The sequence below is a fragment of the Liolophura sinensis genome, chromosome 10 (genome assembly GCF_032854445.1).
Source record: "Liolophura sinensis isolate JHLJ2023 chromosome 10, CUHK_Ljap_v2, whole genome shotgun sequence".
NCBI classification, from domain to species: domain Eukaryota; kingdom Metazoa; phylum Mollusca; class Polyplacophora; order Chitonida; family Chitonidae; genus Liolophura; species Liolophura sinensis.
In genome coordinates this window covers 1,221,017-1,277,928 of record NC_088304.1, presented here as the reverse complement: position 1 = coordinate 1,277,928, position 56,912 = coordinate 1,221,017, and the positions used below count along the sequence as shown (strand labels likewise).

Genomic DNA, 56,912 nt, shown 5'->3' with positions numbered 1-56,912 from the left:
AAAGAATATGCTATACTCAGTGAATGAACTTGAATGTACAGCAACAGAAGGAAAGTGTTAAAAGACGAATACAAGGGGTTAATCTCAATCTAAATTAAGTCAGGGTTACTATATATCGGGAAGTAGAAAGTGGGGTGGGGGTGGAAAGGAAGCATCAATTCTTGTATTTCTTCTTTTAAGGTAAGAGAACAATTCAAGTAGTTATGTACTACTCTACTCTGCTTTTAGTTGCGGGTCATGTGCAAATATACAGATTAAACAGAGATGACCTTACAAACAACATCGAGTGTGTCTCGCTAACACACCGGCCGGTACATTTACCTCCCTGAGCAATGCCATGACATTGAAAAAAAAAAAGAAAGAAAACATTTGTTTCATGATGTCTCAATCTGAGCTGCACTGGGATAAGCTTGCCGTTGATTGGTCTAAAATGCATGCCATCTGCGGAGGGAGGGAAAGAGAACAGAGGCAAAAAATATACCGTTTTTGGCACAATTTCTTCCCTTTTTTGGGTAGAGCAGACCGTAGCGGTGTTTGTTGTGTAACCCTATACCATTGAACCTTGTTTCGTACCTCGTCAAATCCCTCGAAGGCTGCACATTCTCGGGATTTGACTCGGTACGAAACAAGGGTCAGTGGTATCAGGTTACACAAACACCGCTTAAGGTGTGAAAGCCTTAAATCTCTATATTTTATATCTCTGAAATTCGTTTGGTCAAGGTAAATGTCTGAATGTTATTGTTAAATAAATTGAGAAGGAAGATCATTTAACTCGCTGAATTAGGTTAGAATATAGGCACGTTCTGGCTTGTACTAACTTTCAAACGTAAACTCGAAACTCACATCTTCAGTAACCCTGTTTGCCATCGAGGTGAATCAAATTCGTCTGTTCCGTGAGTCGTACCAGAAATCACTGACAGACGGTCGCTACCCGCTTCCGTACATGTGTTGTCATCCATTTCAATCGACTGAATTCAAACCTTGGCGATGTTGTTGTTGCAATTTAACGCATATGTGGCCTTTGTCAGAAACAGCTCATTAAAAGTTGCGAGAAGTTAAACAATTCAACAATCCAAAAATTTAGAACGCCATCTGTGTTGAAACGTTAACATAGGGGAAATAACTCTAAAAACACAAGGGGAATAACTGCGAGTACATTATCTGACCTTGTGAAAATGCTTAATATCTGTTTACTTTATGTTCTTCATATACAGCCCTCAAATTACCAAAGCGCTAGTATTTTTTTTATTAATTACAGATCCTTTCTTCAAAACAAATATATGCATATTAACAAAGTGTTCGAGCAAGCATTTTCATGACGAATTTCTTGATTGTGTACTGGTATAGGTTACTTGTGTTAACAAAGGTGTCTATTAAGAATGGTTCAACATCATTATGCTAACTTTAGATTTGGGCGATTAAAGAGTTTCTGAATAGCTTTTAATCCTTTGCCATTAACCATGCTGGCTAGGGTTGCCATTATTCATATAGGGTGTCTGTTGTATTATGTCTGTGTTAATTACTCCATGAGTATTGTGATGTTATTTTGTCGTATGTATGCCTGTAAGTGTGAATGGAAAGCACTTTCTTTTGTATGTACATTTATTACGTTACAAGTAGGCCTACATGTACATTCACTGTCAAATATCCAACGTCTATGGTTTGATCTATACATCTTTTCTATTTATTCGATTAATATCTGTTCAACGTCATAGTTTTTTACTTACCTGTATTAATACAGCGATCAGGTCATAGGACAGAAAGTGGAGCAATTAAACCAATGCCTCTTGCAGGAGACAAGTTCGCCCTCAACCCTCCTGTAAGAAAGCTTTGGCTTACCGAATCGGGCAGAGTTGGATTCGAACCGGTTCTTTCCTTGGTATGCGTCTGAATTTAGTTCTACCTGGGAATTTAGTTCTATCTGGGATTAATCTGGGATTAATCTTAATCTTCCAGGTTCTGTGGAAGTTCAAATGACATAAGCACATTGCCAAATAGACATGTATGTATATTTGGACTGTTTGAAATGGAATTATATGAATTCAGTGGTCGGAATTCTAAAGTGGGCTTCATTGCTCATTCCAGTTCCGGTGGCCTACTCTGTAGCTAGTCACGTGCTGTTTTTCATTCTTATTCACCAACAGACGAGATTTTTGTAAATTTATGAAAGTATTTTTACGTATGGCCTTCAAATATCCGTCTGACATTACTTCGTATTTTAGTTTTGTTCTTCAACAATGTTGTAATTTGGTTATTCGATAAACGCAGGAATGTCATGTAGGATATTGTATCTGGAGGCGATAGATCCAGGGTCAATCCTGGGTCGGGTCACACCTAAGACCTTAAAAAAGAAATTGTAACTTCCTCGCTTGGCGTTCAGCATTAAGGAGATAGTGCAACGACTGGTTGACCTTTATCATTATAATGGCTTGGGCGGGGCGGCTTACTTGCCTTCGGCAAATCGTCTGGGTAAAGCAGCACTAGATAAAAGAGCAGTGGAAATCCGTCCTGCAACAAGAAGGCATATTACATGAAGCAGTCCTTCGTCGTCGTATGACTGAAAAATAGTGAAGTACGACGTTAAACCCCAAGCACTCACTCACTCACTCACTCTTTTGAGGGCGTTTAGAAGAAGAGAATTAGGGTCTACATTGTGTTTCACGCTTGATATTACTTCTCACACCGACACATCGTGCGCAATAAACCCAGAAGTTGATATCCACAAGAATTCTCTAATGCATTGCACTTTAATGTTGCAGATATAATGGTAATGTTATCTTCTTCAGACAGACTTGCCGGTAAGGTGATGACTTATAAAGCACATGTCTAGATTACACAGACTCTGTACAAGTCCATGTTCATTAGTCTGCAACCGCTTCTGGATTACTCTGTAGCTATATTAGTACATGTCTAGATTACTCTGCAGCTGTCTAGATTACTCTGTAGCTATGCTAGTATATGTCTGGATTACTTTGTAGTTATGCTAGAATATGTCTAGATTACTCTGTAGTTATACTAGTATATGTCTAAATTACTCTGTAGCTATATTAGTACATGTCTAGATTACTCTGCAGCTGTCTAGATTACTCTGTAGCTATGCTAGTATATGTCTGGATTACTCTACAGCTGTATATGTCCAGATTACTCTGCAGATGTATATGTCTAGATTACTCGCATCTGTATGTCTCAAGATTACTCTGCAGCACTATATGTCTAGATTACTCTGTAGCTGTATGTGTCTAGGTTACTCGCACCTGTATGTGCCTAGATTACTCTGTCGCTATATATGTCTAGATTACTCCGTCGCTGTATATTACTCGCATCTGTATGTCTCAAGATTACTCTGCAGCACTATATGTCTAGATTACTCTGTAGCTGTATGTGTCTAGGTTACTCGCACCTGTATGTGCCTAGATTACTCTGTCGCTATATATGTCTAGATTACTCCGTCGCTGTATATGTCTCGATTTCTGTGCAGCTGTGTATGTCTCGATTACTCTGCAGCTATATGAATACGGTAGGTGTCATCCTAAATGACACTGTATATAACCACGGCAGTGGTATCCCCATTCCTCTCTGCGGTGGGAGATGTCCTCATCCGGCTTTCATTCCATTCGTCTCTACGATAGTGTCTGAACTACTACCTATATGTACATGTGTATATGTATAAGAAGTCCTGATTGAGTACGGCGTAAACCACAAATCAAATAAATAAATATATCTAAATACTGATGGTTTTATGCTGTATTTTCCTGTGATGTAAATGAAATGTCAACAACGAGCAAGTTTATGATATATGTATGTCATTCATTTTATTATAAAAAAAATACGTACCTGTGTTTACATGAAAATAAATAAGACACTTTTATAAATTATTCTGTTTTCCCCAAAAACTGTTTACAGCGAAGAAACCCGGAATCTTTATTATAAGCGTAGATGTATAGATCTGTCTGGTTCGCTGTGAGTCTCAGTCCCATCTACAGTCGGGTTTCACTCCCTTGGGTGGTTTCTCCACGTCTCCTTGTGCGTGGGCATGATATAAGTGACGTATGGCGTTCTGCAGTATGTCTACCTCAACTTCTGATAAACAAACACAGAACAAAAGAAATTAGCGAATACAGAAAACTGTTTCATGTATCTACTTATATATTTGATTGGTGTTTAACGAAATATTCAAGATGTTTTTTTTTTTACCTGTATGATGGCGGCCAGTATTTTGGAGTGAGGGAAACTGGAGTGAAAGGTGTAAACCACCGACTTTGGGCTAGCTAATGATGCACTTTTCCCACGTGTACAGTGGTCCTTAACGAACGTCAGACTGTGAGGGGAGGGGTGGGAGCTGGTTAGTGTGGGCGGCTGTTTCATGTCATGTGATTACACGACTAAGGATACAAAGGGATCGACTTTCAGCCCATCGATGACAGAGTGCTGGCAGTGTTAGGCTCTAATTCCCGGAACCAAACAGTGTTTTTTCATGTTTAGTGTTTTTTTAATGAAAACATGGACATAATTTCAGGTGCCTTTCTACAATATCTTATCTAATAAACTATATCTTTACATATATGCCAGACACCTCTTTAATAAGAACCAATTTGTGACATGTCATATCAACGAATAAAAAGACAAAAGCAAAATTATATTTTCTTGATTTTAAAATATGACAAAAATATAAACAAATGAATAAATCAAATATAAAATTATATAAACCAACGGTAAAAAAAATGTAAGATTTACTTTTCTGTTCTAAATAATCCTCCTGTTTTTGCCTCTCGCGCTCTAAATACTCTATTGTCTTGGCCATTTCTTCAAGCTCTTCGCCTGAAAAGCGAGAAAAAATAGAGTAAGGAACTGTTTTGACGAAGCTCCAAGGAAAATTAATATTATTGTTAATATTACCTTACAGTAAGTATCTTTATGATGAAGTCACAGGACAAATTGTGAAGAATGAACTGATCTTTAAATTATTTATAATTCGTGAACACACAGCAGTTTTAATGTAAGCTGAGACATTGGTGGATCTATTGTTACAAGCATTCAGAACAAATCAAAAGCAGAATAATTTTAAAATAACTCCCAGTGCGTAAAAGTCGCTGTTACCTGCAACGCAAATCCCAGAGCAAAGTAAAACCGTTATATTCAGGTTCACTTGGCTAATGATTTTTGTTTGGTATCGCGTAGTCCAGATACAATATGCTATACACCTAAGCAATTCAATTTTGGGTCTGGAACTGCCATACAATACCTAGCCTCGAACTGCCATACCAAAGACCCGCCTGATCGACGATTTGTCTAGTTCTGGTCAGAGTGCCTGGCCCATAACTGCCTTACCAAAATCTCGCCTAACGGCATGACAATTTCTGGTCAGAGTGCATGGCCAAGAACTGCCATACCAACGTACCACCTGATCGACGGCTTCTCTAGTTCTGGCCAGAGTTCCTGGCCCAGAACTGCCTTCCCAAAATCCCGCCTAACGGCTTGACTATTTCTGGTCAGAGTGCATGGCCAAGAACTGCCATACCAACGTACCGCCTGATCCACGGCTTCTCTAGTTCTGGTCAGAGTGCTTTGCATTACATGCATGCAGGTCGATCGCATATATAGAGCTTTTTGAAGCCAACTTGTGGATTCTACACTCGAAAAATGAATCTGTTAGGTGATCTGTCAGAATGATGCTAGAATGTATTCTGTTACTGAAGCAGTTTGTTCTGTTAAATATAACTCATTTATTCTATTAATTCAACATAAAGATTCTATTAGACAAACGCTGTTATGTTGAATATTATGCTATAATAATCGAGTACATGCCAGCATCACTCACACAACAGACCTTTCTGTTCAAATTAACAGATCAACCTTTCGAGTGTACATCCTTTAATACGATGCAAAAACGCATACTTTATCGATCTCTATTGTTGCTCTAGCTTTTTTAAAGTACTCAGAGCTGTATTTATGTTAAACATCTCAATAAAACCCGAGTCACCACTTAACCTTTTAAACTACAAGGTATTCCGAATGGAGCTAACCAAGCCGGTGCGTTCGTGTGTCGGTTCAAGGCAGTGTACTCCGACTTTGCACGCATCATGGCCGAAAGGCATTTAGCTTATACAAAAAATCTGACCATTTTGGATAAAGGACAGATTTTCCAGCGAGTTAAAATATGGAAAGATAAACATCCAATGAGGTTTAGGAGTAAACACACAATAAGGTTTAGGAGTAAACATCCAATGAGGTTTAGGAGTAAACATCCAATGAGGTTTAGGAGAAAACATTATAAAAGAGCATTGGTAGCCCATATACTTACGGTGTCGAAGTCGTAAGATATTTATCTTTCTATAAATGTTAGTGTTCTTCTGACAAGCCGAGTCCTTCGTTTGTTTCTTTGGGTGTAGACCAAATAACCCTGGGGAGGAGAAACACGAGGGTATATAATATTTATTTATTTATTCGATTGGTGTTTTACGCCATACTCGAGAATATTTCACTTACACCACGGCGGTCAGCCTTACGGTGGAAGGAAACCAGGGGAAACCGACGACCATCCGCATGTTGCTGACGGACCTTCCCACGTATGGCCTTTGAGGAAGCCAGCATGAGTTGGGCTTGCACTCGCATCGACCTCAATGGTGGGAAACTCCTGGGTTATTGCGCCGTGCGAGGGCATACATGGAGTTGATCGTCGTACAGTACCCTGCATGGTAGCTCCAACAAATGACTCTTTGCATTATCTTATTGACACAGTAGGCCTTGTCGGAACTGGAAACTTACGGTATAAGCCCCCTACAGGGGTGCATGTGTCCTGTGTGAAGATCTTACTCTACTGTTGTGCTGTACCTGCGTGTGCTTATTGCTACTAATGCGTAGAATTTTATCGCGTGATTCCAGAAAGAAACGTTTCTTTCTTTGGATCGTTGCGGAAAGGTGTAAAGTATGAAAATAAATATGGGTTTCCAACTATACTCATCTCTATGAACCATATGTTGTGCAGTTTTACCAGAATGACACTCTTGGGTTTTTAATCAATATTAGTCTGCAATGATTTCCTAACATCTATCTGAACGAACTCCCAAAGAGAAATGAAGTTTGTGCTGAATCAGGTCATACAAACCAAGCTGTCAGTGAGCCATACTTACTTTTCCAGTCGGTTCCCTGGGCATGTATTATGTATAGAGTGATGTGTGCTCCTATAGACAGAAGCAACCAGACCGCATTCCCCACCGCAAATCCGTCCACTACCGCCCCCAAGTCCTGATAAACAAACAGTCAAAACGCTTTAGGCCTCTGCGTTTTCTAAAACGGTATATAGGCTAGGCGGATGCAGTGTAGGGGGGCATTGAAAAGAAAGCTTTGTTTAGAAAAGATATCTACATATTGATATAACGTCATATATTTTCACTTACTCGGGTTTACATTTATATTCCATTAAAATATTTCAACTCTAAGATTCGAGGGGTTTTAAAATGCCAATTTAATACTTCAGTGCACATGACCAATGATGAAGTCACACAGCTAGGGCTTCTCTGAGATGGTTTGGAAAACTGGTTATGCAAATCACGTGTTCCACATGTATAGAAAGTTTTCAAGAAATGTCGCTACCTATGGCATTAATAACTAAGACCATGTGCACCTGAGATCATGCACTATATGCAAAAGAAATGAACAGTGAATCAGAACATGACAAAATATTTTGAACCCATGACTTTTCTGGAGAGAGAAAAATACAATTTTGAAAACTTCCCTGAGACCAGTTGATGAGTGAACGGAAATTGTTTTTTATAGGAAATTTAACAAAGGCAAAGTATCTCACTTAATTTGCACCGAATAAAAAAAATGGACTGCACTTGGACCAGTTCAACGAAGAGACTTTAGACACAGGACTTAAGTCAATATTTTAGCGTCCATTATAACTGGAAAAAGTTGAAAATGCAGCGCTTTGTCTTAACTTAACACTGGTATCGGTTCCATTTTTGAAACTCTTTCTCATTTACTCTTCTATCTGTAGAAAAAGCCAACTTTTGCCATACAGCAATCAACTGTTAGTAGCTTGGCCTACTGCAGGACCCAATTCCACAAAGCCATTTCTGACTTAAGTCAAAAATTTGAAACACGATATTAAAGCCTATTTTTTGGCTTCTGAAGTAAACATTTGGTTCACGTCATCAATAGGCCTACTATCTTAAGACAAATGTGTCAACTTTCAATTTGCATTGAGGTTTTGAGGCATTGAAATTTTGACAAACAGCTTTGTGGAACCTGCCCTAGGTGCATAGCGGTTATCATTATACCATAATCATTTTAATACCGCTACATGAGGAATAAAATAGTTACCTCGATGCTGTATATGACCCTATGAAAGACCCAGGAGAAAATGCCCAAGTCGTGCAGTTCGTCTCGGCGTCTGGTGGGACAAGCCCCTGGAAAGAAGAAACTCCATCGGCAGGGGCAGGGTTCGACCTCCCCTGACCAAGTAACGGTACCGAACCAGTCCCACGTGTCTGAGTCACTGTGAGGGAGAGAGGTGAACAAGTGATTGGTTTTATTTATTTATTTATTTATTTATTTACTTATTTATTTATTTATTTATTTATTTGATCGTTGTTTAAAGCCATATTCAAGAATTTTTTACTTATTGCAAGGCGGGGAGGTTTATGAATGGAGGAATCCTCAGTGCCTGACGTAAACCACCGACCTTTGGCAAGTCAACAGACGAACTTCAGTCAGATTTAACAAATTAAGGCGGCTTTTAACATAAATAATAATGTAAAACGTTATCGTGATGAAGTTCAAATTGTTATATATTTATCCAAACATAACACTTGTTAAGTGTTCCCAAATTCATCTCCTGGGGCATAAAACTTAAACTTTACAATAAAATTTTACAGCCTGTTCAATAAGGTTCCAACACTATTAGAACTTTAATAGCTTTTCTCTTTTTTTTGCAGTTTATTGACTGAAAAAAAAATCAAAAAAAGAAAAAAAATCATAAAAAAACATTTTTTGAAATCTACATGTAATGGGCTTTGAGGTGGTGTGTACATTATTTAAAGGTGTCGTTGTCCCAAGTAGGCACCAAAGCTCTTTGGTTTACTATAGTTAACATTCACCTGTATTATAAGAAAGTAACTATTTTGTGCTCACACAAAACAACGCTTGTGTTGTACGAATGTCACAGTTGTGTTCTTTCCAACAAAAGCCTTCTGTCATATTTGAAGAGCTCTGCCTTGTGTTGAATTAATGCAAGGTCTTGTCTGTGTTTCATTTACATGCTGTATCACAAACATATGTACTTCACATTTATTTAGCACACGTTGTGTTAAGGTAAAACATATCTGTGTTGAATGAAAACAATCCAATGTGTGTTAGATTTCAACACAAGTGTTATTAGTGTACATTTATATGCAACTATAAGTCTACTTCACGAAACAAAGGCGTAACTGAATATATCATATATGTTTAATTTATACCACATATCGCGAGAAAAAAAAATCGCAAGTCTCTTCTCCTCAAATTGCGATAGGTTTGGATGCTCCAGGTTGGCACTATACAATTCACGCCGTGATGAGGCTTTGTTCGGTACAAGGAAAAGGATGGCTAGACATACTGATACAAACACCGAATATATTGCAAAATGTTTTAACCCATCTGCGATCGTAAAAGCAGCGTGAGTACACGGTTTTCTTGTGTGCAGTCGACAATGTCAGAAATACTGTTTGTTAAAATAGCGTCCCTTGGGAAAATGGAACCCAGATGGCATGAATAATTCAGATACTGTCTGTGTATCTTTTCGTTTGATTTCTTGTCGGTTTAAAGCCGTTCTCTGCATGAAGTGGCTGGATAATATCCGACGTGGCGCTAGGAGACTTACTCATATTGCTTTCTAGTATTATGTATTAGCCTAAACCCAGAAGGGTTTACAGAAATATGGAACCTATCAGAAATCCCCATGAAGTCCATAAAGTATAACTGCTTGCATGCAGCTCTGCCCTAAAACTGGTACAATTAGGCTGAGAATATATTTAAGCCGACATACGTGCATACGTTCCATAAAACCCCGTAATAATGACAAATCATCTGACATAAAACAGCCCCAACTCACAAAGTTCCAAAATAAACTAGGAAGTCACGAGAAAGTAGTAAACAGGTGTTATTAGATTTCATTGATGGCCAAATTCTTGACCAAACGACACAAGGTAGTAGGTATGTATACATACACGCTGTACTTGTCGGTATACGTCTCAAATATGGAAGGGTCGAAAATGTTCTCTTGGATGGTTTTACTGGCGTCCCTGTCCCAGCCCGCGATCGCCAGCAGCAAACACACGCTGGACACGGACACTATGTTCTGCAGCATACCGTGACCTCCACGGCCTATGAAGACCCTTAACCGAACATCACATTTACACCCATAAGCCCCCTAACCAAACATCGTCTCACGTGGAATAAAAACAAGATGAAAAGAATCCTGCTGCATGTCATTTATGCCGTGACGTCATAATGGGACAAACGATGACGCGACTGGGTGTGACGTAATATCAATCAGTGACGTCATAATACAGCTGACCTTTCCCCTTCAGCGGAAGCCAAGATATGCTTTTTGACGTCGGGTGTAGAAGTTGGCGCTAATCTGAGCTTTGAGGTCAATTTGAATTCAATGAAATGTAAAGCCAACAGTTTCCAGATGACATTTAAACACCATTTAAATATTTTGAATGAAAATATAGTCTACAGTTTATCAGATTAAAAAAAAAATGGTTTCGAGCAGGCAATTTTTACTTATATATCCATCCATTTACCGTAACGTGTAATGATTACATAAAAAAATTTCTCAAGGAAATTGCCTGATGTCATCTAACAATTATTTGCGAGTTTTCTTTTCCGAAGGTAATAGTAAAACAGGCCGGTCAGAGTAGGCCTATGTCTTACAAAGCCATTTTGCATGGGTCCACCTAGTTTGTGGTGATCGTTCTGAACTTCCACAACAATCCAACACACACGATTCACACACGACAATCTTTTCCCTAATGCAGACATTTACGTTTTGGTCGCAGAAAAGCCAAGAAACTACAGGAAAATCAAGTCAATGTCGCTCATATCGTTATTTTGACTCAACACAAAGGGCAATCCGTCATTGTATAATACCACAGTACAGAACCAGGGGTTAAGTTTTTATCCATTTAATGAATACGGATATTTTATAAAGAGTATATAATTCTGATTACACTTTTAGGCTAAATCCCAAAATCGCATTGTTAAAACGCGAGGGTACAAAAGACTACAGTATGGAGAGTACATCACAGCAGCGATGATATTGTTATAGTGGGCACATGATTAGGCCTACTCGTAACCGGCTAAATTCGACCTCTTTAATTGTGAGTATACGCTTCTGCCACTCCAGCACTCCCTTACCTTTTACATCCTTATCCTTGTTTAAAGGCATTGGTCCATATCGTTTTCCGCGCTGGCACAAACGCAAAACTACCATCGATCAACGCGTTTCATTCGCTTTTGCATTTTCACTCGGCACTCGGCAAATTAAACGATGTTCCTGTCTAAAATGCGACGTTAACCACAACCTTTTCATCTTGGGGCGGTTCGTCAAAGCATGAAGTGATAACATGATTTAAACGTGTATTAAAAGACACAATTGCAGACATATAAAACTATTATGTCTACCATGCGCGTGTTCTATCGCAATCTGAATGAGCATGTTTGTTTGGGCTTGTCACGATGGTGTCTGCATCCTTGTATATTGCGGAAACCTCCGAATGCCGACTTGAGTATAGGCCTACAATGTACAGATTGTTATGCCGAAAATGCATTCACCCAGTCAAAGTATACAGATACCAGATCAGCCAGTGCTTGGCCTTTCTTCTATCTTGAGCGCCAATTTATAGGAAGAAGCAAGACTGACCACTTCACGAAATCCACAGGTTGCTGGCAGGCCCATTTCTGGTTTGTACTCCTCTTTTCCTGTTATATGACAAGCTTGCGACTTAATGTTCCACTGAAGCGAGATTATCTACGTGTTAGCAATGTGTAGGTCTTAAATCGAATAAGGCTAACTTACTCCATCACGAGGATTCCATTTCTGACTCAAAGGGTTGTCTTTGTTCTCCACAATCACTTCGTTATTTTTTTTTTTTTCTTTTTTGTTCATTCACTGTACTGTGAAGGATGCTATACTGGCTTAGGCAGGATTTTAAACTTGTCACAACATGACAAAATTAACTGGGTTATAAACTTTGTTTTACATATGAAGACAAACGTTAACCAAAACCACACCAACCCTTAACATACGGGCGAGTTTCACTAAAAATATTTTTCTGGTTAATTTTGGTCGATCTTCATACAGTAAATTAACAACACAGTGGATCATTTCAACCAAAAATCGGGTAATTACATAAGCATCCAACTCTTACATGGCCAGGTAACTTTTATAAGCCTCGATCAAGTTATTATACTTTTGATTCTGAAAATCAAAAAAGAATATAGAATTCTACTCGGATATTGAAATTTGCATTTTCTCGGCGGTACCTCTCTGAGGCCGATTCCCTGCCTTACCGTACCAGGTCCTTTGGTAATAAAAGAAAATCCTGTCCTAATTATATCATCAGTTGGTAACAGAACAAATTCCGCGTCATGTGGCTGCATGACAATATCCAGTCCTAATTATATCATCAGTTGGTAACAGAACAAGTTCCGTGTCATGTGGCTGCATGACATATCTTGCTCTAATTATATCATCAGTTGGTAAGGGAACAAGTTCCACGTCATGTGGCTGCATGACAATATCCTGTCCTAATTATATCATCAGTTGGTAAGGGAACAAGTTCCGCGTCATGTGGCTGCATGACAGTATCTTGTTCTAATTGTATCATCAGATGGTAACAGAACAAGTTCCGTGTCATGTGGCTGCATGACATATCTTGCTCTAATTATATCATCAGTTGGTAAGGGAACAAGTTCCGCGTCATGTGGCTGCATGACAATATCCAGTCCTAATTATATCATCAGTTGGTAAGGGAACAAGTTCCGCGTCATGTGGCTGCATGACAATATCCTGTCCTAATTATATCATCAGTTGGTAAGGGAACAAGTTCCGTGTCATGTGGCTGCATGACATATCTTGCTCTAATTATATCATCAGTTGGCAACGGAACAAGTTCTGCGTCATGTGGCTGCATGACAATATCCAGTCCTAATTATATCATCAGTTGGCAAGGGAACAAATTCCGCGTCATGTGGCTGCATGATAATATCCTGTTCTAATTATATCATCAGTTGATAAGGGAACAAGTTCCGTGTCATGTGGCTGCATGACAATATCCAGTTCTAATTATATCATCAGTTGGTAAGGGAACAAGTTCCGCGTCATGTGGCTGCATGACATATCTTGTTCTAATTATATCATCATCTGGTAACAGAACAAGTTCCGCGTCATGTGGCTGCATGACAATATCCAGTCCTAATTATATCATCAGTTGGTAAGGGAACAAGTTCCGCGTCATGTGGCTGCATGACAATATCCAGTTCTAATTATATCATCAGTTGGTAAGGGAACAAATTCCGCGTCATGTGGCTGCATGACATATCTTGTTCTAATTATATCATCAGTTGGCAACGGAACAAATTCCGCGTCATGTGGCTGCATGATAATATCCTGTTCTAATTATATCATCAGTTGGTAAGGGAACAAGTTCCGCGTCATGTGGCTGCATGACAATATCCAGTTCTAATTATATCATCAGTTGGTAAGGGAACAAATTCCGCGTCATGTGGCTGCATGACATATCTTGTTCTAATTATATCATCAGTTGGTAACAGAACAAGTTCCGCGTCATGTGGCTGCATGACAATATCCAGTCCTAATTATATCATCAGTTGGTAAGGGAACAAATTCCGCGTCATGTGGCTGCATGACAATATCCTGTCCTAATTATATCATCAGTTGGTAAGGGAACAAGTTCCACGTCATGTGGCTGCATGACAATATCCTGTCCTAATTATATCATCAGTTGGTAAGGGAACAAGTTCCGTGTCATGTGGCTGCATGACAATATCCTGTCCTAATTATATCATCAGTTGGTAAGGGAACAAGTTCCGTGTCATGTGGCTGCATGACAATATCCTGTCCTAATTATATCATCAGTTGGTAAGGGAACAAGTTCCGTGTCATGTGGCTGCATGACAATATCCAGTTCTAATTATATCATCAGTTGGTAAGGGAACAAGTTCCGCGTCATGTGGCTGCATGACATATCTTGTTCTAATTATATCATCAGCTGGTAACAGAACAAGTTCCGCGTCATGTGGCTGCATGACAATATCCAGTCCTAATTATATCATCAGTTGGTAAGGGAACAAGTTCCGTGTCATGTGGCTGCATGACATATCTTGCTCTAATTATATCATCAGTTGGCAAGGGAACAAGTTCCACGTCATGTGGCTGCATGACAATATCCTGTCCTAATTATATCATCAGTTGGTAAGGGAACAAGTTCCGCGTCATGTGGCTGCATGACAGTATCTTGTTCTAATTGTATCATCAGATGGTAACAGAACAAGTTCCGTGTCATGTGGCTGCATGACATATCTTGCTCTAATTATATCATCAGTTGGTAAGGGAACAAGTTCCGCGTCATGTGGCTGCATGACAATATCCAGTCCTAATTATATCATCAGTTGGTAAGGGAACAAGTTCCGCGTCATGTGGCTGCATGACAATATCCTGTCCTAATTATATCATCAGTTGGTAAGGGAACAAGTTCCGTGTCATGTGGCTGCATGACATATCTTGCTCTAATTATATCATCAGTTGGCAACGGAACAAGTTCTGCGTCATGTGGCTGCATGACAATATCCAGTCCTAATTATATCATCAGTTGGCAAGGGAACAAATTCCGCGTCATGTGGCTGCATGACATATCTTGCTCTAATTATATCATCAGCTGGTAACAGAACAAGTTCCGCGTCATGTGGCTGCATGATAATATCCAGTCCTAATTATATCATCAGTTGGTAAGGGAACAAGTTCCGCGTCATGTGGCTGCATGACAATATCCTGTTCTAATTATATCATCAGTTGGTAAGGGAACAAGTTCCGTGTCATGTGGCTGCATGACAATATCCAGTTCTAATTATATCATCAGTTGGTAAGGGAACAAGTTCCGCGTCATGTGGCTGCATGACATATCTTGTTCTAATTATATCATCAGCTGGTAACAGAACAAGTTCCGCGTCATGTGGCTGCATGATAATATCCAGTCCTAATTATATCATCAGTTGGTAAGGGAACAAGTTCCGCGTCATGTGGCTGCATGACAATATCCAGTTCTAATTATATCATCAGTTGGTAAGGGAACAAATTCCGCGTCATGTGGCTGCATGACATATCTTGTTTTAATTATATCATCAGTTGGCAACGGAACAAATTCCGCGTCATGTGGCTGCATGATAATATCCAGTTCTAATTATATCATCAGTTGGTAAGGGAACAAATTCCGCGTCATGTGGCTGCATGACATATCTTGTTCTAATTATATCATCAGTTGGTAACAGAACAAGTTCCGCGTCATGTGGCTGCATGACAATATCCAGTCCTAATTATATCATCAGTTGGTAAGGGAACAAATTCCGCGTCATGTGGCTGCATGACAATATCCTGTCCTAATTATATCATCAGTTGGTAAGGGAACAAGTTCCACGTCATGTGGCTGCATGACAATATCCTGTCCTAATTATATCATCAGTTGGTAAGGGAACAAGTTCCGTGTCATGTGGCTGCATGACAATATCCTGTCCTAATTATATCATCAGTTGGTAAGGGAACAAGTTCCGCGTCATGTGGCTGCATGACAATATCCAGTTCTAATTATATCATCAGTTGGTAAGGGAACAAGTTCCGCGTCATGTGGCTGCATGACATATCTTGTTCTAATTATATCATCAGCTGGTAACAGAACAAGTTCCGCGTCATGTGGCTGCATGACAATATCCAGTCCTAATTATATCATCAGTTGGTAAGGGAACAAGTTCCGTGTCATGTGGCTGCATGACATATCTTGCTCTAATTATATCATCAGTTGGTAAGGGAACAAGTTCCACGTCATGTGGCTGCATGACAATATCCTGTCCTAATTATATCATCAGTTGGTAAGGGAACAAGTTCCGCGTCATGTGGCTGCATGACAGTATCTTGTTCTAATTGTATCATCAGATGGTAACAGAACAAGTTCCGTGTCATGTGGCTGCATGACATATCTTGCTCTAATTATATCATCAGTTGGTAAGGGAACAAGTTCCGCGTCATGTGGCTGCATGACAATATCCAGTCCTAATTATATCATCAGTTGGTAAGGGAACAAGTTCCGCGTCATGTGGCTGCATGACAATATCCTGTCCTAATTATATCATCAGTTGGTAAGGGAACAAGTTCCGTGTCATGTGGCTGCATGACATATCTTGCTCTAATTATATCATCAGTTGGCAACGGAACAAGTTCTGCGTCATGTGGCTGCATGACAATATCCAGTCCTAATTATATCATCAGTTGGCAAGGGAACAAATTCCGCGTCATGTGGCTGCATGATAATATCCTGTTCTAATTATATCATCAGTTGGTAAGGGAACAAGTTCCGTGTCATGTGGCTGCATGACAATATCCAGTTCTAATTATATCATCAGTTGGTAAGGGAACAAGTTCCGCGTCATGTGGCTGCATGACATATCTTGTTCTAATTATATCATCAGCTGGTAACAGAACAAGTTCCGCGTCATGTGGCTGCATGACAATATCCAGTCCTAATTATATCATCAGTTGGTAAGGGAACAAGTTCCGCGTCATGTGGCTGCATGACAATATCCAGTTCTAATTCTATCATCAGTTGGTAAGGGAACAAATTCCGCGTCATGTGGCTGCATGACATATCTTGTTCTAATTATATCATCAGTTGGCAACGGAACAAATTCCGCGTCATGTGGCTGCATGATAATATCCTGTTCTAATTATATCATCAGTTGGTAAGGGAACAAGTTCCGCGTCATGTGGCTGCATGACAATATCCAGTTCTAATTATATCATCAGTTGGTAAGGGAACAAATTCCGCGTCATGTGGCTGCATGACATATCTTGTTCTAATTATATCATCAGTTGGTAACAGAACAAGTTCCGCGTCATGTGGCTGCATGACAATATCCTGTCCTAATTATATCATCAGTTGGTAAGGGAACAAATTCCGCGTCATGTGGCTGCATGACAATATCCTGTCCTAATTATATCATCAGTTGGTAAGGGAACAAGTTCCGCGTCATGTGGCTGCATGACAATATCCTGTCCTAATTATATCATCAGTTGGTAAGGGAACAAGTTCCGTGTCATGTGGCTGCATGACAATATCCTGTCCTAATTATATCATCAGTTGGTAAGGGAACAAGTTCCGTGTCATGTGGCTGCATGACAATATCCTGTCCTAATTATATCATCAGTTGGTAAGGGAACAAGTTCCGCGTCATGTGGCTGCATGACAATATCCTGTCCTAATTATATCATCAGTTGGTAAGGGAACAAGTTCCGCGTCATGTGGATGCATGACATATCTTGTTCTAATTATATCATCAGCTGGCAACGGAACAAGTTCCGCGTCATGTAGCTGCATGACAATATCCTGTCCTAATTATATCATCAGTTGGCAAGGGAACAAATTCCGCGTCATTGTAGCATGAAAAACCCACACAGTTTTCTAAACAGCAGGATACCATCTTTGGATGATTGACATGACATTTTGTTACTTCAGTGAAAGAACATCATGATCGGAATTTCACACGTCCTTAATTCCTATTCATTTTATTTATTGATTTGATCGACGTTTTATTTATTTATTTGATTGGTGGTTTACGGTGTACTCAGAATATTGCCGAAGGCGGCCAGCATTATAGTGGCTGGAAACCGGTGTGGGGGCAGGGGTGGTGGAATCCGATATATCCCACGGACATCCAGGATTGCTGGCAGACCTTCCCACGCAGGAGCTGGACTTTAACCTCACTTGAACTCACAACGAATGCAGATCGGCGTTTTACGCCACACTAAAGAATATTTCATTAAATAGGACGGCGGCCAGCATTATGGTTGTTGGTGGAAACCGGTGTGTGTGTGTGGGGGGGGGGGGGGGGGTGAGGGGGGCCCACATAACCCATGACAATCCAGGATTGCCGGCAGACCTTCCCACGCAGGAGCTGGACTTTAACCTCACTTGAACTCACAACGAATGCAGATCGGCGTTTTATGCCATACTAAAGAATATTTCACTACTACGACGGCGGCCAGCATCATGGTTGTTGGTGGAAACCGATGTGTGTGTGTGGGGGGGGGGGGGGGAGGAGGGGAGTGACTGTATTGTGAATCGAACATAACCCACGAAACCGGGGAAAACCCACCATTGGTATTCGACGACCTAAACAAAACCCACTTCCATTATTTATAAGACCACCAATTAGTTTTGTGCAACAATTTCTTTATTTGCAAATAACTGCCATCATACTACATCAATTTATGTCACATCGTTGCGGAGACAAACAGCTCTTAAATATACATTTCAATTTTATAAATATACATATATAAACCATAGAATAATTCCAAATAGTTGTCAGAGATGGCTGCTTATATTCTCTGAATGTCAGCTCAACCCTTTTTATACAGTTGAATTCCGAAAATTCAAAGTTTTGAATTTTTTTATTTCTTGGATTAAGTAGCATTTCAAATGCTAACAAATTTAAATCCACATAGATAAATCTACGTGTATTCATTTAAATAATAGATGACCATTAGCGTACAGATATATTTACAAGGATCTTCAGAGCATATATACATTTCGTATGAAATTAAATTTCTTAAAACTTTATATTTCATTTTAAAGTTCAATGGTTTTAATATGACAAATTGCTTCCACATGTAGCTCACGGGCCTGATATAACAAGCAGCTGCAAACTGACCTGACGCTATCTCCACGACAACATACAATGAAGAGATACGTCACTATTGAAAATAGTGGCAGCATTGTCGAAAGGCAGCATCGAGACAGCTTTGCAGAACGGTCATCTGTTTCAGGAACAAGTTATATATTAAAGGCAAAACCACGACTTTTTCTACATAGTTTGTAAGTTGGACTTCGCTTACAAATTGTACAACAATATACACCATCACTGATGTTTAATTGTTTACAATGGCGACAGTTGAAATAAGGTTTCTTGGGTTAAAACTTGCAGCCTTGGTCACGCTTGAGTAAATATACCACACCTAAATTCAAATTAGATAAGGCATCGCCTGGACTTGCCTATCTCCCACACCAGCCAGTCAAACTGTGCTAACAGGCATTAAAAAGGACTGCTTTAGTGACCATCTTAACTGGCTCCTAAAAATGTCACTTGGCTGGTCACAATATAGTCAGAAAATACCGACGTGGAATCCAATGTTTCAAATGTATTTTACTTTGTTGAAAGAATTCTTAAAAAAATAAACTGAACCATTTTGCTGGAGAGCGTGTCATGGTCATCCCGTAGTCATTAATGTTTTCTTTATCTTTAAGATATACTAAAAGAAGGTTCTAAATGACTAATCGCCATATACACCATTTTGCGACCACATCAGCCAGTCTAATGGATGAAAGTTAAGGAGAAACATAGTGGTGTGTTATGAGCCTTATGTAAGTGTGATGGGGTGACCTACTGCCATCTTGCTTGTTTGGTTTAGTAATGTTGTAAACACAGTCTTTTAGATTAGTCCTTCATCTTGATTGTACAGTCTATATCCTCAAATCAAGAGTAATTTATGTACCAATACCTTAAAATAGGAAAATCCTCATTTTCAATCGTTCTTGTACGGTATATTAGTCCATATAATCCCATTTGTCTGTTTGTACCAAACACAAGACATCACCTACGTCCACATGCAATTCCACCCGGTTACTTACACACAAGTACATATACCTTTGTGTATAGGTATGCAATTGTACTGGTTCACTCTAAGGTCATTCCCTTACAATGCTCAGAACCACTGAATAGCTTACTAATATGGAATAACGCTGGTCAGTTGTCAATTGTTTTGTCTTTCTGGTCCATCGTATGGAGTGCATCAGTAAATCTCACATCCCACAGTTTGATAATTGCATTGACCTATAAAGAACAACACATATTACGTATACTGCACATGGGTGTAGAATTTTCGTTACATGCCTTTAGAAACAAAAAGTAGCAGAATTGACTAACTTAAACAAATGTGACTTCCGATGTTACCAATTTAACTCAAATGGATGATTTACTTGAACTAGTCGCACTGACACATTGCAGGGTGAGTTTATTGATTTATTCATTCAGTTTGAGCTTTACGCCATGCCCAACAATATCTAATTTATTAGTATATGACAGTGGCAAGCATTATGGTTCAGGAAACTGGACAGAGCCTGGTGGAAACCCACGATACTTGGCAACCCGGCATAAAGATGAATCAAGGAAGACTGCTGTAAGGGAAATCCATCCAAGAATATGCCAGAGGCAGCTAATGTTCCACACTCAGTGTTGACACAGAGGCAGCTAATGTTACACACTCAGTGTTGACACAGAGGCAGCTAATGTTCCACACTCAGTGTTGATACAGAGGCAGCTAATGTTCCACACTCAGTGTCGACACAGAGGCAGCTAATGTTCCACACTCAGTGTTGACACAGAGGCAGCTAATGTTCCACACTCAGTGTTGACACAGAGGCAGCTAATGTTCCACACTCAGTGTTGACAGAGGCAGCTAATGTTACACACTCAGTGTTGACAGAGGCAGCTAATGTTACACACTCAGTGTTGACACTGAGGCAGCTTATGTTCCACACTCAGTGTTGACACAGAGACAGCTAATGTTACACGCTCAGTGTTGACACAGAGGCAGCTAATGTTACACACTCAGTGTTGACAGAGGTGGCTAATGTTCCACACTCAGTGTTGACACTGAGGCAGCTAATGTTCCACACTCAGTGTTGACACTGAGGCAGCTAATGTTACACACTCAGTGTTGACACTGAGGCAGCTAATGTTACACACTTAGTGTTGACACAGAGGCAGCTAACGCTACACACTCAGTGTTGACACAGAGGCAGCTAATGTTCCACACTCAGTATTGACACAGAGGCAGCTAATGTTCCACACTCAGTGTTGATACAGAGGCAGCTAATGTTACACATTCAGTGTTGACAGAAGCAGCTACTGTTACACACTCAGTGTTGACACTGAAGCCAGACCAATGCCTAAAAGAAGGCATTTTTAGAGCCAAATAAAGGTCATAACCAAGGCCATCCTAAAAAATTCTTTGTTGCGCATGATATGATCTAGATTTTTAACCTTACCTACCCCAATTCCTCAACTTTTTTGCATATAAAAGGGCAATATATGCACATTTTATATTTGACTTTGGAGACAAAACTACAACTGAGAGATTGGCCAATTTCAGGGCTTCACAGAAAGTATAATTTTATCAGTCTTCACAGAATAATGCCTTCAGAATATGCTTAAATGAACATGTTACAAACACACCAAAAGGCTGAGAATTACAGTTTACAGAGAGAATGACAGGATTGGTCGTTAGAGAATTTAACGTTTTTTTTTTTTTTTTTTGGTAAATCTTGTTAATGAAAGGAAAGGAATTTTCCAGAAATTAACACTGAAAGAGAAATATGCGAGAATATTTTTTTTCAAAAATCCCAACGAGAACTTGTTCTGGGTCTGGTCAAGTTTTATCCAATAAACATATTTTCAGTCATGACCTAAAATATGACTTGGTGGTGAAGCTTCTCCATTACCCTACCTTCAAAAGAAATCACAAACCTAACTCAAACAGGAGTCAGAATCAAACAAAATAAGCAACAGTTAACGCTGAATTTTGAGGTCACAGAGAGTAGTTCTGCTCACCCTGAACCTGGCCTCAGTTTTCCTCCTCCGAATCCTGATCTTCATCCTCATCAGGGATGGGGAACCTCAAAATGGCCGCCACGCCAGACAGCTGAGTCAGCTCTGTTTACATACAAACACACCATTCACTCAGTTATTTAATTTGATTGTGTTTTTCATTTTTTGCACTTAACTGTTAAATGATAACAAATTTCATTCAACAAAACTCACATGTAAGCGTATATGGCTAACCAAAAATCTGATGCATTATTTTCATCCAATTACTAAGGTTGTCCACAAAACTGTGATGTAAAATAACTTACGCTCTCCTGAGACATGGAGGCTGGAGAATATTTTCACATCTCCTCCCCAGATCTTTGACCGTGTCCACCAGCTTCACATACCGCTTCCTCTTCTCCACAACAGCTGACCTGGAGATTAAAACACCGTCAAAAACAATCGACACATTTACAAAAATGGTCTAATTTTATGCATGCAAATATGTAGTAACCATGCTCTGTGTCTTTAAATTAAACAGGGTCAGTGCAGAGCAATAATTCTGAACCCTCTCATCAATGTGGTTCCAGACAGTCAAGTCCAACTTGTGATGCTTCCCTCTCCGGTCATACATGGGAAGGTCTGCAGCAACGTGCGAATGATGGTTGGTTTCCTTTGGGCTCTTCCCGGGTTCCTCCCATCATAATGCTTGCTACCGTTGTATAAGTGAAATATTCTTGACCAGGGCATAAAAAACCAATCAAATAAATAAATTAAATTAAATACTGTTATAAACTAAATATTGTGGTTAAACAAGTAGCCTTAATAACACAAATGACGGCTTTACCTGTGATGTCGCCTTATACGATTTCGTGTCGTTTTGCACACAGGCCCCAGGTTAAGGGAATGGCCCATGTTAGGAGGTAGGAAACCCAAGTTATCAGGCTGGATTTTACAACTAAAAAATGTAGAATTTGACTCTTCTCCAGTGCCACTCAACACACTGATAAAATAAATAAACAAGTGATACTGAAGGCCATTTAGTTACCTGAAAAGCTCATCTGTAACCATCAAGGTTTCTATACCCTGTAACTCTGCTGCCCTCTCTACTGCCTTGATACTGAAAGAGAAAACCAAGATAAAACAGTCAGATTTAACATTGCAAAAGGGGAGCTTGGAGTTGCAACTCTTTTGTCACTACTGGTAAAAATAGTCCTACAGTATTATGTGGCTCGTCATACTGTAATTCTTCAATCTTCTTGCATGTTTTCAAGGTGTTTATTCAAGCAGATTCACATTATAAAGGTGTATGAACTGTACTGAAAGTTGCTCTTCATATCTGAAAAGGTTGGGGGATTTATAGCGTAAATGTTAGGCAACTTTTCTCGACATAATTAACGATCATATGTCTCGCCTTGTTCAAAAGGCAAAATGAAAACTTTCCATCAGGAACATCTTCCCAACTGCTCAGCTGTTCGTTGTTTCATCCACTCTACATAAGCTTTTGCGAGACTTTTTTCAGACACCTATGTTACAGTATACAGGTAAGATTAGAAAGTCTGATCATGTCCTGTTTGTGTTAGTGTTTTCACTGGATACATATTCACAAAACTTAACAAGTCATATTTCTTTTAACATAAAGTTTTTTATGTAAAAGATGTTACCTACATGTAGGCTGACGTGCCATAGTATTTAGGGACAAGAATTACAAGAAAAGATCAGAAAAGTCGATTTAAGCTTTCTGAAAGTGGCCCAGGACTATAACTGGATCATGGCACTCTCACCCATAGAAAGCCCTATTAGGATCATTCTGTAACATCTGTAGAAGTCATCCAAAGCTCGCACTTCTCCTGCTGCTTTCGTGTCTGCCAGTTTTGATGTGACAGCTGGATCGGACAGCACTTCTGTGAGTCCAAAGAAAAATGGCATCAGTTTTCACTTTGATCACTTCATGAAAAATACCTATCATAAAATCTTATAACAGTACACTGATGAAGGACAACCATCTGGGCAAGACGTTTTGCCGTGGTGGGAATAGTGGGATTAATCCTGAGCCGGATTATGCCTTTAAAGATTTTGAAATTGGCTGACTTAATAATTTCTTGAAAGTCTGGCAAGCAGAATAAATGAATAAGCCTAGTGCTGGTAGACAAGTGACAGTATATTACCAGTGAGTCGGGATGAAATATCTGTACGTCTGGAATGGCGTCCCTTTGAGGCAGCATAAAACTATGTGATATATCTAGAATATACCAACACTGTCGTGATATAATAACAATTATGATAGCAAAATAATACTGATAGCAATGTTAAATTTTCAGCACACAAAGTGGTGGTATAAATCCATCAAAACATTAAACGTGCTTACATCAAGCGGCAGATAAGTACACATATGTGATTACTACATCACTCAAACACACAATCACATAGACACTCTTGATCAAAACTCCTGGCTCATACACTCCAGTCAGTCCAGTGAGATGGGTACAAAGATTTAGACAGACTTGTTGTCCAGCAATAACACCACGCATCAGCTCAATGTTAAGTGAATGTTTGAAATTAGAGAAAGAATGGAGGAGGACAAACTCAGACTTGTTGTCCAGCAGTAACACCACATATCAGTCTTGAGAACTCACTGTTAATAGCATGTTTGAAACTAGAGAAAGAATGGAGGAGGACAAACTCAGACTTGTTGTGCAGCAGTAACACCACATATCAGTCTTGAGAACTCACTGTTAATAGCGTGTTTGAAACTAGAGAAAGAATGGAGGAGGACAAACTCAGACTTGTTGTCCAGCAGTAACACCACATATCAGTCTTGAGAACTCACTGTTAATAGCATGTTTGAAACTAGAGAAAGAATGGAGGAGGACAAACTCAGACTTGTTGTCCAGCAGTAACACCACATATCAGTCCTGAGAACTCACTGTTAATAGCGTGTTTGAAACTAGAGGAAGAATGGAGGAGGACAAACTCAGACTTGTTGTCCAGCAGTAACACCATGCATCAGTCCTGAGAACTCACTGTTAAGTGTGTGTTTGAAACTAGAGGAAGAATGGAGAAAGACAAACTCAGACGTGTTGTCCAGCAGTAACACTACATATCAGTCCTGAGAACTCACCGTTAAGTGTGTGTTTGAAACTAGAGGAAGAATGGAGAAGGACAAACTCAGACTTGTTGTCCCAGCAGTAACACAATATCAGTCCTGAGAACTCACTGTTAATAGCATGTTTGAAACTAGAGAAAGAATGGAGGAGGACAAACTCAGACTTGTTGTCCAGCAGTAACACCACATATCAGTCCTGAGAACTCACTGTTAATAGCATGTTTGAAAACTAGAGAAAGAATGGAGGAGGACAAACTCAGACTTGTTGTCCAGCAGTAACACCACATATCAGTCTTGAGAACTCACTGTTAATAGCATGTTTGAAACTAGAGAAAGAATGGAGGAGGACAAACTCAGACCTTGTTGTCCAGCAGAAACACCACATATCAGTCCTGAGAACTCACCGTTAAGTTTGTGTTTAAAACTAGAGAAGAATGGAGGACAAACTCAGACTTGTTGTCCAGAAGTAACACCAAGAATGAGTTCAGACTGACAACTCACCGTTAAGTGCATGTTTGAACCCCGATGAAGAATGGACAGGACAAATTGGACTTGTTCTCCAGTAGTATCTTGTACTCCAACTTGATGGCCTGCTGGAACATGTACTCATTAAACTGATCCTGTGGCCGGAGGGGGAAGAAAATTGTTGATTAGTTATTTGAGCTAATACACACACACATATAATATATATATATATATATATATTTCAAATATATTTTTCCTCAGATCCTTTTAGCATGGCAGTGGTGCCAGTGGTGTCAGTGGTGGCTAATGAGGCTTTTCATTACTGTCAAACTGAAAACTGCTGGGTTATTGACTAAACCCTATCATACAACATTACTTTCTGTGTGTAGAATGAAGAAGACAAACTAAAGGTTCATTCAAACTTGTTAGTGGGTAAATATACCAAACTGATGGAATGGGGACATCTTGAGCAGGGAAGGATGAATCAGTAAACCATTCTGCACGACATTCCTGCAGGCAGAGACCACTTGATCTCCTTAGTAAAAGATAGCATGAATCAGTAAACCATTCTGCACGACATTCCGGCAGGCAGAGACCACTTGATCTCCTCAGTAAAAGATAGCATGAATCAGTAAACCATTCTGTACGACATTCCGGCAGGCAGAGGCCAATTGATCTCCTTAGTAAAAGATAGCATGAATCAGTAAACCATTCTGTATGACTTTCTGGCAGGCAGAGGCCACTTGATCTCCTTAGTAAAACATAGCATGAATCAGTAAACCATTCTGCACGACATTCCGGCAGGCGGAGACCACTTGATCTCCTGAGTAAAAGATAGCATGAATCACTAAACCATTCTGTACGACATTCCGGCAGGCAGAGACCACTTGATCTCCAGAGTAAAAGATAGCATGAATCAGTAAACCATTCTGCACGACCTTCTGGCAGGCAGAGGCCACTTGATCTCCTTAGTAAAAGATAGCATGAATCAGTAAACCATTCTGTACGACTTTCTGGCAGGCAGAGACCACTTAATCTCCTCAGTAAAAGATAGCATGAATCAGTAAACCGTTCTGTACGACATTCCGGCAGGCGGAGACCACTTGATCTCCTTAGTAAAAGATAGCATGAATCAGTAAACCATTCTGTACGACTTTCTGGCAGGCAGAGACCACTTGATCTCCTCAGTAAAAGATAGCATGAATCAGTAAACCATTCTGCACGACATTCCGGCAGGCAGAGACCACTTGATCTCCTCAGTAAAAGATAGCATGAATCAGTAAACCATTCTGTACGACTTTCTGGCAGGCAGAGACCACTTGATCTCCTCAGTAAAAGATAGCATGAATCAGTAAACCATTCTGTACGACTTTCTGGCAGGCAGAGACCACTTAATCTCCTTAGTAAAAGATAGCATGAATCAGTAAACCATTCTGTACGACATTCCGGCAGGCAGAGACCACTTAATCTCCTCAGTAAAAGATAGCATGAATCAGTAAACCGTTCTGTACGACATTCCGGCAGGCAGAGGCCAATTGATCTCCTCAGTAAAAGATAGCATGAATCACTAAACCATTCTGTACGACATTCCGGCAGGCAGAGGCCACTTAATCTCCTTAGTAAAAGATAGCATGAATCAGTAAACCATTCTGTACGACATTCCGGAAGGCAGAGACCACTTGATCTCCTCAGTGAAAGATAGCATGAATCAGTAAACCATTCTGTACGACTTTCTGGCAGGCAGAGGCCACTTGATCTCCTCAGTAAAAGATAGCATGAATCACTAAAACCGCTCTGTACGACATTCCTGCAGGCGGAGACCACTTGATCTCCTTAGTAAAAGATAGCATGAATCAGTAAACTGTTCTGTACGACTTTCTGGCAGGCAGAGACCACTGGATCTCCTCAGTAAAAGATACCATGAATCACTAAACCATTCTGTACGACTTTCTGGCAGGCAGAGACCACTTGATCTCCTCAGTAAAAGATAGCATGAATCACTAAACCACTCTGTACGACTTTCTGGCAGGCAGAGACCACTGGATCTCCTCAGTAAAAGATACCATGAATCAGTAAACCATTCTGTACGACTTTCTGGCAGGCAGAGACCACTTGATCTCCTCAGTAAAAGATAGCATGAATCAGTAAACCATTCTGTACGACTTTCTGGCAGGCAGAGACCACTTGATCTCCTCAGTGAAAGATAGCATGAATCAGTAAACCATTCTGTACGACTTTCTGGCAGGCGGAGACCACTGGATCTCCTTAGTAAAAGACAGCATGAATCACTAAACCGTTCTGTATGACATTCCGGCAGGCAGAGACCACTTGATCTCCTCAGTAAAAGATAGCATGAATCAGTAAACCGTTCTGTACGGCTTTCTGGCAGGCAGAGACCACTTGATCTCCTTAGTAAAAGATAGCATGAATCACTAAACCGTTCTGTACGGCTTTCCGGCAGGCAGAGACCACTTGATCTCCTCAGTGAAAGATAGCATGAATCAGTAAACCGTTCTGTACGACTTTCTGGCAGGCAGAGACCACTTGATCTCCTCAGTAAAAGATAGCATGAATCAGTAAAGCGTTCTGTATGACTTTCTGGCAGGCAGAGACCACTTGATCTCCTCAGTAAAAGATAGCATGAATCAGTAAACTGTTCTGTATGACTTTCTGGCAGGCAGAGACCACTTGATCTCCTCAGTAAAAGATACCATGAATCAGTAAACTGTTCTGTACGACTTTCTGGCAGGCGGAGACCACTTGATCTCCTTAGTAAAAGATAGCATGAATCAGTAAACTGTTCTGTACGACTTTCTGGCAGGCGGAGACCACTTGATCTCCTCAGTAAAAGATAGCATGAATCACTAAACCATTCTGTACGATCTTCTGGCAGGCAGAGACCACTGGATCTCCTTAGTAAAAGATACCATGAATCACTAAACCACTCTGTACGACATTCCGGCAGGCAGAGACCACTGGATCTCCTCAGTGAAAGATAGCATGAATCACTAAACCATTCTGTATGACTTTCTGGCAGGCAGAGACCACTTGATCTCCTCAGTAAAAGATACCATGAATCAGTAAACCATTCTGTATGACTTTCTGGCAGGCAGAAACCAGTGGATCTCCTCGGTAAAAGATACCATGAATCAGTAAACCATTCTGTACGACTTTCTGGCAGGCAGAGACCACTTGATCTCCTCAGTAAAAGATAGCATGAATCAGTAAACCATTCTGTACAACTTTCTGGCAGGCAGAGACCACTTGATCTAAAGAGTAAAAGATAGCATGAATCACTAAACCATTCTGTACAACTTTCTGGCAGGCAGAGACCACTTGATCTCCTCAGTAAAAGATAGCATGAATCACTAAACCATTCTGTATGACCTTCTGGCAGGCAGAAACCAGTGGATCTCCACAGTAAAAGATACCATGAATCAGTAAACCATTCTGTACGACATTCCGGCAGGCAGAGACCACTTGATCTCCTCAGTAAAAGATAGCATGAATCACTAAACCACTCTGTACGACTTTCTGGCAGGCAGAGACCACTGGATCTCCTCAGTAAAAGATAGCATGAATCACTAAACCACTCTGTACGACTTTCTGGCAGGCAGAGACCACTGGATCTCCTCAGTAAAAGATAGCATGAATCACTAAACCATTCTGTATGACTTTCTGGCAGGCAGAGACCACTGGATTTCCTCAGTAAAAGATAGCATAAATCACTAAACCATTCTGTATGACTTTCTGGCAGGCAGAAACCAGTGGATCTCCTCAGTAAAAGATAGCATGAATCAGTAAACCGTTCTGTACGACATTTCAGTAGGCAGAGACCACTTGATCTCCTTAGTAAAAGATAGCATGAATCAGTAAACCATTCTGTACGACTTTCTGGCAGGCAGACACCACTGGATCTCCTCAGTAAAAGATAGCATGAATCACTAAACCATTCTGTACGACTTTCTGGCAGGCAGAAACCAGTGGATCTCCTCAGTAAAAGATAGCATGAATCACTAAACCATTCTGTATGACTTTCTGGCAGGCAGAAACCAGTGGATCTCCTCAGTAAAAGATAGCATGAATCAGTAAACCGTTCTGTACGACATTTCGGTAGGCAGAGACCACTTGATCTCCTCAGTAAAAGATAGCATGAATCACTAAACCATTCTGTATGACTTTCTGGCAGGCAGAGACCACTGGATCTCCTCAGTAAAAGATAGCATGAATCAGTAAACCATTCTGTACGACTTTCTGGTAGGCAGAGACCACTGGATCTCCTCAGTAAAAGATAGCATGAATCAGTAAACCGTTCTGTATGACTTTCTGGCAGGCAGAGACCACTTGATCTCCTCAGTAAAAGATAGCATGAATTACTAAACAATTCTGTATGACTTTCTGGCAGGCAGAGACCACTGGATCTCCTGAGTAAAAGATAGCATGAATCACTAAACCATTCTGTATGACTTTCTGCCAGGCAGAGACCACTGGATCTCTCAGTAAAAGATAGCATGAATCACTAAACCATTCTGCACGACTTTCTGGCAGGCAGAGACCACTTGATCTCCTCAGTAAAAGATACCATGAATCACTAAACCATTCTGTATGACTTTCTGGCAGGCAGAGACCACTTGATCTCCTCAGTAAAAGATAGCATGAATCAGTAAACCATTCTGCACGACTTTCTGGCAGGCAGAGACCACTGGATCTCCTCAGTAAAAGATAGCATGAATCACTAAACCATTCTGTATGACTTTCTGGCAGGCAGAGACCACTGGATCTCCTCAGTAAAAGATAGCATGAATCACTAAACCATTCTGTACGACTTTCTGGCAGGCAGAGACCACTGGATCTCCTCAGTAAAAGATAGCATGAATCACTAAACCATTCTGTACGACTTTCTGGCAGGCAGAGACCACTGGATCTCCTCAGTAAAAGATAGCATGAATCACTAAACCATTCTGTATGACTTTCTGGCAGGCAGAGACCACTGGATCTCCTGAGTAAAAGACAGCATGAATCACTAAACCATTCTGTACGACTTTCTGGCAGGCAGAGATCACTGGATCTCCTCAGTAAAAGATAGCATGAATCAGTAAACCATTCTGTACGACTTTCTGGCAGGCAGAGACCACTTGATCTCCTCAGTAAAAGATAGCATGAATCACTAAACCATTCTGTACGACTTTCTGGCAGGCAGAGACCACTGGATCTCCTCAGTAAAAGATAGCATGAATCAGTAAACCATTCTGTACGACTTTCTGGCAGGCAGAGACCACTGGATCTCCTCAGTAAAAGATAGCATGAATCAGTAAACCATTCTGTACGACTTTCTGGCAGGCAGAGACCACTGGATCTCCTCAGTAAAAGATAGCATGAATCAGTAAACCATTCTGTACGACTTTCTGGCAGGCAGAGACCACTGGATCTCCTCAGTAAAAGATACCATGAATCACTAAACCATTCTGTATGACTTTCTGGCAGGCAGAGACCACTGGATCTCCTCAGTAAAAGATACCATGAATCACTAAACCATTCTGTACGACTTTCTGGCAGGCAGAGACCACTGGATCTCCTCAGTAAAAGATAGCATGAATCACTAAACCATTCTGTATGACTTTCTGGCAGGCAGAGACCACTGGAGCTCCTCAGTAAAAGATAGCATGAATCACTAAACCATTCTGTACGACTTTCTGGCAGGCAGAGACCACTGGATCTCCTCAGTAAAAGATAGCATGAATCACTAAACCATTCTGTACGACTTTCTGGCAGGCAGAGACCACTGGATCTCCTCAGTAAAAGATACCATGAATCACTAAACCATTCTGTACGACTTTCTGGCAGGCAGAGACCACTGGATCTCCTCAGTAAAAGATACCATGAATCACTAAACCATTCTGTACGACTTTCTGGCAGGCAGAGACCACTGGATCTCCTCAGTAAAAGATACCATGAATCACTAAACCCTTCTGTATGACTTTCTGGCAGGCAGAGACCACTGGATCTCCTGAGTAAAAGATAGCATGAATCAGTAAACCGTTCTGTACGACTTTCTGGCAGGCAGAGACCACTTGATCTCCTCAGTAAAAGATAGCATGAATCGCTAAACCATTCTGTACGACTTTCTGGCAGGCAGAGACCACTGGATCTCTCAGTAAAAGATAGCATGAATCACTAAACCATTCTGTACGACTTTCTGGCAGGCAGAGACCACTGGATCTCCTCAGTAAAAGATAGCATGAATCACTAAACCATTCTGTACGACTTTCTGGCAGGCAGAGACCACTGGATCTCCTCAGTAAAAGATACCATGAATCACTAAACCATTCTGTATGACTTTCTGGCAGGCAGAGACCACTGGATCTCCTCAGTAAAAGATAGCATGAATCAGTAAACCATTCTGTACGACTTTCTGGCAGGCAGAGACCACTGGATCTCCTCAGTAAAAGATAGCATGAATCACTAAACCATTCTGTATGACTTTCTGGCAGGCAGAGACCACTGGATCTCCTCAGTAAAAGATAGCATGAATCACTAAACCATTCTGTATGACTTTCTGGCAGGCAGAGACCACTTGATCTCCTCAGTAAAAGATAGCATGAATCACTAAACCATTCTGTACGACTTTCTGGCAGGCAGAGACCACTGGATCTCCTCAGTAAAAGATAGCATGAATCACTAAACCATTCTGTACGACTTTCTGGCAGACAGAGACCACTGGATCTCCTCAGTAAAAGATAGCATGAATCACTAAACCATTCTGTACGACTTTCTGGCAGGCAGAGACAACTGGATCTCCTCAGTAAAAGATAGCATGAATCACTAAACCATTCTGTACGACTTTCTGGCAGGCAGAGACCACTGGATCTCCTCAGTAAAAGATAGCATGAATCACTAAACCATTCTGTACGACTTTCTGGCAGGCAGAGACCACTGGATCTCCTTAGTAAAAGATACCATGAATCACTAAACCACTCTGTACGACATTCCGGCAGGCAGAGACCACTTGATCTCCTCAGTGAAAGATAGCATGAATCACTAAACCATTCTGTATGACTTTCTGGCAGGCAGAGACCACTTGATCTCCTCAGTAAAAGATAGCATGAATCAGTAAACCATTCTGTATGACTTTCTGGCAGGCAGAAACCAGTGGATCTCCTCAGTAGAAGATACCATGAATCAGTAAACCATTCTGTACGACTTTCTGGCAGGCAGAGACCACTTGATCTCCTCAGTAAAAGATAGCATGAATCAGTAAACCATTCTGTACAACTTTCTGGCAGGCAGAGACCACTTGATCTAAAGAGTAAAAGATAGCATGAATCACTAAACCATTCTGTACAACTTTCTGGCAGGCAGAGACCACTTGATCTCCTCAGTAAAAGATAGCATGAATCACTAAACCATTCTGTATGACCTTCTGGCAGGCAGAAACCAGTGGATCTCCTCAGTAAAAGATAGCATGAATCAGTAAACCATTCTGTACGACATTCCAGCAGGCAGAGACCACTTGATCTCCTCAGTAAAAGATAGCATGAATCACTAAACCACTCTGTACGACTTTCTGGCATGCAGAGACCACTGGATCTCCTCAGTAAAAGATAGCATGAATCACTAAACCACTCTGTACGACTTTCTGGCAGGCAGAGACCACTGGATCTCCTCAGTAAAAGATAGCATGAATCACTAAACCATTCTGTATGACTTTCTGGCAGGCAGAGACCACTGGATCTCCTCAGTAAAAGATAGCATGAATCACTAAACCATTCTGTATGACTTTCTGGCAGGCAGAAACCAGTGGATCTCCTCAGTAAAAGATACCATGAATCAGTAAACCGTTCTGTACGACATTTCGGTAGGCAGAGACCACTTGATCTCCTTAGTAAAAGATAGCATGAATCATTAAACCATTCTGTACGACTTTCTGGCAGCCAGACACCACTGGATCTCCTCAGTAAAAGATAGCATGAATCAGTAAACCATTCTGCACGACTTTCTGGCAGGCAGAAACCAGTGGATCTCCTCAGTAAAAGATAGCATGAATCAGTTAACCGTTCTGTACGACTTTCTGGCAGGCAGAGACCACTGGATCTCCTCAGTAAAAGATAGCATGAATCACTAAACCATCCTGTACGACTTTCTGGCAGGCAGAGACCACTGGATCTCCTCAGTAAAAGATAGCATGAATCACTAAACCATTCTGTACGACTTTCTGGCAGGCAGAGACCACTGGATCTCCTCAGAAAAAGATAGCATGAATCACTAAACCATTCTGTATGACTTTCTGGCAGGCAGAAACCAGTGGATCTCCTCAGTAAAAGATAGCATGAATCACTAAACCATTCTGTACGACTTTCTGGCAGGCAGAGACCACTTTATCTCCTCAGTAAAAGATAGCATGAATCACTAAACCATTCTGTACGACTTTCTGGCAGGCAGAGACCACTTGATCTCCTCAGTAAAAGATAGCATGAATCACTAAACCATTCTGTATGACTTTCTGGCAGGCAGAGACCACTGGATCTCCTCAGTAAAAGATAGCATGAATCACTAAACCATTCTGTATGACTTTCTGGCAGGCAGAGACCACTGGATCTCTCAGTAAAAGATAGCATGAATCACTAAACCATTCTGCACGACTTTCTGGCAGGCAGAGACCACTTGATCTCCTCAGTAAAAGATACCATGAATCACTAAACCATTCTGTATGACTTTCTGGCAGGCAGAGACCACTGGATCTCTCAGTAAAAGATAGCATGAATCAGTAAACCATTCTGCACGACTTTCTGGCAGGCAGAAACCAGTGGATCTCCTCAGTAAAAGATAGCATGAATCAGTTAACCGTTCTGTACGACTTTCTGGCAGGCAGAGACCACTGGATCTCCTCAGTAAAAGATAGCATGAATCACTAAACCATTCTGTACGACTTTCTGGCAGGCAGAGACCACTGGATCTCCTCAGTAAAAGATAGCATGAATCACTAAACCATTCTGTACGACTTTCTGGCAGGCAGAGACCACTGGATCTCCTCAGAAAAAGATAGCATGAATCACTAAACCATTCTGTATGACTTTCTGGCAGGCAGAAACCAGTGGATCTCCTCAGTAAAAGATAGCATGAATCACTAAACCATTCTGTTTGACTTTCTGGCAGGCAGAGACCACTTGATCTCCTCAGTAAAAGATAGCATGAATCACTAAACCATTCTGTACGACTTTCTGGCAGGCAGAGACCACTTGATCTCCTCAGTAAAAGATAGCATGAATCACTAAACCATTCTGTATGACTTTCTGGCAGGCAGAGACCACTTGATCTCCTCAGTAAAAGATAGCATGAATCACTAAACCATTCTGTATGACTTTCTGGCAGGCAGAGACCACTGGATCTCTCAGTAAAAGATAGCATGAATCACTAAACCATTCTGCACGACTTTCTGGCAGGCAGAGACCACTTGATCTCCTCAGTAAAAGATACCATGAATCACTAAACCATTAGGCAGAGACCACTTGACCTCCTCAGTAAAAGATAGCATGAATCAGTAAACCATTCTGCACGACTTTCTGGCAGGCAGAGACCACTGGATCTCCTCAGTAAAAGATAGCATGAATCACTAAACCATTCTGTATGACTTTCTGGCAGGCAGAGACCACTGGATCTCCTCAGTAAAAGATAGCATGAATCACTAAACCATTCTGTACGACTTTCTGGCAGGCAGAGACCACTGGATCTCCTCAGTAAAAGATAGCATGAATCAGTAAACCATTCTGTACGACTTTCTGGCAGGCAGAGACCACTGGATCTCCTCAGTAAAAGATAGCATGAATCACTAAACCATTCTGTACGACTTTCTGGCAGGCAGAGACCACTGGATCTCCTGAGTAAAAGATAGCATGAATCAGTAAACCATTCTGTATGACTTTCTGGCAGGCAGAGACCACTGGATCTCCTCAGTAAAAGATAGCATGAATCACTAAACCATTCTGTACGACTTTCTGGCAGGCAGAGATCACTGGATCTCCTCAGTAAAAGATAGCATGAATCAGTAAACCATTCTGTACGACTTTCTGGCAGGCAGAGACCACTGGATCTCCTTAGTAAAAGATAGCATGAATCAGTAAACCATTCTGTACAACTTTCTGGCAGGCAGAGACCACTTGATCTCCTCAGTAAAAGATAGCATGAATCACTAAACCATTCTGTACGACTTTCTGGCAGGCAGAGACCACTGGATCTCCTCAGTAAAAGATAGCATGAATCACTAAACCATTCTGTACGACTTTCTGGCAGGCAGAGACCACTTGATCTCCTCAGTAAAAGATAGCATGAATCAGTAAACCATTCTGTACGACTTTCTGGCAGGCAGAGACCACTGGATCTCCTTAGTAAAAGATAGCATGAATCACTAAACCATTCTGTACGACTTTCTGGCAGGCAGAGACCACTGGATCTCCTCAGTAAAAGATAGCATGAATCACTAAACCATTCTGTACGACTTTCTGGCAGGCAGAGACCACTGGATCTCCTCAGTAAAAGATAGCATGAATCACTAAACCATTCTGTACGACTTTCTGGCAGGCAGAGACCACTGGATCTCCTCAGTAAAAGATACCATGAATCACTAAACCATTCTGTATGACTTTCTGGCAGGCAGAGACCACTGGATCTCCTCAGTAAAAGATACCATGAATCACTAAACCATTCTGTACGACTTTCTGGCAGGCAGAGACCACTGGATCTCCTCAGTAAAAGATACCATGAATCACTAAACCATTCTGTACGACTTTCTGGCAGGCAGAGACCACTGGATCTCCTCAGTAAAAGATACCATGAATCACTAAACCATTCTGTATGACTTTCTGGCAGGCAGAGACCACTGGATCTCCTCAGTAAAAGATACCATGAATCACCAAACCATTCTGCACGACTTTCTGGCAGGCAGAGACCACTGGATCTCCTCAGTAAAAGATAGCATGAATCACTAAACCATTCTGCACGACTTTCTGGCAGGCAGAGACCACTGGATCTCCTCAGTAAAAGATAGCATGAATCACTAAACCATTCTGTATGACTTTCCGGCAGGCAGAGACCACTGGAGCTCCTCAGTAAAAGATAGCATGAATCACTAAACCATTCTGTACGACTTTCTGGCAGGCAGAGACCACTGGATCTCCTCAGTAAAAGATAGCATGAATCACTAAACCATTCTGTACGACTTTCTGGTAGGCAGAGACCACTGGATCTCCTCAGTAAAAGATAGCATGAATCACTAAACCATTCTGTATGACTTTCTGGCAGGCAGAGACCACTTGATCTCCTTAGTAAAAGATAGCATGAATCACTAAACCATTCTGTATGACTTTCTGGCAGGCAGAGACCACTTGATCTCCTCAGTAAAAGATAGCATGAATCACTAAACCATTCTGTATGACTTTCTGGCAGGCAGAAACCAGTGGATCTCCTCAGTAAAAGATAGCATGAATCAGTAAACCATTCTGTATGACTTTCTGGCAGGCAGAGACCACTTGATCTCCTTAGTAAAAGATAGCATGAATCACTAAACCATTCTGTATGACTTTCTGGCAGGCAGAGACCACTTGATCTCCTCAGTAAAAGATAGCATGAATCACTAAACCATTCTGTACGACTTTCTGGCAGGCAGAGACCACTTGATCTCCTTAGTAAAAGATAGCATGAATCACTAAACCATTCTGTACGACTTTCTGGCAGGCAGACACCACTGGATCTCCTCAGTAAAAGATAGCATGAATCACTAAACCATTCTGTATGACTTTCTGGTAGGCAGAGACCACTTGATCTCCTCAGTAAAAGATAGCATGAATCACTAAACCATTCTGTATGACTTTCTGGCAGGCAGAGACCACTTGATCTCCTCAGTAAAAGATAGCATGAATCAGTAAACCATTCTGTATGACTTTCTGGCAGGCAGAAACCAGTGGATCTCCTCAGTAAAAGATAGCATGAATCACTAAACCATTCTGTACGACTTTCTGGCAGGCAGAGACCACTTGATCTCCTTAGTAAAAGATAGCATGAATCACTAAACCATTCTGTACGACTTTCTGGCAGGCAGACACCACTGGATCTCCTCAGTAAAAGATAGCATGAATCACTAAACCATTCTGTATGACTTTCTGGTAGGCAGAGACCACTTGATCTCCTCAGTAAAAGATAGCATGAATCACTAAACCATTCTGTATGACTTTCTGGCAGGCAGAGACCACTTGATCTCCTCAGTAAAAGATAGCATGAATCACTAAACCATTCTGTACGACTTTCTGGCAGGCAGAGACCACTTGATCTCCTCAGTAAAAGATAGCATGAATCAGTAAACCGTTCTGTACGACTTTCTGGCAGGCAGAGACCACTGGATCTCCTCAGTAAAAGATAGCATGAATCAGTAAACCACTCTGTACGACTTTATGGCAGGCAGAGACCACTGGATCTCCTCAGTAAAAGATAGCATGAATCACTAAACCATTCTGTACGACTTTCTGGCAGGCAGAGACCACTGGATCTCCTTAGTCAAAGATACCATGAATCACTAAACCATTCTGTACGACTTTCTGGCAGGCAGAGACCACTTGATCTCCTCAGTAAAAGATAGCATGAATCACTAAACCATTCTGTACGACTTTCTGGCAGGCAGAGACCACTGGATCTCCTCAGTAAAAGATAGCATGAATCAGTAAACCATACTGTATGACTTTCCGGCAGGCAGAGACCACTTGATCTCCTCAGTAAAAGATAGCATGAATCAGTAAACCATTCTGTACGACTTTCTGGCAGGCAGAGACCACTGGATCTCCTCAGTAAAAGATAGCATGAATCAGTAAACCATTCTGTATGACTGTCCGGCAGGCAGAGACCACTTGATCTCCTTAGTAAAAGATAGCATGAATCAGTAAACCGTTCTGTACAACTTTCTGGCAGGCAGACACCACTGGATCTCCTCAGTAAAAGATAGCATGAATCACTAAACCGTTCTGTATGACTTTCCGGCAGGCAGAGACCACTTGATCTCCTTAGTAAAAGATAGCATGAATCAGTAAACCGTTCTGTACGACTTTCTGGCAGGCAGAGACCACTGGATCTCCTCAGTAAAAGATAGCATGAATCACTAAACCATTCTGTATGACTTTCTGGCAGGCAGAGACCACTGGATCTCCTGAGTAAAAGATAGCATGAATCACTAAACCATTCTGTACGACTTTCTGGCAGGCAGAGACCACTTGATCTCCTCAGTAAAAGATAGCATGAATCACTAAACCATTCTGTACGACTTTCTGGCAGGCAGAGACCACTTGATCTCCTCAGTAAAAGATAGCATGAATCACTAAACCATTCTGTACGACTTTCTGGCAGGCAGAGACCACTTGATCTCCTCAGTAAAAGATAGCATGAATCACTAAACCATTCTGTACGACTTTCTGGCAGGCAGAGACCACTGGATCTCCTCAGTAAAAGATAGCATGAATCACTAAACCATTCTGTACGACTTTCTGGCAGGCAGAGACCACTGGATCTCCTCAGTAAAAGATAGCATGAATCACTAAACCATTCTGTACGACTTTCTGGCAGGCAGAGACCACTTGATCTCCTCAGTAAAAGATACCAAGAATCACTAAACCATTCTGTACGACTTTCTGGCAGGCAGAGACCACTGGATCTCCTCGGTAAAAGATAGCATGAATCAGTAAACCATTCTGTATGACTTTCTGGCAGGCAGAGACCACTTGATCTCCTCAGTAAAAGATAGCACGAATCACTAAACCCTTCTGTATGACTTTCTGGCAGGCAGAGGTCACTTGATCTCCTCAGTAAAAGATAGCATGAATCACTAAACCGTTCTGTACGACCTTCTGGCAGGCAGAGACCACTGGATCTCCTGAGTAAAAGATAGCATGAATCACTAAACCATTCTGTATGACTTTCTGGCAGGCAGAGACCACTTGATCTCCTCAGTAAAAGATAGCATGAATCACTAAACCATTCTGTACGACTTTCTGGCAGGCAGAGACCACTTGATCTCCTCAGTAAAAGATAGCATGAATCACTAAACCATTCTGTATGACTTTCTGGCAGGCAGAGACCACTTGATCTCCTCAGTAAAAGATAGCATGAATCACTAAACCATTCTGTACGACTTTCTGGCAGGCAGAGACCACTGGATCTCCTCAGTAAAAGATAGCATGAATCACTAAACCATTCTGTACGACTTTCTGGCAGGCAGAGACCACTGGATCTCCTCAGTAAAAGATAGCATGAATCACTAAACCATTCTGTATGACTTTCTGGCAGGCAGAGACCACTTGATCTCCTCAGTAAAAGATACCAAGAATCACTAAACCATTCTGTACGACTTTCTGGCAGGCAGACACCACTGGATCTCCTCAGTAAAAGATAGCATGAATCACTAAACCGTTCTGTATGACTTTCCGGCAGGCAGAGACCACTTGATCTCCTTAGTAAAAGATAGCATGAATCAGTAAACCGTTCTGTACGACTTTCTGGCAGGCAGAGACCACTGGATCTCCTCAGTAAAAGATAGCATGAATCACTAAACCATTCTGTATGACTTTCTGGCAGGCAGAGACCACTGGATCTCCTGAGTAAAAGATAGCATGAATCACTAAACCATTCTGTACGACTTTCTGGCAGGCAGAGACCACTTGATCTCCTCAGTAAAAGATAGCATGAATCACTAAACCATTCTGTACGACTTTCTGGCAGGCAGAGACCACTTGATCTCCTCAGTAAAAGATAGCATGAATCACTAAACCATTCTGTATGACTTTCTGGCAGGCAGAGACCACTTGATCTCCTCAGTAAAAGATAGCATGAATCACTAAACCATTCTGTACGACTTTCTGGCAGGCAGAGACCACTGGATCTCCTCAGTAAAAGATAGCATGAATCACTAAACCATTCTGTACGACTTTCTGGCAGGCAGAGACCACTGGATCTCCTCAGTAAAAGATAGCATGAATCACTAAACCATTCTGTACGACTTTCTGGCAGGCAGAGACCACTTGATCTCCTCAGTAAAAGATACCAAGAATCACTAAACCATTCTGTACGACTTTCTGGCAGGCAGAGACCACTGGATCTCCTCGGTAAAAGATAGCATGAATCAGTAAACCATCCTGTACGACTTTCTGGCAGGCAGAGACCACTTGATCTCCTCAGTAAAAGATAGCACGAATCACTAAACCCTTCTGTATGACTTTCTGGCAGGCAGAGGTCACTTGATCTCCTCAGTAAAAGATAGCATGAATCACTAAACCGTTCTGTACGACCTTCTGGCCGGCAGAGACCACTTGATCTCCTCAGTAAAAGATAGCATGAATCAGTAAACCATTCTGTACGACTTTCTGGCAGGCAGAGACCACTTGATCTCCTCAGTAAAAGATAGCATGAATCAGTAAACCATTCTGTACGACTTTCTGGCAGGCAGAGACCACTTGATCTCCTCAGTAAAAGATAGCATGAATCAGTAAACCATTCTGTACGACTTTCTGGCAGGCAGAGACCACTTGATCTCCTCGGTAAAAGATAGCATGAATCAGTAAACCGTTCTGTACGACTTTCTGGCAGGCAGAGACCACTTGATCTCCTCAGTAAAAGATAGCATGAATCAGTAAACCATTCTGTATGACTTTCTGGCAGGCAGAGACCACTTGATCTCCTTAGTAAAAGATAGCATGAATCAGTAAACCATTCTGTATGACTTTCTGGCAGGCAGAGGCGACTTGATCTCCTCAGTAAAAGATAGCATGAGTACGGAATGCACATTTCATTCCCTTAATTCAAAATTTTATTAAAAATTTCAGATGCATCAGAAGTTATCAGTGTTTATTCTTAACTTTCACTTACTTTAACAAATCCAGGGCTTGCAACGAGGACACACTTGACAACTGAATAAAAAAACAAGCGGTGACAGGTATATTGATACAGGTGGCTTCACACCCACCTTGGGTTCAAATGTGTCATTAATTAAAATTAATACACTGTATTTCACCTAAAGGTGGGATTCTTAAATAGTAAACAGAAAAACGACTGTCTGGGTAATTTATCAAAAGGCCTGGTTTTGTAAACGTATCAACTGGAAAAATGTAGAACAAGAATTAACTTTTAAAAATGTGTAATAGAAAGATGGGCACTAGTGAAAGATGATATTGGTGTTAGGGAAAAGGGAGAGCTAGGTAAAGGGAGAGGAGAGGGGGGCGGGGAGGGGGTGTGGATGGGAAAATCAGTGACCCTTACCATCAAAGTTGATGTGCCTGAGAATGGCTTGTATTATCTGGTCATAAAAACGAGTCAGACCCTGAAATAAAAAGGACAAGAATGAAACCACATCACTGTACAGAATAAGGAGCAGAAATAAATACAGTACTGGTAGGTAATATATATACTGTAATCTATACGTAACATTTTATGTTTCAACTTTTTATCTTATTTGCTGATCTTTTTCTTTCTTTTTCTTTAGGTGAGAGCACACTGGTTGACATTTTAAACTTTCATATTTACATGTATCTGTACATCTTCATGTAATCCCCTTTTAAATTTGATCCATCTTCCATCTGTGAATACCATAAACCAACTTTATTAGTCTGTTTCAGTGTTAGTCCCATACCTTGTCGTGTTGGCTGCACTGGCCCCGTCGCTTTCGTGGGATATTTGTCTCTATCTTTGCACGCAGCAGCGTCATGTTTGGGGTGACAAGACAGATGTGTGCAAGGCCTTCCTGCATTACCACAGCAGCCACGTCTGCTCTCTGCATCGGGTCACAAGCTAGCTCTGAGATACAAAAGGTTTTACAGACATTATCTTCTGTCACTTGACACTCGAGCAATTTTTTCCTGTTGTATTATATATGTATGATGTAGTTAAATGATTGGAAAGCCTTGAAAAACAAAAAAAAAAATTTTTAATCCATTGTTTTTTAGTGTTGGCTCACCCGTGAAACACAAAGTACACTGGCCTAGATGACATGTTTTTCATCATGTTCTTTAAAAGTCAGATACTCTAGGAAAAAAAGAATTAAAAACAAACCAAACGGGTGAAGACCGTTAGTAGTTTGAACTGAAATGTTATAAATGAATCTTTTGTGAACAGTTGAGGAATTATCTTTAGGAACACATTTATAGGTACATGAATTATGTTCAAAATTATGACAGTAAGCAGAGAGACCTATTCTGTCCAGAAAGATGCTGTCCCACTCGTGTTTGCCCAGTGTGAACTTCCTGTTCATCTCTAGGTCAAGAGTATGGTATGCACCCATCTGAAACAAACATAACAAAAAACTAACTGACTGACTGACATAGTGAGGGAGTGAATGAATGATGTCACAATGAAGTTTGTAAGTTACCTTGTGAAATCAGATTTTTTTAACTGATTGCACACTGTCTGCTTCATGCATAAATTTCTCCACTGTTAATACAGTATCCCTCCAGTAAAAAACAATATCATTTATTTCAACAGTGTTTCATGCCATTGGATTCTAAAAATATTTCACTTTTACAATGACAGTCAGGTTTATGAAGAAAATCAAGCAGATTCTATGTAACCGGTGGCTAACCTTGTAACCTTCATACATTTTAAAATTTCAAATTTTTCTCCTCGTCAAAACTCACCTTTACCAGGCTACATGCAATAAATAATCTTAAACTAATATGAAATGCCCTTCATTAGTTGAACTCTGTCTCTGATTTTAAACAAAGCAGTGTACTATAGCAATTTCAAAGATACTAAAAAACCAAATTTCTGCCAGAGAAGGCCAGCATCCTGTACACAGTAGCTTGAGGTGGTTCTGTGATATCAGTTTAAAGGTTTTTTGGAGGACCAATCACAAAATCTCCTGATTATATCAGCTTTGTAAAGCTTGGAAGTTTTCATACTTTTCAAGGTTTTCAAGTCCCTGTACAAACCCTGCAATGAACAAAGCCATCCTGCCCTTCCTGAGTTTAGGATTGGAAAGTACATATGTACCTTAACATACTGGTTCTCCACAATGTTTCTCCCCTTCACCCTCAGTACACAGGCTTGGGTGTCAAAATCCAGACTCTCCACGCATATGGTCAGCATGGTTCTTACTTTACTGCTGGCCACGCTGCCTGTGGCTGACTCCGTCTGTACTTTTCTGCATAAAATGAAATTTCCTTTCTTCTCAGTGGACATTCAGAAACGAACGATGTACTACTGAAACTTTTTTCCAGTTACAGTTCTTATATTTTTTTCAAAACAAATTATATTTCTCATCTGGAAATAGTGAAGTCCATAAAATTCAAGAACATTACGCCCAGTTCTAACAGATTTTTGGCAAAAGAATTCTGTTCAACCTGTTTTAGTAAATTCATTTTGGTTTGTGCACCAGAAATTCCTCTCTCAGAAATGTTTAAATTTATTGTATGACAAAACAAATTCCCATCTGAAGTTTACTCTTTTACATTACTGTAACATAAAAATGGTGTAAACTAATATTGAAGATCTTGTGCATCACACAGATATCCATGCAGATATATAATGATATGACACTAGACAATTATTGCTGTTGTCTTTGCTTGATAATGTTATTCTGCACATTTTGCTAAAACATATGGAGTTATCATATTAGTGGAAAAATATAAAAATTAAAATTTTAGCACAAGGGGCTGCAAATGTCCCATTTCTAAAATTCTCTTCCATATTTACCGGGCTAAAATAAACAACAATCACTAGATAAAGAGTTTCTATTCTATTTTGCCTGCTTTAAACTTTTACATATTTATTGGGCAGGAAAACTAAGCAAAGAAAGCACACAATTTCCCCACTCCATGCTATACATTCAGTTGTCAACAAATGCGCAAATTCAATGCAGGGAGTGAAGAATGTGTGCTGCAAATCAACTTTATTTACATGTTTTCCCGAATTTCTTATAAGGTAATAATCTCTCTGTAAGTGGGGTCATGTTGTGTTTCTTTATTTGCATAACTTCATCATCGTTTGTGTTAAGGATAATTGACCAATGGGATGAACACTTGTGACAACCCCCACCCCACCTTCTTTGAAATGACTATGCATCGAGTGTTGTGATTAAAGCAAAGCGAATGTCTTTGATTTTACCCCTTGATGTTCAACGTTGCATGTAGTATGAAAATCCAACGTATAACAGAACTGATCATTACTCAAATTCTGCTGAGCAGAGACAAGAAAGTAGTTGATGCTGTGCCTGCCCTGGAGAAAACAAATATACACCCGCTTCCTGGCTAAGACCGACTTTTGATGTATGCGCTTCCCAGGTCAGCATGCTGGAGGTGGGAGTAGCGCCCACACAGGAGGATTGGAGGCCAGCTAAATGTCAACCAACAAGGTAAATGTCAGAATGTTAAATAAGGAGGGAGATCATTAAGCTCGCTGAATTATACATTTACCTGATAGTAGTAGATCTCAGTGTGTCCCCATGTGATACCAGGTTATAGGCATGCCACATATCTTCAGCCTCTTCAGGAATCAGGGAAACAGACCTGTCCATTCAAATTGAAGGCAAAATGAGATAACTATTACCTCGTAGTATTTTTAACATGAACATGTCCTAAAAAAATACTTTTACTTACTTTGGGCCTACTTTCCTAAAATATTTTTAAGACATAGGGGCCGACAGAGTAGGCACTGGATTTGATTTGGGAGGGGGTGGGGCGCTGTAGGTAAGACACTGTGTCTTTCTGGCATGACTGAATATTTTGTTACACGGCTTAGATTTAGAACATTGGAGTTTGAGAAGTTGTACAGTTTTCCCTGACCAGATTTTCCGGTGTTGTTGTTGCTCGTTGAGCAGTCAACGTGTTTCACTTAGTATTCGCAAGACTCACCCTGCACCTGTCTTATCGATATCTCTCTGGACTAACTTCATCTTGCTGATCAGGTCAACTCAAAGCTGCCACGATGATCGCCCAAGATAAGCCATTCCTAGAAAATTTATTTTGCCGGTTTCACAACACGACGACATTGCCAGATGTCTGCAATGTTGACAACCTGAGGAACTTTTGTTAGCTCGTGTTTGATTGGCTAGTGTCGTCCATACAGCCACTGGATATGCTCGTTATAAGTTACTATATTTTCATGGGAGATAACTCTCTTCCGGTACAAGTGCACCACAGAGCAGCTGGCGGGAAAGCGGGGTGATTTCTCACCATGTCGATCCACATTTTGAACAATTCTCAGGAAACTGCGAAAGAATGCAATCAGCTGCATTTGTTACCGTGTAAAGTTGAATACAATGGTAATGCAGAGGTCGCAAATTATTTCCACACATCCATTAGGGACGATGAAAATGAGCAGTTGACCGCATCATTCCGTGGACGACCACTGAATGGTCAAGCGCTTCGTCTTCCTCCGGGATACACCGGGTTCGTGTTGAAAGAAAGCAGACGACCGTTCGTGGAAGAAGAAGACAGAAATGTGAACATTAGCCACAAGTTTAAGGAAATGACTTACTGGAATTTAGACAAAACTACATCTGTAAACGACACTCTCCAGAGAGCGTTAGAATGGGCGGCGATAGCCAAAGCTGTGCATGGTCCAGCAGATGAAGAGAACAGTCAAGCCAGTCAGGCTGGTAAATAAACATCCAGTGTTCTTGCTGAAGGGAACAACAGAAAAACAAGTGAAAATAAGGTGTTGTGCAATATTCTATCAGTTGGAAACTGTAGAAAGAACGCCTGCTATCATTTATCAGTCAGTTTTACTACGGACGTGACATGCGTGATGATGGATCATGGAAATGACTGTAAACTCGCATGTAGGGTTGACACAAACTGGTGATATTATGGACAAAATATGCAACCACTCTCAGAACAATTTAAAGTGTTAACAAAAGCCATTTTTGTCTCCTCTGTCTTTTAGCAATGTAATACTTGGAAGCATTAATACATGTATGTGAGTGAACTGAATTCATTATATGACTTGAGTTATTCAGTACTGCCGACATCCATAGAGACAAGTCTGTTTTCTCTCTGAGAAATTTTCTACACCAGTTTACAATCACACAGTCCAGAAGAATTAATGTAATTCACTTGACATTTGCCCATTCATGACATAAGTTTTTGTTTCCACCGAGCAAGTCAGCATAAGGCTCTGTTCCAATACCCATCTTTTTACCCTTTGTGTAGAAACAAAGGTTATTAAATATTTATTGCCAATGTTTGATTCTTTTGCCAAACGTGTTTCACATATATGTATATATATATATATATATATATATATATATATATATATATATATGAACACACACACACTGATGTTTTAATGGCTTGTAAAGAGATAACTTTAAGTTCTTCTCAGATGTTGATGTTGAAAACCATAGTTGTCAATGACAGCGCCTGGTCCTTTACTTATAGCCAGCCTTAATTATATGGGCAGTTCATGAGCAATTTGTCATGGTGTCTCTGTATGTTTTGTGATACAGATGATGCAGGAATGAAATAGACACATGGATGCATGATGCATGTGTCACTCAACATCTCAGTCAAGGCGTGGGAAAGTAATGATCCCACATCAGGTGGTAACTGTGACAATGACATGAAAAACACTCTACTTCCTCTAGTGCTAACACAATACCAGTGGTGTCCACAGTGCCGAGAGACATTAGATCCAATGGTCAGTCTCAACACAATAACAATGTGCACTGCTCAGTGAGACATTAGACCCCATTAGCAATGTCAGTGGCTCAGATGGTTAGTTTCAACACAGTACCAATGGTGCCTAGAGCTGTGAGAGGCATTAGATCCCATGAGCAATGTCAGTAGCTCCCATAGTTAGTTTCAACACAATACAAATGGTAGAGATCTGAGAGGCATTAGATACCATGAGCAATGTTGGCAGTTTCCATGGCTAGTGTCAACACAATAACAGTGATGTCCACATCCCTGAGAGATATTAGATCCCATGAGCAATGTCAGCAGCTCCCACAGGTAGTGTGAACACGCAACCAGAGCTCCAAGGAAATATTAGATCCCGCGAGTAATGTCAGCAGCTTCCATGGTTAATGTCGGCACAATGGCAATGGTGTCAACAGCTCAGAGACATTGCATTCCATGGACGACAACAGCTTCTCCCGCTGTCGTGCTGTAAATGCAACTATTCATAAATCCAGGGTGGCAATCTACTTCAACACGATATGAATATACCGCCCCCAGCCCCGGGTTAAGCGGAAATAAACACAATCATGAAGCAGTGCCAGAGATTCTGGACGCTCTGTCCATATTTAATTACAAAAGAACTATACTCATATTCATCGTAAAACTTTGAGTGAAGGCGTTTGATGGAATAACATTGACACAGTTTTTATAGTTATAACTAGTGACGTTAATTGAAATCGTCACACAAGACATAAGATCTGACAAAGGCTAAGGCGAGATATGTGCACCTCATGTATAGAACCCTTCAGTATATTGCTACCCAAGAAAGGATAATTTACAGTGCCAAAACTGAAACTACCTGTCTTGTAAAGTCTGCGAGAGAGGAAACCGTTTTGGTATCTGTACAAGTACAGATCCAAGTAAAATGTACCATCTCAAGAGTCTGTAACAACTTTGATGGCCAAGGTGAGTATTAAGTAGCTCTCATGGTAAGTATCAATGGCACGCTTGGCTATAGTTGCAGTAATCCCTGCAGTATAGTTGCAGTAATCCCTGCTGGTTGGTGGTAGCTCCATGGCCACAGCATCAGTAAGGCAAACGGTTTTACTTCCATGACAAGGACCAGCTCCCATATATGACCAGTGTCAATGGTTGCCATGGGTATAAATTGGTTACTCTCAAAATGAAAATCTGTAAATTTAACAGAAAGTGATGCTAGACTGTATTCTGCTATTGCAACAGATTATTCTGTTAAATATAACACATATTCTGTTAATTGTGGGGTGGGTGGTTGGTTGGTGAATGGGTATGTTTTCGGTAATTGATATATTTCAGTTACTCTTTTAAAATGTGTTCAAACGCTTGTACGGTTGTGTAAGCTTTCTGGGCCTTGGCAGTCCCTGGCGCCTTTCCTGATTAGCTGGGATAGATTTCTCTGATAAAAAATAAATTAATGATTAAGTGTTTGAATGATCAATAGGCCTTTTAAGGGATCTTTTCTGCCAAATAAGATCTTGTATTCTATGCTGGAAGGTCGATGTCCTTAATTTTAGTTAACTTTGGACTTTGCAGACTATTTTAAATTTGTTGACATGTGACTGTCTCCATCTTTCTTATATTTAACTGGCCAATTTTCATCACCAATCATTAATCAAACATTGACATACATTAAAGTTAATTAAGCGCTCAAAACTTTCAGAAGAAATTCATTTATTAAACATCCACTTTGAAGGTTATCTATACATCTATGATGTTGTTTTCTAAATGTTCCATAAATAAAGTTGAGTTGATAAATTGCATGCCTATACTAAATTGATATGCGATTAGTTTATGGAGAAGCGCCGGTATATAATATACGTAGACTGTATAACTTAACTGGAACGGTGGGTTGCTTTAACAGGTGCACAAAGTCTATTGGAATAAGATATCGACGTTTATATATATTCTTAGCAGTAATACATATTCATTTTAAAAAGACAACGCTAATGCCGCATATCTAGCGAGGATTAAAGATGGTGATTGCTAACGTATGTAAATCGATGTATAATGGACATAGATATTAATGCTAATGGTGTGGAAATCTACGGATGTGTTTTCAACCCCGCTTTGTTCTTGACACTAACAGTTCCGCATTTACATGGGCGAACAGAGTGGTCTTTGTTGAACAAAATTAAACCTGATTTGTTAGTAAGACTTTGTGTGAGGAAGATATATGGTTCTTGTTTGTCTTTGATAATACATCGGCTGCGTCAGCGAGCGGTTAGCTAATATAAATACTTCCGTTAGCCATCGAGAAGAAATCGACACCGCTGGACTGTACAATCTACCATCTGCGACTAGCGTCTATTTATTTCGGTATTCGTTGTACTGGTCAGTTAAGTCACAGAAGTGTGCTTTTCTGCTGCTTTATATCGTTGACTTTTATCTGTATGTATAAAGCTGCATAGTGGTTTCGACAAGCATTGTCACTCCCCCACTTTTCAAACAGGAATACTGGTGAAGAAAAACGGAGCACAAGTTGAAGCAAAAGTTGGGCATCCAAGATGAAGTTTATGGTGCCAGCCTTGATTGTGTTATGCCAGAGTGGCTGTCTCTTCACGTATGCGTCGGATACACTGGCTGAAGCGGTTGTAGAGGCTGCCGAAAACACCGTGAACACAGGTAAATTGAAGAAAAATACCTTAACGAGTCTTGTGTAAACTTTGGGAAAAAAATTATGAATGTGTTGATCTGTATGGAAGAAATCCTGAATATTTATTTATATGTTTATATTCATTTGTATTTATAATTGATCACGTGTACCAAAGTTTGATTTATTTATTTCATTGGTGTTTTACGCCTTTACGCCTACTTGAAAATATTTCACGACCAGTAATTATAGTGGGAGAGATCGGAACAATCTTAGAGCTCGAGTGACTCAACGTTTGAAGAACAATTCATAAATCATCCGCATAATTTCGACAGAAAGTTTACATGGTTTTCATTGTTACCAAAACAAAGGACATTTTAACGCTGAAAATTTATCTATCAAAGATAAAATATGATTTGCCTCGCCTGAAAAGTTCTTCAGTTTATTGTGAACCACCAAATGTGAAAACTACACGAACGTTTTCAACACATAAATGTGATAGATGTAAATCCCACTCCTATAAATTAAAGTTTAACTTTTGAAAAGGAAAAAAATCAATGCATTTTTATGTTGTCATTTATTAAGATGTGAGGTTTTGTTATTATTTTCTGGTACATACAGGGCGTTTTGCCCCAAACAACTGGGTTACTTTATTTAAATGATTTGCAACAGTCAAGTGGACTGTACATTTGGTTGAGAAGTGCCTTACAAACTACTTCAGGTAGTCGGTACAGGTGCTGGCGAACAACGGCTGGATTCGAACTCTTACCTGAGGCATTGGTTAAACCACAGTGGTATTACAAGTGAACACGTCATTTAATATAATTCTTAATCCAGCCACAAGCCATATTTTTCCCGTAATCTAATGCTATAAATACCAGACATTAATTATAACCATATATACATGTACATATGTAGCTCGTTTGTAAATAAAATTCGAGGGTGGACGCTTAATACTAGACAATTATTTGAATAAAAGGTGGAAGTCAACTACAATTATGAAATAGTGATGAATTATTGATTTAACACCTTTCCCGCTTGATAATGTCTGTACATCTGTATGTAAGATCACTCAAGCGTGAAGTAAAAAGCCCACTGCAAGCACCGTAGACGCTGATTTCCAAAATGACATGTACATATGCAAATTATCTCTTCATTACCTGTAAACTTATCATAACAAACGAGAAGCGTAACACCTGGTCACATGAGTATTTAATGAGAGATGGTATTCTCTGCATGGCTGAGTGGTCATACGCGTTTCCCTGGAGCCTGTATCATTATAGCTTCTCATCTTGGAGCTAACGTGAATTTGAAGTTTTATATAAAGAGGTTTGTCATTTATGTTACAATACACCTAAGGACCCGGGTCTTACGAATCTGTCGCATATTGCGCCAGTCGTAAATTCCATGGCGACTTGTAGTGAAGAGGTGCGTCACCATGTTAAGCGCGACTGGCGTAGCTTTTTCAGGCTTTTATAAATCGGACCTCCAGCTTATGCTGGCTTCCTCTCCGGCCGTAAGTGGGAAGGTCTGCCAGCAACCTGCGGATGGTCGTGGGTTTCCCCCGGGTTCTGCCCGGTTTCCTCCCACAATAATGCTGGCCGCCGTCGTATAAGTGAAATATTCTTGAGAACGGCGTAAAACACCAATCAAATAAATAAATAAATAAATAAATAAAATAAATCGGACTCCTAGTGTATGACAATAAAACCATGAGTCCAGCCCGGTTCCTTCCAGTTTTGTTCAGTTATTATTCTCACACAGACATAAGTCAAATGCAGGGCAGAGATATAATTTCCCGAATTTTTCAATTGCAATTATCCATAAAAAAAATACAGACAAAGCTTACCATTATTAAGCTTGGTTAAGTTAACCATATAAAATCTATCCTCAAGTGGGCTTGACTGTTGCTAATCATCCTGCATAATGCAACACCACATACAGGCAAAGTTCCTACGTTGCCCCTTTAAGTCCGCCTTAAACCCCTCATTAGCCATAAAAACCAATTTTACCAAATGTTACTTTAGTTAAGCAGCATCGCCAAGGGTTAATAGATATCCAAGAGTTAGACATCCAATATAATGAATCACTGTGCCCCTGCATAGCTGGATCTGTCACTATAAAAAACAAGGAGCTGTCGTCTGAAATGAAATGTTCTTGAGAACAGCTTTAAAAACACAATAAAATAAATAATGACTTTAATTTTCATACTCAAAAACGAAACAAAAAAAAAACAACAACAACAAAAAGGAAAAAAAAAAGCGCCCGCCAATTCAATTTCTACAGAAGTAAACATCATTAGCTATAAATTTCAAATGTTTGTGTGTTTGATTCCTGCTCTCGCTGCTTCCCGTGTGGCTTTAAATCTGGAGAACCGCCATTGTATAAATGACAAATTCTTGAGCATTGGGTTATACAACAACAACGATCAAATAAATAAATAGATAAAGTAGGGAGGTTTGTGAGATACCCAGCCGAGAGCAGTTGAGGAACTCCGATTTCTTCCACCCATGAACTTTGACCCATAACATTAAAAGTGAAAAATTCTTCAACCTGACATTAAAGAACCATGAAATAGATAATTTTAGTTTTCAAACGCATTCTATATTGTTCACAGAATGCGACGACAGCAGTGAGGAAAACAATAACACATCGTCACTGTGCGAAACGGAAGTTGATGACGGCGTAGAACCGGAAGCTTTGCCACTGGCCAATGAGATGGGAGCATTGGCTGACGATCCAACAGAGATGCACACTGGGATGTCCTTGTTCCCTGAACAGTTGTTCCCAGTGGACAGAGCAACAGGTCGACGAGTCTATGATCTGAAAATGGGGACCGCAGATATTCACGGGACATCGCACCCAAATCCAAACGACCCAATGGCTGGAGTGTTGAATGGTTTGCACGACGGGTTAGGTGAGAGGAATATTCTGCCAGGCATCATCGGTTTGCGTGGGTCCAATCTGCCAAGAGCGCCTCCTGGCGGTTTGTTGGGAGACGCACAGCCCATTCCACGTCTATATGAAACTGTGGGTGCAGAAGTTCCGATCGTGGTCCTCAAAAATGACCCCACCTACAAGCGGATTCGGGAAGAAACCAAACACCATCAAGTCATATCGTTAGAACCATTGGTTTCGCTGCTTGAAGAAACCACAGGGTTACCTAGCAATGCACCCCAAAATGGCCCTACGCAAGCAGCATACAATATTATAGACTCCAATCCGAATGCAAACTCTGATACAACAACCCGGGGAGTCAAAACAAACTCTGGCGCCAAATCGGACACTACTCCAAGTCGTGTCTCAACCGCCATGACAGAGGGTAATTTAGCGGCCATTGCAGGCGCCAACTCGGTGACCAGTATTGACATTTCAGCCTTGTACCAGACCCAGCCAGACCTGGTCATGCGTCTCTCCTGAACATCATTAAGCGAGAAATAAAGAGGCGAAATTCGTGACGGCTGTCATAATAAAACAGGAAAGACAATTATCTCCCTTGATGTCAGAATCTAAGGGATACAGAATCGACGTTGATTGGCTGCCTGTGGACGCAGGATTTCCAGCGTTAAACCCTACAGCTTTAGTCATGTTTATAAATCTGTCTTACCTAAAGTTCAACACAGATTGGGTATATCCTGGACTTACCTATCTCTCACACCGACCAATCGAAAGTGATTCTGTATTCCTTTAAGTTAAGGTTAAAACGACAGACTTAAAGTTGGGTTACATGATTGATTGTGAAATTCAATTTGTGACAAATTAACAGAACATTTATTAAATGTTAAAGTAAAGTTTTAAATATTGACTAATAGGTAAAATCTGGCTTTGTGTGGAAACGCCTTAGGCTTTTAAGAGAAATGAACTCTCAGTCACACTGGAAGAAAGACCGTAGGAGGAGAGCGACAAAGTGTTACCTGTGATGGCGACGATATGGCGTGAGCTGGAATGGGGATTGATTACTATGGCAACGCGTAAAAACCACGGAATTCCTGGAATCCCAAATGACATTGAATTAGCAGACTGTCAAAAGAGTAAATAAACAATAGTCTGCTACACACAAAATGAGTCTGATTTTTACAAAGCTGGAAAGCTTTGCTGTGAAGTTTGTGTTGTGTTATAGACTTTCTGCGGGGAGCTGAAACCGACATGGAGTTTCGTAAAGAAAAAACAGTGGCGACCGTCCCGTGGAAAAATCCCATCTGGACGGACTCGATCGCTTCCTTCCTGTCACAAACAGATGCTCCTTTGACCAAAATGAGACAATGACATTGTTCCATGTATACATGTATATACAAACTTTTGCTCACAGAAGATAATCATGCAGCGGGCCGTATCTGGTAATAATTTGGTTACTGCTATACCACTTAAATTTCCCATCTCTTACAGAACCACTATGTTGGGGTTTCCGGATTTTCTTTATTTTATGTCTGCCGTGGTGATTTTCCTGGACAACCACTGGACGTCTTACTGAGGAGGAAACCGGGTATTGTCTGAAAGAAACCACTGAATTTCTGCATAACCATGGCTGTAACATTTCAGCTTACTATTTACCAATAAACATCTATTTGAATTGTTTTCATTGCAATGCATGGATCGTCAAGTTTTTGTTCTCGAAGAAATAAAAAATCTTTTACATCGATTCACTGGTAAAAAAGTTTTAGAAAGTTCACCTGGAAGAAACCGCTAATTTCTGCATAGTCATCATTGTAACACTTACACCTCATTATTTACAAATAATCATATAGGTGATCAAAATATTAATTATTTTCATTTCAATGTATGGGTCGTCAATTTTATTCCGTTGAAATAAATAAGTGCGTTGTATCCCTTCACCAATAAACATGTTTTCATAAGCTTGGTGTGTTGAGGTTAATTGAGGCCCTCCTAGAACAGAATGGTTTTTCCTTCATCCAAAGTCTTGATAACCACTGAAAAAGTGATGTGTTGTCGATTGACATCAGATTGATGTCAGAACACAAGAGTGTATTCTGACTTGGGGAGTTGGGGCTGGCATTAAATTGTGTTACTGGAAAATCTGTCCAAACGTGAATCGGTCTTCTCCCATTTCTACCAATGTATGTATGTATGCTTGGGTTTTAACGTCGTGCTTAAGAAGTTTTCAGTCATATGACGACGAGGAGTCATTATGTGTGTGCACATATATTATGTCTTCTAATGACAGGGCGAATCCATGCTGCCAAAGTTCTGCCACCACTGAAGCATCATGCCGAAGACACCCCACCGTATCACATTATACTGACACCGGGCCAACCAGTCATGTTTCCTTGCTGCAACCACTCACTGCTGAGCGCCAAGCGAGGCAGCAGAAAGTACCATTTTAAAAGTATGGTATGGCCCGACCCGTGTTTGATTCCGGGGTCTCCCGACTTCGAGTGAGTGAGTGAGTGCTTGGGGTTTAACGTCGCACTTAACCATTTTTCAGTCATATGATGACGAAGGAATCCTTAGAGTGTATGTAATGTGCTTCCGTGTAGCAGGACGGATTTCCATCGCTCTTTTATCTAGTGCTGCTTCACTGAGACGACTTACCAAAGGCAAGTAAGCCGCTTCACCCGAGCCATTATACTGATACGGGTCAACTAAGCGAGGAACAACTTCCTCTTTTAAGGTCTTAGGTGTGACACAAACTAGGATTGAGCCTGGATCTACCGCCCCGAAGCCAACCCTCTATCTGTGCTATCAAGGTCTGTCCCCGACTTCGAATGAATGATTATGGCTTAACGCCACATCGGCAATATTTCAGCCAAATCGTGGCGATAAAGAAAAATATCTCTCCAAAATGAGAAAAAAATGTTCACTCATGAGGCATATTTTATATTTCTTAATAACACTTCTATTTCATGCATTTTTCCCGTCACTGCTAGGGAATATTTTGAAATGACATCATCGATGAACATATTGGGAACGTGGGAGCAACTTTGCGTCCCATATTTGGGCTCTTCCACAACAAAGTTGTTTTGACAGCATCCGAATTGTAATCATCCGCGTGAATACCATAATGGCCAGGTCTGATCTGACGTATTCGAATTGTGATCATCCTCGTGAATACCATCTGACCTGACGCATCCGAATTGTGGTCATCCGCGTGAATACCATGGTGGCCAGGTCTGGTCTGACGCATTCGAATTGTGATCATCCGTGTGAATACCATGGTGGCCAGGTCTGACCTGACGCATTCGAATTGCAATCATCCGCGTGAATACCATGGTGGCCAGGTCTGACCTGACGCATTCGAATTGCAATCATCCGCGTGAATACCATAATGGCTAGGTCTGACCTGACGCATCCGAACTGTGGTCATCCTCGTGAATACCATGATGGCAAGGTCTGACCTGACGCATTCAAATTGTGATCTTCCTCGTGAATACCATCTGACCTGACGCATCCAAATTGTGGTCATCCGCGTGAATACCATGGTGGCCAGGTCTGGTCTGACGCATTCGAATTGTGATCATCCGTGTGAATACCATGGTGGCCAGGTTTGACCTGACGCATTCGAATTGTGATCATCCGTGTGAATACCATAATGGCCAGGTCTGACCTGACGCATTCGAATTGTGATAATCCCCAGGCCCCATGCCCCAGGTTCCTGCATGGCAGATCGTCCCACATACGACTTGAGAGCATGACTGAAATACCTATATTTGTATTCTACTTGGACATTTTTCAAGCACTACGGGTTTGAAATAGGATTTGTATGTCCTCATGCAATATCAAATGTCTTCTCTCTTAATTACATGTTATGAACTTTATTTACTATATATATATATATATATGTCATTTTTGACATTCACTGGGGAACTAGTGTCTCTGTTTTTTTTCTGTTTTTGTGGAAATGGATCTTGCGATTATGGCCTTGGGACAGTGTTTTATGGTCTACGAGACGTCTGCGATTATCGCCTTATCGCCTTATGGTCTACGAGACGTCTATGAATGTCGGATTTAACGATTATTTATTTATTTATTTATTTGGTTAGTGCTTTTCGCCATACTCAAGAACATTTCACTTAGTCTGTGACAGCCAGCATTATAGTGGGATTAAGCCAGGTAGAGAAATGGTGGTGTGGGGGGGGGGGGGGGGGAATCCACAACCATCTGCAGGTTGCTGTCAGACCTTCCCACTTACGACACGAGAGGA

At 40.7% G+C, this 56,912-nt stretch overlaps 2 protein-coding genes across 2 annotated transcripts; both read right to left on the bottom strand.

Moving 5' to 3' along the window:
* Positions 1–3,917: 3,917 nt before the first annotated feature.
* LOC135476349 (uncharacterized) lies at positions 3,918–10,348 on the bottom strand. Its single transcript, XM_064756347.1, has 6 exons — positions 10,218–10,348; positions 8,326–8,500; positions 7,131–7,245; positions 6,302–6,400; positions 4,735–4,818; positions 3,918–4,080 (listed from the first exon to the last, which is right to left on the bottom strand). The coding sequence occupies exons 1-6, from the start codon at positions 10,346–10,348 to the stop codon at positions 3,968–3,970; spliced, it is 717 nt and encodes a 238-aa protein (XP_064612417.1). The 3' UTR covers positions 3,918–3,967.
* An 8,151-nt stretch (positions 10,349–18,499) lies between these two features.
* Positions 18,500–45,499, bottom strand: LOC135476507 (protein pelota-like). The gene is given in 16 exon segments (XM_064756544.1): positions 18,500–20,163; positions 21,943–22,044; positions 22,245–22,290; positions 22,292–22,352; positions 22,967–23,038; positions 23,703–23,739; positions 23,742–23,822; positions 25,331–25,383; positions 25,577–25,644; positions 41,384–41,424; positions 41,774–41,834; positions 42,144–42,307; positions 42,701–42,791; positions 43,499–43,649; positions 44,920–45,012; positions 45,358–45,499. Coding segments are annotated over 15 exon segments (1,149 nt in total). The 5' UTR covers positions 45,399–45,499; the 3' UTR covers positions 18,500–20,163; positions 21,943–21,955.
* Between the last annotated feature and the right edge of the window lie 11,413 nt (positions 45,500–56,912).

Bases quoted from the DNA above. Each gene is read 5' to 3' on its own strand.
- LOC135476349 (XM_064756347.1), bottom strand. From the start codon at position 10,348: ATGCTGCAGAACATAGTGTCCGTGTCCAGCGTGTGTTTGCTGCTGGCG. The intron at 7,246-8,325 runs GTAACTATTTTA...TTTGTTTATCAG, and splicing joins GGGTCATATACAGCATCGAG to GACTTGGGGGCGGTAGTGGA. The intron at 6,401-7,130 runs GTAAGTATGGCT...TCTCCTCCCCAG, and splicing joins CCAGGGAACCGACTGGAAAA to GGTTATTTGGTCTACACCCA.